The sequence below is a fragment of the Protopterus annectens genome, chromosome 8.part0 (genome assembly GCF_019279795.1).
Source record: "Protopterus annectens isolate FY-2018-M chromosome 8.part0, PAN1.0, whole genome shotgun sequence".
Lineage (NCBI taxonomy): Eukaryota > Metazoa > Chordata > Ceratodontiformes > Protopteridae > Protopterus > Protopterus annectens.
Genome location: NC_056741.1, coordinates 1,596,595,184 through 1,596,667,272, shown reverse-complemented (window position 1 = coordinate 1,596,667,272; position 72,089 = coordinate 1,596,595,184).

The following is a 72,089-nucleotide window of genomic DNA, read 5'->3' as shown; positions in this document are numbered from 1 at the left end:
AAGGGTCTCACAGAGATGGATAACTGGTGCCAGAGCCATGACCTAAAGATAAATGCCATAAAATGCATAGTCATCCCCTTTGGGAATAACAAAGTGCCCACACATTACCACATAGGTGGTAATCCATTAAGTACGGAAGACGTTATTAGGGATTTGGGGACCCGAGTAGACAGTAATCTCGCCTTCGACAATCACGTTGCCAAAGTGGTTAGACAGACTTTATATATAGACCACCTTATCCCGAACGGTTTCACATCTAGATCAAGAGAGGTCATTGTGCCCCTATACTCATCAGGCCCATGATTGAATACAATGCCCCATTTGGGATGTACCTTACCCGACACCTGCAGCAACTGTAATGGCCACAAAAGTACCTTACCAAGTGGATCTAGGGACTCACACAGATGCCCTGCACAGTTCGGCTAAAGTAACTCCAGCTCTACTCAGTTGCTTACCGCCTACTCTGATGCAATCTGTGCCTGATGTATAAAGCCATGTCCAACCCAGAATTAATGGACATGCTCCACCTCAGGATATCCGAATCCCTTAGAGCTACACGCTCCAGGGACTTAAACCTCAGTACAGAAATTAATAGGACATGCTGGAGGGACAGATTCATATCCCAGAGGCTCCCCTCAGTCTGGAATGAAATGCCAGTCCCACTTAGGCAGAGCCCCTCACTGACCCTCTTCAGGAGAAATCTTGGTGAGTGGATGGGTGATCGTATGTTTACCCCCTGGGATCTCTTCTAGGTCCCTGCTAGACAGAGGCACAATAAACTAACCATAAAAGGGCTATCTTGTGTGACCTACTATTCACAGGCACAGTCTACTAATCTAACAGGGTGGCGAAAGCTAAACACACTCTGGCTCGGCTTATAAATGCCCTAGGGCAGATAGCATAGTATCAACCTATAAACCTATGATAATGTTTGGAGTGCACATTGTTTATTGATGATACTGATTATAGGTTTTTTATCTTCTTTGCTTTCCCACTTTCTATGAACAACCTAAGTATCTGTAGTACATATTTGATTATGACAGGGTTCCAATATATTATATATGTGGCTGTTGTCATATAACTGTGTGCACAAGGCAGACTGGTGAATAGTGAGAGGTTCCTGGGTTAACACATGCAACTTCCAGATATGTGTGGCCCACTGCTGTACTCAGACATGGCCTAAGTGTGTGAGCATGCCCAGTTTGGCCTTTCAGTGATTTGTTGCCTGACATTTGTCTCATTTATTCAAGTGTGTGAGCATGCCCAGTGTGACCATTCAGTATGTTGCTGTCTGAAGTCCACTACATTTGTTAATGTGTGTGAACATGCCCAATATTAACATTTATACTATATGTGTGTTGAAAATCAGGTTATATTTTTACTGCAGGGCTCACCTTTGTGTCATAACTCGACAGGGATTATGCTATGTCTGCAGGGTTTCCATGAGATACTTTGCATAGACTTATCAACATTTCTTCATACAGGCTGACCAGTGAAATACTGTCATGGCTTAGTGGTTCAGTACTATGACTATAGTGCACAGTATCCTGGGGTTGAGGCCTGTCACTGCTTTATATTTTCATACTGGGCAGGCCAGACTGCTTAAGGACCAGTAGAGCAAATGTGAGCATGTTTACCTGCTTTTGCTCAACTATGCCCAACTTTGACCAAGCTTGCCCAACATTGCTCAACGTTGCCCACTATTGCTCAACATTGACCAAAGGTGTGCTAGTTGGTGTGTGCAATTTTGTTTACATATACTAAATAGTGGTAAAAGCTGTTTAGCACTGCTTTATATTGCTTAACACATGGCAATCATGACTCAGGTGGTGCTGCAGGGCTGCCTATGTCGGATGCACATACTACACTCCCTATACATGTTTGAAAACAGGTAGTGTCAAGTTAGACATCCCTTTCACTATATGTGCGAGTCAGAGAGAGGTATCATTTCCAGGGTTCCTACTGAGCCAGTGTATGTGCTATGCGTTGCCTCTTTGCCAAGGCCAAAGCATACTGGGCACGCCTCATTCTGCCTACTGGGGCAGGCTCAGGTTGCTCCTCTTCTGAGTCACGCTCTGCCTATGATGGCCTTGGCAATGGTGGGGGGCTGTTTGGCCCGGGCCTATGCTGCTCCTTCTGCAGCTGTTTTCAAAGGATCATATTATAATAGCACATACCATGACAATTTGGGTACATGTAGTTGGTGAGTACTGCAAGGCTCCACCAGATGTGTCCAGGCACCGGAAACGTGACTTGAGCAGCACAAACACATGCTCGATTACATTTCGTGTTTGTGCGTGTGCCTCATTATGGCGTTCCTGTTCAGGTGTGTGTGTATTTCTGATGGGTGTTATTGGCCATGACTCCAGTGCATAGCCAACATCCCCCACTAGGTGACCATGAGGGATGTCCCCATTGGCAAATGTCTGGTACAGCTGTTTCAGATGCCAGATATGGGAATCATGGTAGCTTCTAGGGCAGCCAGCACATACATTCAGTATTATGCCCTGGGCATCACATATGACTTGGCAGTTATTGGAGGGGAAGCCCTTGCAGTTGAAGTAGACCCTACCCCACTCACCGGCTGGTGCTTTGATGCATATGTGCGTGCAGTCTATTGCACCCACTACCTCAGGGTATTCCACTATTTGCTGAAAAAGATGCATATTGCTGGCCAATACCTCACGGGAATTGGGGAAATATACATGATCACCGACATGTGCTGACATGGCATCCAGGAACTGGTGCAGTACCCTGGATGCTGATGCCTGTGATATCCCCATCATATCACCAGTTGGTCTCTGGAAGGTACCTGTTGCTAATATTCTTAGGCCAACACATACCTTGGTTTCCACTGGGATGGGTTCCCCTCTGTTGGTTCTGTGTGTGAGGCATGGCCTGCACAGCTCAACAATTTGCTGCATGAGGTCTCTGTCCACTCTATAGTGCTCCACTATCTCCAGCTCATGTAGCCCCTGATAGATTACCCTGGGCCTGTACACTCTTCTCCGTCTCCTCACTGTGGGTTGTCCAGCAGCATTCGCATTGTCACCTCCCTCAGCATGTTGCATATGTCGCCTTATAACAGCAATGGCAGCCCCTAACATTTTTTGTCTCAGTAAAGCTTTTTAAGTTTTCACTTCTCTTAGTTTACTGCAGTGTTGCAGTGTTGCAGTGTCTCTGAGGAAAACATGGTGGAAAGTTGTTTGCAGAGTTTTAAGTGCTGGGCTGGGCTGGGCTAGTGTACTGCCTGTGTAATTGCCTGATTCTGATTGTTTTCACCTGCTAGCTCTGCTAGTTCTCCCTGGTTAACTTCCTATTATTTGTTGTGCTTCCTTTTCCCTTTCTGTTTCCTCAGGGGGGCAGCGCCGTGCACACAAGCGCAAATACGTGCACACCAGCTCACACGTGTGCACACATGCTTACACAGACTAAAACTTGCTTATTCTTGCTAAAACGCACTCACACCGGCGCATACATGCTTACACACATTTCAACAACCTTACACATGCTTACTCCGGCTTAAACGCGTGCACACAAGTGCACACGCATGCACACAGTCTTACTCGGATATACAGGCATGCACCCCTGCACAAACACCTTGCAAGTACTTCAACAAGAAACTTTAGTGTTATCCATGGCATACACCTTCAATTTCTTGCCTTTAGCTAGGGTACCTGTTGACACACCTCTTCAAGTGCTGAGTAACTGACAGCAAACACATGCCACTCTGCTCCAATGAGCTTACATTCTTTCATACATACCCCCCTCGTGATGTCACCTATCTTCTACTCTCATACTCCCCTTATCCTACTCCTACACTCCACTGACTGTGCTCATTTGCTATGTAAACTTGGGATTCACTATCCTTACCCTCATTTGCATAGGATTGCCTACTAATGCTTGGTTACATCTCTTAGACTGAGCTTCCCCCCTTAGCAACCTCTACTCGGTAGCCATGTTGTCTTCAGCCTGCCATTCCCTTGCATTGTAAATGAAGAATTACAATAAAATCCATATTTGTGGATTTTAATTATTGGTTTTCTGGTTTTTAGAGCACAGCATGTTTTGTGCGGCGCTGCGCTATGCTTAAACTTCAGAGATCGGGATAAAAAATTTTTTTTTTAAATTTTGCAATAGGGGAACTTTGCCAATGGCCGTATTTTTGGCCATTGGCATGCTTCCTCAACTGGATGCATCCTTTTTTTGGAGCTGTCACAGCTCCATTTTGCTATTTGCAGAACGGTACTCAGTTGTCAACGGAGTACATTTCTGCAAATAACACTACTCTTACTCGGACAGGTTCGGGTTTCCTGGATCGCAAATTTACCTCATTTGCATAGCTTTTGCCAGAAATTGAGGTAATTTGCGTATCCTAGCCTTGTCCATGTAAGACTCATTTTAGGAGCTCTCTTGCAAGCCCCTACCGGCTGTTCCTGGATCGCTCGGCGGACATGTTGGCTGCATGGAGTCTTACTCTACTCTTAGACTCCGTGCAAGCCTTCGTGAATCCGGCCCATTGTGAGTGAGTGTAGGACTATGTGTGTTAGTTAGACTGGTGTTTCATTTCTCTGTATGAGAGAGAGGAAGTGTGTGTGTGTGTGTGTGTGTGTGTGTGTGTGTGTGTGTGTGTGTGTGTGTGTGTGTGTGTGTGTGTGTGTGTGTGTGTGTGTGTGTGTGTGTGTGTGTGTGTGTGTGTGCGTGTGTGCAGTTTAAACTAGCCATTCATATAAGAGATAAGTTGTGTGTTGCTGTGTGAGAAAGTAGGTGTGTGCATGAGTGCGTGACTGTGTGAGAGCAGAGAAAAAGTATGTGTGTGTGTGTGTGTGTGTGTGTGTGTGTGTGTGTGAAATTTATGTATGTGTTTGTGAGATTAAAAAGACGGATCTTATGATGGGTAGCTGCAGAGTTCTTACTGAGTTTCCCCACCGGCAGGGGTCTGTATTTAATATTTGTGTTACAGCTTGACAAGGTAGCAGTGAATCTCACCCACCTGGTCGATTCAACCTGGAAAAAGGATGGCTGCACATTTTCAGAATGTTGGAGGCTTTATGGCCAGTTTTTGGATGACATCATGTTAATTTGGCATGGTTTAGAGGGTAGATTGCAGGAATTTTTTTATGTATATAAATAATACTACGGATTTTCTTGATTTTACCATGACCAGATTCTTTGATGTTATTATCTACTTAGACGTGCAGTTAAAATTTGATTTTAACAATAAATATTTTACCTCTACCCTGTATTGGAAGCCCACCTATTCCAATTCTTTATTACATTTTGAGAGTTGGCACCCTTGCCATCAGAAAAAAGCACTAGTAAAGGGACGACTGGTGATATTAGCATGAATGGTGCCCAATGATGAATGTTTTAAGGAAGAATGGTTAGAGCTTAAGGATATTTATTTTATTTATTTATTTTACATTTGTTAACTGGGAAAGTCCAACTGGATACAGGTCCATTTTCAGTGGAGGCCCGGAGAGAAAAGCTCCAAGTGTACATTACTAGTGTAATTACAATGAAATTATTAAAGTAAATTATCACAAAATTATTTTTTTTAACAATATATACAGACAGGTACAATTTCTACTCACATACACACAGGATAGGTTGAAAGTCAGTGTCCGAGAAAGAAATAGTTAGTGTTTTTTTTTTTTTTTTAAAGAAAGAAAGTGTACAAAGCTCCTAGTGTACATTAAGTGTAATTACAGTGAAATTAGTACAGTGAATTATCACAAAATTTAAATTTTTTTAACGATATATACAGACAGGTACAATTTCAACTCATGTACAGACAGATAGGTTGTTAGTATCTGAGAAAGAAATAGTGATTTTTTTTTTTAAAGAAGGAAAGTGTAACATACACGGTTTCATCTTAATTTTAAATCTTTCAGTAGGAGAGAGATTTAGAAAATTCTAAGCAGCTAGAGGATCAAAGATATAATCTTGCGATGAGGTTCACATTTATAGATTCTGTTTGTGTGGCGGTTAGTCAGGGTTTGTACAGGGACAAAGCCAATGCATTTGTAGGTATTTCTTAAGAGATTTTTTTAAATTGGGATAAGGAGGGGTCATTGGTCAGTTCAGCAGGAAGAAGGTTCCAGTTTTTTTCCGGCAGAGTTGGAGAATAGTGAGGCACCAGCTGAATTGTTGGTTTTAACAGTCTGTACTAGCACTTTGTTGGAAGAGCGAAGGGTCTTTAGTTTACTATAGAGGGTGATAATATTTTTCAATATAGGTATACTGTCTGGTTGGTAGAAAATTTTATGAACAACTATTAGTTGGTTATATTGCAGTTGGTTGGGTCATTCTAGCCAGTCTAATGACTGAAGGTTAACACAGTGATGGGTTCTATAAGCTGACCCTGTGGCAAATCTGGCAGTATTATTGTAGCAGCTGTTCAATTTATTGAGGTTTGATTTGGATAGGTTAGCAAAGATGGTTGAGGCACTAAGAAGGGTTGATAGAAGATGTGCACGGGCAATAACAGTTCTAGTAGATGGGGTTAGGAATTGCTTAATCCTGTATAAAGAGCCTATTTTTTTGTTAACTGTTTTAATATTTTGTCTATGTGAGCATCAAACTTAAGATTATTGTCGATGATTACTCCCAGTAGTTTAGTACTAGGTTCTGGGGAAATTATGGTGCCATTGTTAGATGCTATTGTGAGAGGTGGTGAGGGGATCTTGTGAATGGGGGAGAAGAGTAATAGTTTTGTTTTGTTTGGGTTTAGTAGTAGTCTGCGACCTGTGAGCCAGTTCTCTACTTGGTTGAAAGTGATTTGTGATAAAGATTGTAGATCTGAGGCGGAGGTGGCAAAACAGATTAAGGTGGAGTCATCTGCGTACTGAATACAAGTTGCACTTGGGATGACTTTATGCAGGTCATTAATGAATAAGGAGAATAGGAGGGGACATAATATAGATCCTTGAGGGACTCCAAGGGTGACTAGTAAAAGGGATGATAGATTCTCTTTCCATAGTACAGCTTGTTGTCTGTCACTTAGGTAAGAATGAAACCAGTTAATCACTAGGTTATCTATGGGGGGTGATTTTAGCATGTCTAAGAGTAGCTGGTGATTTACCATATTGAATGCCTTGGATAGGTCTAGGAAGAGGGCAGAGGAGAGCTTGTTATTATTATGTTTTTTATTTATTGTATGAGAGGAGAGAAGGGCTGAGGTTGTACTGTGGCAGGGTCTAAATCCATGCTGGGAGGGAGCTAGGAGAGAGTTTTGATTCAGACAGGTGGGAAGTTGCTTATGGATACATTTTTCCATTATTTTAGCCAAGGGAGATAGAATGGCTATAGGCCTGTAATTTGAAAGTTCGATGGAATTTCCCCCTTTGTGTAGATGAATAATGTGGGAGATTTTCCAGATGGAGGGGATATAAGCTTCATGAATTGTTCAATTGATTAAAATTGAAATGGGGTATGTTATTTCATTAGCAGCTTTTTGGAGATATTCAGCAAGTAGTAGGTCTGCTGAGAGGGTGGTGGGTTTCAGTTTCTTTAGTAGGGACTTAATAAAAGATGTTGGTACTGGATCGAGCTTGAAGGGGATTTTATTATCAGGTGTGGGATTGGTGGTAGGGTATTGTGAGATAGTTTGTTGGCTAGGGATTGCACTGTTTCAGTAAAGAAAGTATTAAAGGTATTGGGAACAATTTTAGGAGGTTGTTGGAGTGTAGTTAGGGGGGTAGGGGTAGTTGACTGACCTGGGTGGAGTAGTTTATTAATGCCTGACCAGAATTTTTGTGTCTGGTTTTGGTGTTGTTGTTGTAGATTGAAGTAGTATTTCTTTTTATCTAATATAATAGCCTTCTTAGCATCATTCCCCAACTGTTTATATAAGAGGTGGTCTTTTGGGGATTTAGTGGTTCTCCAGGTGGTCTACACTTTGTTTCTGCTAATAATCTTTTGTCTTCTATCATTGGACAGCCATGGTGCAACTTTGTTATTGGTTCTACTAGTATGTTTGGGAACATGGGTGTCAAGGATAGCAAGAAATGTAGAGTTATAGTATGAGACTGCTTCATCTAGAGGAAGTAGTATTAGGCTGGACCAGTTACAAGAGTTAAGTTCATTCTGAAAATTAGTCTGAATAAAGTTCTTAGTATTTCTAATGGTTTTAAAGGTTGATTGATGAGAGATGTCATTTCTTTTTCTGATTATACAGGTGAGGGAGCGATCACTAAAGTCTTCAGGTAGGGTGCCTACTTGGTATAGCTGGGGTAGATTGTTTATTAATATTCAATCAAGGATACTTTCCTTATTGTTGGGCTTATTGATTCTGGTAGGTGATTTGATTATCTGAGAGAAGCCAGGTAAATTTATATGGGTGGAGGGGAAGTCTGCAGAGCAAGTAAACTAGTCGATATTAACGTCTACGAGAAGAATAGTTTCCTGGGGCCAGTTAGTAGACAGCCATTGGAGGATACTCTCCAAGGTATTTGTGTTGTCACCTGGGGGAATATAGATACAAACAATGTTTATAGATTTGTGTTTGTTGATTTGGACCTTTGTGATGAGTATTTCTGCATTGTTAGTGACCTGGGTATTTGGATTACTAGTTTTGGATACTTCCAGAGTGGATTTATACAAGATGGCTACTCCCCTTCTTTTTTAGAGATGCGATCAAGCCATACTATATTGTAACCTGGGGGTATAACTTCATTATCAGTGGTAGTAGGTTTGAGCCAGGTTTCAGAAAGGCATAAAACATCAGGGGAGTGGACATCCAGGAAGGCATGTAAATAGTGATTTTTTTGTTTATACTTCTAATGTTTAGATGACACACTAAGAGTGAGTTGGTGGCATTATTTGAGTTCCGTAGGCTAGTAAGGCTGTTATTTGTGGGGTTTATAGTAACAAGTAGGGTTGGGCCTGGGTTAGAGTGGATGTCACCATCCACTATGGGGTTAGGTAGTAGTCTAATAGCAAATTTCTGGAGTTTTAACAAGAGTTTTTGATAGTTTTTAGCCCTGGGGTTAATAAATGAAGCATGAATGGGATGTTGAGGTTTTGCATCAGAGGAGTTAGATGAGAGGTGGGGTAGTAGTAGGTTAAAATTATGTGCTGGATTAGTAGTGATGGCAGCATATCTAGGAAAGTGAGTGGCAGAGAGGTGTTGATATTCATAGGCTGTGAGAAGATAGAGAATAATAAGTGGAGGTATGAGGCAGAAAATAGGATTTGATTTTGGAAGTGTCTTAAACGTATGTGGAGGCATTATAGGGTGACTGAGTACTGTTCAGAAAAGAGTTAGTGGCTTAATAAATAACTTGTAGTGAGGACCTGGATAGAGTTTAAGTATTAGGGTGGGCCCTGTGAATGGGTAGTTAATGAAGATTGTTTGTGATGAGTTGGAGTGGTTAGAGGAGAATAAGTGTAGGAGCACTGGAGGCGGGTGCGAATTTGGGGCAGGATAGGGGAGCAGAGTGAGCCCATAGGGTGAATGGAGCGGGAAGAGCCAAAGGGAGGTAGAAGGCAGGTCTGCCTGGAAACAATCAGAAGAGTAGAGGCCAGGTTTGAAAGTAAGTATATAGGTTTGCTGAGAGAATAGCTAGCATGCAAATAAGAGCAGAGACGTTTAGAAGACCACGCTGGGCATAAATTGCTTAAGGAAAGTCAGAGTTGAAAGGCTGAGATAGACTAGGCAGTGAGAGAATGGAGGGAGGCAGAGGATATACTAGCAGCAAGTAGCAGGTCAAAGCAAAATTAAGATAGTTAAAATACAAGGCAGTAAGTAAGAGACTACAGTCAGTAAGACAGGGCAGAAATACTAGTGAGAGAGGGTTTGGATATATAGTTCAGAGGAGGAGATAAGTTAGGGTTGGTAAAATAGCACAGAAACAGTATGCAAGATGAGGGAAGCTAAAGAGAAATATTAGGGGCTGCTCGTGTCTGCTTTTTGTGGCAACTAGCAGGAAAACACTGCAATTGTATGTTGTATTATTCACTCTAACATTAACTACTCTAACATTATTCACAGTAACATTAACCATAACACAAGGCCATGGTGGTGCAGTGGTTAGAATTGTCACCTCACAGCAAGAGGATCTCCTGTTCTATTCTCGCCTAGAGCACCTTCTGTGTGGAGTCTGCATGTCCTCCCCGTGGTTGAATAACATCAAAGACATGCAGGTAGGTGCGTGTGTGAATGGGTGTGTCTTCCTTGAAGGTTGGGTGTCAAGCTGCCAACTCAGCACCATAAAAATCCACTGCCAATCATTAGCGGACCGGAGTTCCACTGTGGTGACCCCTAACTGGGAAAAGCCGAAAGACATTGCTTTTACTTACTAGTTCATCATATAGTAGTTATTTACAGGGACACATACTTCTGAGGTATTTTTAAGCTTGTTTGTTGTTAGCATTGCCGCCTTACAGCAGCAAGTTCTCTCCGGTTCGATCTGCGGGGCCTTCTCTGAGTCTGCTGCATGTCCCCTGTGGTCGGGTGGGTTTCCTCTGCTGGGTCCCTCCCTCCCCCCAATCCCCAAAGACTGCTGCAGGTGATTGGAAATTGGCCCACTGCCCTAGGTGTGTGTGTGTGTGTGTGCCTTCTGTGGGCTGGCAACCGGCACTGTAAAACTCTCACTGAAACTTCACTGCTGCCATGTGTGTGCCATGATGGGGTGATCCTGTGGCAACCGAAAAAGGAAAGAAGAAGAAGAAGAAGTTGGTTCCTAGATCCATGGTCAGAGGTACAGGGTAACAGTTAAGGTCCACAACCCACTGTTGTTGTTACTGTGGCCAGAAGAATACTGCAGGGAAGGTCCTCTAGGGCTATGAAAACAAAGAGGAGGGGGATTAGTTCAGAGCAATGCTTCAGGAAAGAGAGAGGTAAAAACACTGAGGGTTGAGAGTAATAATTACAGGGAGGCAAATGCAAGTTAACTAGCACTAAAATCCACTGTACCGGTGTCTTATTTACATAATTAGATAGGAACACAGCAGCATTTTAGGTTATATACAAAAGAAATGCAGAAAAAAAACAGCAGTTAATAGCAGTACAGCATAGACATTCACAAAGCCAGTAAAGCACTACTTCAGGAATACTAAGGACATAAACAATATTGTACAGTATTGCAAGCAGTTATCCCTCTGTATCTTTTAGAATAGTCCAACACAGTAGAAAAATACACTAATGAGATCTTAGGGTATAGGTGCTCCTTACAACAATACAATTAGGCTTTAAATAATCTTGTATTCTAATTCCATATTAAACACAACAAGAAATGTGATGGGTATGACTTCCTAGTAAGCTAAGTGTGTTCTAAAGGTGCTAGTGCCCTTTGCGACTGCACAAATTAGCCATTTAACAGTCTTATTTCCAGTTTTCCTGTTAAACTACTAGAAATGCAAAAAGTATTAGGCTAATAGTTAGCTAATTATGTTCATAAGGCTCTATTGCCCCTGCAACTAGACAAATAAGCGATAAGTATTCCTATGCCAGTTCCCTTAATAGAACTACAGGAACTGTGATATGCTGCTTAAGAAGGGTTACCCCCTGATGTTACTGGAAACTATCTTTCGGGAAGTTCGTTAGATGAGACTAGATTTGATTTATAAACCACTCGGGTTCTATGATTTGCAAGAGAAAAAGTGATGATAGTTACAAGAAGAGGTGTATTATAACATACAATCAGCAGGGTTCAGCTATGAAAGAAATACTCACAACTAACTGGAAAATTGTAGGACTTGGTGGGTTAAATATGTGTTTATTAGGATCACATCATATAGGCAAGATAAAAATATAACATTTTCTTAGAGAAAGAAAATAACCTACACTGGAAAAACAATAAAAACTGTAGAATGTATAAATGTGGTATGTGTTCCATTTGTTCATTTATCTATGAACGAGAATATTTTAATTTAATTGGATATGGGAAAGTAAGATGCCCATCTAAGTGCAATTGCAGGACTGATAAAGTGGTGTACATTGCTAGGTGAAATAAATGTACATCTTTCTTTGTTGGTAAAACCAAGAGGTCCTTTAAGGACCAAATTGGTGAACTTTTAAGAGATTTTAAGAAAAAAGATACAAAAAATGCATTATGGCGGCATATTCAGTATAATGATGTACGTGACTTTTGATTTTCTATTGTGTATGTGATGCAATTGGTCAGTAGAGGGGGACCATGGAAAGTGCAGCTTGAATGTAAAGGGGCCGAGTGGCAAATTAAGACCAATGCCACTGGCCCTAATGGCCTGAACAATGCTATTTCCATTGCCCCTTTTCTTAAATTGAAAACACTATTGTATTACATTGATAATGAATTAATTTTATGGTTTTATAATTTTATTATATTTATTTTATATTAAATAAAACATTTTATTAGTAACTTGGTTAGTAAACAGTTTAACAATATTGGAGTGGCGTAATGGTGTACTATCACTTTAAATGGAAATTTTCTTGTGATGGTTACATTCTATTTTTGTGGGCTTTTTGTATTAAAAAGTGCATCCTGGTATGAAAGGTTACTCTGAAGAAGTCTTTTATACTGTGTGGGGTGAAAGCGCTTAGTGATGTAACAGTTATTGTATGGAAATAAACATTTTTTTATTTAAGTTGCATGTTCCTATGCTTGAGCCATTCTTATTGAGTTTTATCTACTGGTATTTTCACCATTCTGCTTCCTGGATTTGTTATTTTCTTAGTTTGTCATTTTTGTTTTTTGTTTTCCTGGTTTGGTTTGAGTCGAGGTAGAGGAAGGTAATGATGGCTGCTTTATATACTCAGGATGCGGATTACAAGACTCATCTGGTTTTGGATTTACTGGGCAGACTTGACACTGGTATTGGAGCTTTAACACAACTATTAGAAATAATGAATCAAAAACTCGATTCATTCTAATCTGTTTTCTTGGGCTCGATGGGGCCACAGCTTGGGATCACCCCAAATGCACTTGATAATAATTCGGGTGACCCTATATTACATCCTAGTGCCTGACAAGTGGTTAATGGGCAGAATGAGAGTATTGGAATGGCTGATTCTCAAAGCCATGTTCAGTTAACTGATTGGTTTAATAACTCTATTGATTTTGGATTGACTGCCATACTGAGAGCCCTGGAGGGCAGACAGTGGTCCAGCAATTAAAGACCTTCAAGAATAAACATATTACGTATAGAAAAACACAAATGGAGAATTTGTATTTCAGGGAATGTATTAAGTTGTGAATAGTACCGAAGGGATTGAGAACGTAAAAATAACCCTCGGGCCTATTAGAAGGATCCAGTTTGCATCACGAACTCTTAACATTATTTGACAAGCATGGTTTCAAACGGATGTAGCTATTAATGCATTATAATTAACAAAATATGGAACAACTAGAATTGGAAATTACAAGAATTGTTGGGAACTTGTCCAAAGATTTGGCCTTTGATTTACACAAAGTGGATTATGAGGCAATGTTTTGCAAGGTGGAAAAGATTGCAAATGAGGTAAGAACTTTCTTCAACAAATCTTAATAGCTCATAAGATTCTATATCCAGACTAATGCCTTTGTGTCTCATGTAATATTTTCAAATGGACATATATCCAGTTAAATAAATAAATAAAGAACTAAAGAAGAAAAGAAAATTTCAAGGGAGAAACATGATTATGCCAATAATAATGCATACCCTCACCCCCCAAAAACTTCCACTAGTGGTATATACTCTGGGGACCACTTCGAGCAACAATATGTAGTTTTCTGAAGCCCCTTTGGACCCTACCTCATTGTGAAGGTCTGAGAGGATTCAAAATCAGAGAAGGGGTGATCAGGATGGGACTCAGGGACACTACCAATGGAATTTCCCAAGGAACCAACTAACATTTTATGCAATGAGAGGAAGGGGGAGAGGGAAGAGGACATAAGGTGTGGTGGTCTAGAAATCATCGAGAATTGGACTAGGGATTTTAAAGTATATAATTTTAACTCTGCAATAATGACATGTGGCCACACACCATTATTTTCAAAGGAACTTACTTTTGTCCCAGCAAGACCTGGTAATATGACTCAAAGCATAGTGGACCTTAAAACGTTCACCAGGAAATTGAAATTTTCAAGTTTGTTTAATGATGGTAATAACAGTCAGGTTAATGTTGGTCTATGTAGAACGTCCAGCACCTTTAAACCTCCTTTAAATTCTAACATTATATTGTATGGCAACATTTATGAGCATGATATGTGCAAATTATTTGCCGGCCATTCCCAGCAATTACCAAATAATTTACCAAAAAAGGAATGGTATTTGCTAACAGAGGTTAGTAATAATCATGCAATTAGATGCATGAAACCAAATAAATGAGGGAGAATTGTAGTAATGGATAAGATAGATTATGTCAGTCATACCGAAGCAATTCTTTTTTCTGACTATTATGAAGAAAGTAGTAGGAACCAAATGAATATTGAATATGCTAAAATCGATGGGGTGTTGTATGATTTGTTATTAGATGGAAGCCTTACCATGGATGATTATGACTAACTGAAAAACGATTTTCCTCAGATCCCATCAATTTTTGGGATCCTGAAAATACATCAAGATTTACACAATCCGCCTTTTCAACCAATTGTGGATGCCAAGTTTATTGTCAAAAAACTTAAGCATGTTTTAGATAATGAAGTCCATATATTTAAAGATTTTTGGGACTTCCTGGACAAGGTTCCCCATTTGTTAGGAGATGAAAATGTGATATTAGTGGATTCAAAGATGGCCGCTGTTCTGTAAACACTGCTAATGCATAGCTCTCCAAAACTTATGGATTAAAAATCAACCTAGAAGGAAGACCTGAGCCTTTTTAAAATAAATACTCTGAGTGAACAACTACAATTAACTTCCAGATACCCAAAGAAGGAAAAATTAAAATAAAAGAAACATCAAATATACCAGGATTGTAGAGGATTAACTGGAACTGAGAAACAAAGGAAGGAAACCATGTGCTCAAAGCATCCTGCAAATTCACCTTCAAGTTCAGACATTCTATCTTCACCAAATGTCCAAAGAAGATAAAAAGATGGACTTCACAACAACAAAAACCAAACTCTCTGAGTTATTATCACCGGAAAAAGATTTAAATGCTAAAAAACAGAAAACAGCAAAACAACAAGATGCTGTAAAATCTGGGACAAAAAATAAAACAGATCAACTGGCAAACATGGATGATATAAAAGTAGCTTTACTACCTATTCAAGAGGCAATTAAAGATCTGTCTATTCAACTGCAGACTTTTGGATCTTCCTTTAATCAAATCTTGGAAAGAATGGTTAACTCTGAAGCCAAACTAGTGGAAAATGAGGAAAAAATAGTCCTACTATCCAGAAAATCGGAATCCTATGAAGCAGACATACAAACCATGCAGGCAAAAATTATAGACCTCGAGGCAAGATCCAGAAGGAATAATATAATCAGAGGTATGCCGGAAAATATACAGCACAATGACCTGATCCATTCTATAATTGATGTGTTTGCAGCACTACTAAATGACCAAAAAACAGCACACCAAATAATAATTGAGAAAGCGCACAGAGCCCTGAGAGAAGCACAAACTTCTAATATACCAAGACCCATATATGTCAAACTGCTGAACTTTCAAGATGTTAATAAAATACTAACAAATACAAAGAAACATGGAATAATAACTATGGAATAATAACATAATCTTCCTAACCCAGGACCTGCCTCTTCAAGTTAGACAAGCTAGACAGCTCTTATCCCCCTATTGCAAATTTCTGATTGACAGAAAACAAAAATTTCAAATGAAATACCCAAATTCTCTAATATTTTATGTGGAGGGGATTAAATACACAGTCGCTAACAGAAAAGAAGCAAAATCTACCTTTATGAAGGTTTTCAAGAAAGTTCCTGACCTAGACAGTTAAATGCACCCTCCGGTGGATCTGGCATAGCTTCCGAGTTCGGCTTCATGTTGTGGAAATAGTCAAGGACTTACTTTTCTTTAAAATTTACTTTGTCCAGCTTCAAGACTTCATTTTTAAAGTGGCGCAACCTGAAATCTCGCTCTGCGAGGTACGTGAACCTCACTAAGAAATTTGCAGCATTGGGGACTATGCAGCGTTCCCACGCGAGGAACTAAAAACTGATTTCCGGCTTCTGAGGGTTCTTTGAGGAGGTGGCGCTTCCGGAAGTCCGGCAACAAGATAAATCCCTCGTCGAGAAGCTAAGCAACCGGCTTAACTGTGTAGAAAGCCAGAAAAGTTGAAGGAACTGTAAATAAAAGAAAAAAAAAAAACATTTCAGTTATTCAGTTAGTTAACATTATAAGAAATGGACATGTTTATTAACTTATCCTGTAGACTTCATTCAACTAAAGAGGTATATGCAATAAATCATTTACACTAAACACAATCCAAAATACTCATAAACACACAAGGTTCGACACCAAACCACTCTCAATGTTAAACATGTCATATGCATCAGCTACATTAACCCTTCATTACCAATAAGCAATTAAATGTTAAAAAATACTGAAGTAATTTTCTTTTGGTAACAAAAACACCATTTACAGATGAATTCTTCACTACTAACATTGTGTCAAATGTATGTGCCAATATAATTATTATATGCATAAGGGTGCCAAGTAAACAAAACATATATAAAGCAATTTTGAAACAATTCTGGCATTTTATATACATTTAAAGTATCCAATCTTAATTACTTATTTTTTCAGTGCATTATAAATTGGTGCTGATCATCACAGCTTAATGTTTGTTTTTTACATAAGATTATACTGAAATCAATATTGTGGAATAAATTAAAATGTTCTAGGAATGTTAAATTTCAGACCTGACTGTCTTATAGCGTATAGTATTTTGGGTATAATTATCACCAAATAGCTCTTATGTTACCAAATTCATATTTACATTAGAGAGACCCAAAAACAGTGAATTATTGTTATATGTAAACATTATTAGATGAAAAGAGCACAAGTAATTACTAAAGTGAGTGCATAAACTAAAAATCTATAAACAGAAAGTATTGCTTCCAGTATTGGAAAATGTACATACCTATTTTGGTGCCCACTTAAATGTTTGTACAGATGGAGGTACTTGATCACACAGTATTGTATGCTTATAGGGTTCACTATAAGATACATCAGAGTCTTATAGGTAATTAAAAATAACTGTTAAGTATAGAATGGGTGGAAAATGAAGAGAGGTTAAGACTCTTATTGTTAATACGAGAACACCCAAGGTTAAAATATGACAAAACAAGGGTATTATAGCTGGTGGGAGCTAGGAGTTTTAGATCCCTATAATTTTTAATTTGTATACCATCATAAAATAAGGAAATAATAACTAGGGATAGCAGTCTATGATACAGAAGAGGAAGAACCACACAAAATCTAAGACTAGTCAAGGTAGGACTTTACTCTATAAACATAATCAATTAATAACCATGAGATATGAGTTAAACAGTTGATAAAAGTTCAATTACTATTAGAAACAAGTAGATTAGAAAGAGGTGACCAGTGCTAAATTAAGATCAGGTCTGGTTTAAAAAGTTTATGCAATTTTAGACAACTCATTTCAAAGCTCATAAAAGGAGACGCGGTCGTTAAAGCAGTGTTATTAGGGAATGAGTGGGTTAGACTTTGTATTAATTAGGGTAGATGTTTCAGGGCTTTTACATTTTCCTCACCTTTCAAATACCAACATTCATGTTATACATATACTAAGAGTGCAAATATTTACAGAATCTAAATCGGGACAGGCCCTGTTTAATTCCTGGTCCAGGAGTATAGTGGGTAGGCAGAGGGAAGGGACGGGAATAAAAGAATGCTTTTGTATCATATTTTTCTTAGAAATAATTGCAACCCAGCACAGTTACACAAACATTCAAGACCACTACTACAAAAAAGAAAGTTTCATGAATGTGGGAAATAGATTCATGGAATATTAAAGGGCTACAAAACATCAAAAAAAGAAAACTGTTTTTACATGTAGTTCTGAAGGCGAGAGCAAGTTGCATATTAATCCAAGAAACTCATTTAACTACAGAACAATGTTAAAAAATAAAAAGAAAACAATGGATAAGAGAAATTATAGCGTCTGAGGGTAGAACCAACAGTGCAGGAGTAACTATAATCATTAAAGATCAGTATCAAGATAAAATTCTGGAATCCAAAACAGATGAAGAAGGCAGATGGTGCTATGTAACCCTATCAACTCCTACCTATGATAAACCTATTTTACTGCTTAATCTATATGCGCCCTGTAATAACCAACACTCTTTTTTTGCCTCATTGTATCCTATTTTAAATCAATATAAAAACCATTATATAATAATTGGAGGAGACTGGAATGCATATCAAAATCCTAAGAAAGATAAATCAAGTCCACAGGCAGCATACAACAGACAAGCAGTGTTTTCATTAAGTGAACTCAAATATGATTTTAACATATATGACCCTTTCAATTATGGTAACAACCCAGATAATCCAAATAATTTTACATTTTACTCAAGTTGTCATAAAATGTGGTCGAGAATTGACTTTTTTCTTATTTCAGAAAAGCTGAATAATTTTGACTCCTCAATATCAGTGCACACTCGGTTTCTATCTGATCACTCCAAAATAACCTTGAATATTACTAAGAACATCAAAAGCAGCATACCTATAAGGGGTTATAATTGGTCGCTAAACCCTAATCTTTTAAATAAAAGGGATATAATTCACGAAGTTCAAGACATCCTTAAAGTAGCTATAGCCAATTTAGGAAAACAAAAACACCCTCCTGATATTGAATGGGCGACAATCAAAACTCAAATAAGAGGTATTTTTCTTCAAAAAGCCTCTTATTATAAGAAGATCCAAATTAAAGAAATACAGCAATTGGAGGCTAAAAGTAAATCATTAGAACAGGATCTAATTAAAAACTATAACATTCAAACGGAAAAGGAGCTATTGAAATGTCAGAAAGACCTTTTTATGATTCACAACAATAATCTATCATTTCAAGAAACTAAAATTCTGGCAAACTATGCTAATCATATTCACACACCATCACGGGCTCCAGCAAGAATCATCAATCAGTCTAAGACACCATCTCAAATTGCTGAAATACTATACAAAAACAAAAGTTATACAAAAACTGAGGATATTATCAGCATTTTTGAAACCATATACTCACAAATATATGGAGAACAAGAACACTTAAACATAAGTGAAAATGGTAGAGATTTTCTTCAAAAACTTAATTTTCCGAGAATTAATGAGGAACAGAAAAGAGAATTAATAGAACCAATAACCATTGATGAAATAATAACTACAATTAAAAAATTAAAACCACATAAATCTCCAGGCCCTGATGGACTCACAACGGAGTTCTATAAAACATTTCATAGTGCGGTTGCACAAATTTTAGTTCATACACTAAACTATATTATGAACAATAAAATTAATGACATTCACTTTACTGCATCCAAAACAATATTCATACCTAAAGAAAAAACTGATCCACAGAACCCGGACAACTACAGACCCATATCATTACTTAATTTAGATACCAAAATCTTAACATCTATTCTGGCCAACAGACTGAAAAGAATTACAGATATAATCATCTCAAATGAACAATCTGGTTTCTTAACAGCTAGACAAACCAGTGACAATACACTAACATTACACACATTAATTTCCTATGCTAAGCAATATAACCTAAACATATATGCACTGATTATAGATGCTAAGAAGGCCCTTGATAGAGTTAATATAACATTTTTACTACAAATTTTACCACATTTTAATATTCCTCAAGAATTTATTTTAACCCTGCAAGCACTATATAACAATCCTTATACAGCACTATATATAAATAAAAGCTGGTCTAATAGAATACAAATTAAAAATGGTACTAGACAAGGATGCCCTCTATCTCCCTTATTGTTTAACCTATATTTAGAACCCTTATTCTTATATATCAAACAAAATATATACCATAATGCTCCAATAATATTTAACATAAGAATATCCTTGTCAGCTTTTGCTGATGACCTTAATATATACTGCACAACACCAGTCTCAGACACTGAGAAAATACTGTCGGCTATTAAAGACTTTTCTTCAATATCAAACTATAAAATAAATATAAAAAAAAACAATATTTTTCCATTAAAATCACCAAAACCCTTCTCACTTTTACCTCTGATAGGTCAAATAAAATCTGAAGAAAGGATTAAATACTTAGGAATTATATTCTCCACAGATAATAAAAATTTCTATCTTAATAACATTAAACAAAAGTGGGATCACATTCTACTTGATCTAAAAAGATGGATAAATCTAAAATTACCAGTACTAGCAAAAGTTTCAATTATCAAAATGAATATTTTGCCTAGATTATTATACATTGTTATGTCTTCACAGTTACTAATACCCAATAAATTTTTTAAGCAAATACACACTGAATTCGCTAGATTCATTTGGGATCTGAAAAAATGTAGAATTTCATATGACAAACTGATGACACCAAAAAGTAAAGGTGGACTAGACCTTCCAAATTTTGAATATTATTACTTGATTATAAATGCAAATAGAACGCTAAGAATTGCAAATTACAATTCACAAGAAAATAGTTGGTCTCCATATTGGGTAAAACTAAGCTTTAAATATATTCAAAGTTTGAATATAAACCCTAAAGCGCTACCTTTCTTAAATAGTGAAAATATCAAAACACATAATTTAATGGAACCCCTCAGAAACTCGGTTTTACTAACACAGAACCTATTCAAAACAATGGATCTTTTTCAACCTATGATGACTCTACAACCCATTCACAAAAACCCTAACTTGAAAATTAATAATCAGCTAATAGATCTAAAAAATTTTCCACTTATAACTCATATCACACTACAAGATTTATACCTATATTTAAATTGTTCAGCTCAAGAAATAAGAACTCAAATGGACCTTCCAATGGTGTATCTGTCGATTCTAAGACAGATTAAAGAATTATGTATAGGTTATTCGAATGATACTAAAGTAAATATAGATGATCTAAGGAAATGTAACGTACTATGGCAAACTCTCATACAAAATAAGAAATTTATATCATGCTCATACAAATTAATAAAAGAGCTGAAATTTCAAGATGATATACTCATATCTAAGTATTGGAGAGATAAACTACCATTGATAGACAACCATAGAATAGAGTAAGCAATTAATTTAACTATAAAATCCACATCACTTCAAAAACTAGCATATACCCAACTCATGATATATAATAATGCTTATTACACACGTCTTAGATTACATAAATTTAACCCCAAAAACTCCCAAATGTGTCCACATTGTAAAGATGAAACAGCTGACCTTCTGCACATGTTCTGGAGTTGTAAATGTGTTTTCAAACTTTGGAACTCACTGAAATTATAACTTCAAAAAATGGGTTACCAAATGTCAACACTCAATTGGGAATTTACGATTTTACATATCTCGCCAAATAATTTATCAAAAAAACAGAAATCCATTCTCATAAATATTTTCTTATTAATAAAACTTTACATAGCAACCAACTGGTTAACACCATCTATGCTTTCATGGAACAGCTTTAGGACTTTAGCGATACAGCATATATTAGCTCACAAATACATATTAAATAAACATAGCCAAAAACATATGAGTTTGAAACTTTGGGAACAAATTTTCAACATTATACTCGCATGAATCATTGAATAGGGATTGCATTGATAATATACACAAATATCACCCACAATAAGGTGTAGTATTACTTGATAGGAAGGGTAATACAAATAAAAAAGAAGGTTTTATCTTTTGTCATATCACTAAGTGTTGAAAGCATTCTTGTAAATAGTGTAAATATGATGTAAGTTTTATTGATGTTTGTACCAACTGTATAAAACCTGTATTTACTCTTGTGAAATGTTGTGATATGAATGGGAAAAACAATAAAAATATTATTGAAAAAAAAAAGAGAATGTGATATTAGTAACTATTGACATAAAAGATTTATATTCGGTTATACCGCATCATATTGGGCTAGAGTGGATCATGCAATATTTATCTATGTATACTAGTTTGGAAGGTAACTTGGTGAAAAGTATTATTTCTTTGATGGAGATAGTGCTGGAGGCTAATTTTATGTGGTTTGAAGGCACTATTTTCAGGCAAGTGCAAGGTGTAGCAATGGGGGCCACTTGTGCCCCCATCTTTGCCAACATTGCTCTTGCCTTTTGGGAACATCAATATATACTTAATAGTTAATTTTCAGAATGTTGGAGACTTTATGACTGATTTGTGGATGATATCATGTTACCCCCTGATGTTACTAGAAACTATCTTTCAGGAAGTTCATCAGAAGAGTGCAGATTTGACTTATAAACCACTCTTGAGTTCTAATAATGATGATATAATTTGTAAGAGAAGTAGTGATGATAGTTACAAGAAAGGGTGTATTATAACAAACAATCAACAGGGTCCAGCTGTAAAAAAATACTCATCACTAACTGGAAAATAAATTTTAGTACTAGGTGGGTTACATATGTGTTTATTAGGATCACGTCCTATAGTAACATACAGGGAAGATAAAAATATAAAAAAAAATCATGGAGAAAGACAATAACCTACAGCAGAAAAACAATAAAAACTGTAGAATGCATGAATGTGGTAGGTGCTCTATTTGTTTGTTTATCTATGAAGGAGAATATTTAGATTTAATTCGATATGGGAAAGTAAGATGCCCATTTAAGTGCAATTGCAGAACTGATAAACTGGCATATATTGCTGGGTGCAATAAATGTACATCTTTCTATGTGGGTAAAACTGAGAATTGGTGAACATTTAAGAGACAGTAAGAAAAAAGATACCAAAAATGCCCTATGGTGGCATATTCAGTATAATGATGGACACGACTTTCGATTTTTCATCATGTATGTGAAGCAATTGAAAAGTAGAAGGGGACCATGGAAAGTACAGCTTGAATGTAAAGAGGCCGAGTGGCAAATTAAGATCAATATCACTGGCCCTAATGGCCTGAACGATGCTATTTCCATTCCCACTTTTCTTAAATTGAAAGCACTATTATATTAAATTGATAATGATGACTTCATTTTATGGTTTTATAATTTTATTATGTTATTTTATGTTAAATAAAACATTTTTATTAGTATAGAAAAACTAAAATAGTGCAAGGACAACACACAGCAGACAAAAATAAAATCAAAAACTTTAATATGGAAAGCACTTTCACACCCAGAAAAAACTCTGCTTCTTCAGACCATTTAAACATCAAAGTAGATGGTTAAAATAAAAGCATTAATTAACATCAATCACATAACATCCGATCAAAAGCCATTACCAATTAAAACTAGAGACATCATTCAAAAGAGAACTGGATCTTACAGAATATATCCTTATCTTAAAGTACGTGCTTTTAAATGGTTTTAATGGAACCTTAGTATTTAACTCAGGATACTTGCCTGCACATAAGTGAATAATCCAGTTAGATTCATGCATCTCTATTAAATTATTAAAATCACCTAGGCACAATATCTCTGATAAACATTCAATAACCATAAAATTAAAAACATGTTCTTCACCAGATTCAATCTTAACTTAGCTAATGCACTCCTATCAGCATCAAGTCTATTCATATTTGTAATATGTTCCCTAATACGTTCTCGTACTTTCGTATTTATTTTTCCCACATAGAAGGAGCAGCATACCTTACAAACTGCTAAATAAACAACATTTTTAGTAATACAAGTTGCCATAACTTGAAACCTAAAAATCTTATTTGACTCTGGGTGCAAAAAGGTATTAGTAGTGTTTAAGACTCTGCAAAAATTACAGTTACCACATGGAATTGTGCCTCTACCTTGTACGGAAATGCTATCTATAAAGTTAGATTCATAGCAGAAAAGACATTTTTAATTTTTTCTTATTTCTATAATAAAAACATGGATGATCATCAACACATTTACTTATTTTATCATCAGATAACAATATAGGCCAATTTTTCTTAATAACTTGTTTAACAATATTAATATTAATATTAATATTAATATTAATATTAATATTAATATTAATATTGGGTACTTTTCTGTTAACAGGGCAACACTTCTAACAAGCCCACACAATGATCACACAGCTGTTAGGCCTAAAGTTGTATATGTAAATGGACGCCGTCTGTGTACTCCGGGGGGAAATACCTTTTGCTCAAGTGTCACTCCTGAAGTATGTCATAAATCCAAAATTGAGACATCATGCTGTATTACAGCAAGATGACAACTTTACGCAGAATGCTGGCACTTTAAAGTATCAGTTGGGGAACACTTCATTTCAGCAAAATGTTGGTCATTTTGTAAAAGTACTATGTGCTGCGTAACTGTCAACCTTCCATCTTCATTGCCTTTTCTAATGTGGAACAAATGCCGAAAGTATCGAGTGCTTACTGACAGCTTATTAGCAACTTCAGGCAGCTTAAAGAATGGTTAAACGCCTTGCTCTGTGCTTATAAACAGTTATTTAAACAAAACGATTCAGAATTATGTAGCGTAAATACCACTTGAAAATGTAGAAATTAATGTTTTGCATCCACCGTAGTGTGGAACTGTGAACAACGTACACTATTTAAAACTCCTAGTGGAGTACACTTCAAAAGTTATGCTCTGAAGTTTAAAGTGTAGGCCGAATGCCAAATCAGTAATGAGAGACACTCTGTAGACAAGCCGTGTATTCTTGTACATAAGCTTTCCCATCAGTTAATGTCATGAAACTATCAGAAAAGGGTGTATGTGTGTTAATGCGTCAAATGTGCTGGACACTAAACATGATTTGCTCACAATATAAACAAGCTAACAGTTACACGTGAAATGACCATAAAGGTAATGTATTGCAGAGTGAATGACCTGCTTTTAGGTTTCACCTGTTCATCATATAATGAGATTGTTACAAGTGTTGCCCCAATAATGGAAAAGTACCTAATATTGTTTAACATTATTAGAATATTGTAAAGTTAAAGGCACTAAAGGCTGTTGCCTAGATGCATTATTCTCATTAAGATCTAATATACTAGATTCTGAAAAATAAGCTACAGCTTTCCCATTTCACAAAAATATAACCTGATCAGTCATCCTTCTTATTTCATTAGGTTTATATTTACAATTTAGTAGATCTGTTTCAAACTTTCCAGATCAATAATAAACATATCATTGTCATCATTAAGTCTTGAAATACACAGAGTCTGCTGTTTCATAATATTTTTATAAATATGGGGGGTGCCTCCTATTCCTATATAAAATATTATTCCTTTTGCAATTCTTCTTATATAGCCTTGTGTTAAAACAACCTTCCAGGTTTTTATATATCCTTACATCTAAAAATTCCATTTCTGACTTGAGTACTTAAAAGTAAACCTCAAATAATCAGTGCTGCTATGCAAAAATGTAACAATATGCAGCAATAATCAAGCACAGGTCATCTGGGCCATAATTAGGGCTTTATTCCACTACAGCACAATGCTGTTTTTGGGCAGATATATATTGTATCCACTTTAAATAACACCAGAAGCTAAGCCAATTTTTGAAGTCAATATATATATATTTTTTTGGTATAGTGGCATCATTCTTGATGATGGTAGAATGCTGCTCAAGGCTAGATTCATACCTGCATTAGACACATATTCTGAGAGCTCTATCATGTCCCTTTTTATATGGTCCAGAGTGGTATCTCTCAGGTCATTTACAGCCACGTGCACTATGACTGCATCATATGTGGAGTTGTGGTACAGAGACATGAGCACATGTATGATGTGGAGAATCCTGAAACATGATAGACAGCTGACCATGACCCTCACCTTTTGCAGCTTGGTGAGGGTTGCAATGGTGAGTCTCACTATGTAGTCACCCATGACTAGGATATTGGACTATGAGAAAGTGTGCCTTATAGACTTTTGAACTGGATCAATGTGACTCTTAGATGTATGTTTCATGATGAGTGCTGTCTGTACCGTGTGTTTATGAGTTTGTGTACATTGACAATGCTACTCGTTTCTTAGTTACATTTAGGAGGTCTTTGTGGCTTAGGTAAGTTACTTTCTAGAGCTTTAGCTTATGTAGGTCTATGTGTTTGGTCTAAGCTATGTGTGATTTGTGTAGTGTGGTGTTGTGTGCTACTGACAGCTGACATATTTTTTGCAAAGGTTTCATGTGAGAGCTTTTGATTCCAATAGCATTATATAACTACAACACCCACACACTGTGTCAGTTTGTTTAAGTACCAGGTAGTTGTCAGTAAACATGAGATAATTTCTGCATTGTCTTAGGATGCCCATTTCAACCAAACTGGCTGAAGAGATGGATGGGAAGTACATACCCATGGTTCTAAGTGCTTACTAATGTGGGCTAAAAAGGTAAGTATAGTGCCTAGGAGGTTTGACATATATTTATTGGAGTGTTATCTGTCTGAAAGAAAAATCTAAGTTTCCACATGAGGAACAGTGTGCCTCTTACCACAGCACCAGAGCCTCTTTGTGCAGCTACTGAGATAGAGAGTTTTGGCTCATTGGTAATGTATTGATTTGGGGTATATTAACAAGTGTGCCTAGAGAAAATTTGGTTAGGTTAGTGCACCACACCAGGTAGGCAGCAAAATAACCTGTCTAGATTGCTTATGAGGTTGCCTTTGACATGCAACAATGTGCCGCTGCTTAATTCTGCAGTTCATACAGTTAAAATGTGAAGTAGAATATAACTAAGGTTCCTAAAACAGAATTTGAAAGTGAAAGCAAATTCTTATTTTGAGTACAGTATTGTGCAGCTCTGGCTACTCCTCAGAACAGCAACAAATTGCTCCCCGCTACCAAATAACTACTATTGCCCACTTTTACATTAACTAGAGTGGGATGCAACCAGATACTTTAAACCACCAGGTGACTCTTCAGACAGAAAGCTAGTAAGTTTAACAGAACAAACTGTTCACTATGTGCATCACTTTATTTATATTTGCATTGAACTCCATTTTATTCTTCCTTAACAAAAGTTCCAGCATACCCAGAAAAACCTGAATGACATATTGATCTTTTAAGTTTATGAATACAGAACCAAATTACATATCATCTGCAAATCTACTTACCCAAATATTTTTTGTGAAAGGAAAATCAGACATAAATAATGTAAATAATGTATGGTCAAGCACTGATCCCAGAGGAACCCATGTTTTTATAGTCCTAAATTCAGATGTAGCCATCTACAGGTATATCCATTAATATTCCATTTATTCATAATTCTCAATTTCTCCTTATGAGGAACTGTTTCAAATGCCCTGTCCAAACTGAGGTCAACTGCCTCCCACACTAACTGATAAAACTAATTAAATTAGTCAGGCAGGATCTCTACATAAGGCAATTGTATCTGATATTATGTCACACAAGATTTTTTTGAAAACCCCTTCCTAGAATGCATGTCAGACTTATTAAATAATAATTGTCCACCAAGGCAGAATTGCATCTCATATGCACTGGGACTATTACTGCCTTTTTCTGTATCCATGCTACAAATCCTGTTCTGAGTGATTCCCAGAACAAGTACAGGAAGCAGATTTAGTATCTTATGTTTGTGAGAAAAATGCCATTCAAACAATCAGGACCAGCTACTCTGACTGGTGAAATTGTTTTACTAGCCCTGTTCAAAGATGATTCAGTTATTAATGGGCAGCCTTCAAGTTTAATAGATATTACATTCTTAAAGTCAAAATCTTATTTAAAAACATATTAGATCATTGTTTAACAAAAATGTTATCTACAAGATGTGAGTCAGATATGGGGACATAATTTATTGTTACACTAAGCGCTGTATGAGAATCATATCTTTAGCTCCCAGTAGAATCTCATATGATAAACTGATGACTCCAAAAAACAAAGGTGGATTAGACCTACCAAATTTTGAAAATTATTACTCAATCATAAACACCAATAGAATTTTAAGAATTGCAAATTTCAATAAGCTAGATAATAGCTGGTCACCACATTGGGTAAAACTAGGTTTTAAACATCTTGGTAGCCTGAATATAAATCCTAAATCAATACCTTTTTTAAGTAGTAAAAGCATAAAAGCATATAACCTAGTGGAATCCTTTAAAAATTCCATAACATTAACACAAAATCTTTTCAAATCAGTAAATCTTCTCCAAACCATGATGATACTACAACCCATTCACAAAAACCCCAACTTGAGAATAAATAACCAGTTACTTGACCTGAAAAAGTTCCCACTTATAATTAATATAACGCTTCAAGATTTATATCCATTTTTTAACTGCTCCACGCAAGAAATAAGAGACCAATTGGATCTCCCTAAGACTTACTTGCTGATCTTAAAACAGATCAAAGAACTGTGTTTAAATTACCTTCAAGATGTAAACATAAATAAAGATGACTTAATTAAATGTAATTCACTTTGTCAGACTCTTTTACAACACAATACATTTATAACATGCTCATACAAACTGATCAAAGACCTGAAATGTCAAGAACAAATACTCTAATTATTGGAAAGAAAAAATACCATTGATAGAAAACCATAAAATAATACAAGCAATCAATATAACAACAAAGTCTATGTCTCTTCAAAAGCTACAATTTACCCAACTCATGATTTACAATCATGCTTACTACACACGCCTTAGACTGCATAAATTTAACCCTAAAAACTCCCAATTTTGCCCACATTGTAAAGATGAAACTGCTGACCTTTTACATATGTTCTGGAGCTGTAAATGTGTCTTCAAACTTTGGAACTCTCTGAAAATACATTTGCAAAAGATGGAATATCAACCATCAACGCTCACGTGGGAGTTTACGATTTTACATATCCCCCCAAATAATTTATCTAAAAACCAAGCAATCATTCTCAGCAATATTTTTTTTATTAATAAAACTCTACATGGCTACCAACTGGCTGACCCCATCTAAAATCTCATGGAATAGCTTTAGGAACTAAGCGATAAAACATATATTAGCCCACAAATACATAATACATAAACAAAACAAAAAATCCCAATATTTTAAAGCGTTGGGAACAAATATTCAATATTATACTTCAAGTCAAGTCAAGTCAAAGTTTATTTATATAGCACCTTACAGACATAAAAATGCCACCAAAGTGCTTTACAAAATAATAATAATCAAAAAACATAAAAAACATATAAAATTAACAATAACTAAAAAGATAAAAAACAAATAACATAAAATAGAAAACAACATTACCAATCATTTCATAAAACTTGCATAAAACATTGACCTTGGAGGACAATTACAGCATACACAATTAAAATCATAACATCATAAAGTAGGTTACTAACTTGTTGGTACTAACCCTGGAGAGCAATTCTTGTCTTCTGTCTTACTTTTAAAGTATGAAAGTATCCATGTAAATAGTGTAAATATGTTTTAATTGATGTTTTTTGTAACAATTGTATATCACCTGTGTTTACTCTTGTGAAATGGTGTACATTTAAAATAAACAATAAAGAAATATTATTTAAAAAAAAAAAGATCTTTAGCTCCTCAAGCGTTTCTAAAGTGTTGTTTGAGTTTTAAATGTATGTTCAGCTAACTTGCCTAAATATTTGCCTCTTGTTTTATGCAACATCTCCCTAGCTAAGACATACCTAAGTTTGTTGGACTGAAGTGGGCTTCTTTTCTATCCTTTCATAAATAAATCTTTGTCTTTTTACTTGATTCTAACTTTTTAATCCACCAACGGTGTTTAAATTTCTGATTTCTCCCTAAAACTTTAGAAACATGATTTTCTATTAGTTCTCTAATAAATGATAAAATAACTCCTGTGAGATAGGAATTTGTACTATCATTCTTTGTTTCTGGTTCCAGTCCCTTAAAATACTCCCCAGGATTCAATAAACTCCATATAGGTTTCACACAGAGCCTACACAGAGTTTACATGTGGAGTGGGGCAGGGTGCAATGCATATTAATGACATGCGGCTTGCCTAAATTAGGTTTTTTGGCTGGCAACTGTGTTGCCATCCAGGAAACCATGCAAGTGAATGTGGATACAATTCTGTTTAAATCAGAGCAGCTATGGTCCATGGATTTGCATGGAATGCCACAATGACCACCAGGGCTTCACAGCTGTGAATCTGTTAGTGCAACATATCTCCACAAAGGCCAGCATACTGTGGGGACATGTAACCAAATATAAGGACATATATGCCATAGATGTCTCATAGACATGGTAGAAATAAACTCAAACATGCCTGTCATCCTCTTTGAGCAAGATATGTGGACAAAGGCATACATAATGGGGGGCAAAGGCCCAAAATAGGGACAGATCTTTAATATTTCACTTCCAAACTTAGTTGATAGAATAAATAGGTTGTACATTACCATGAACTTTCTGAAGTGCATGACCTTTAAAACTCAAATATCAGTCATCAGTTTCTGAATTTACTCTGCAATGACATGCCAATGATTTGCCAGAAAACAAAAATGTTATGAGGAAAAGTTCACAAATATGTGACAAAAACTGGACATTCTGCACAAATCAGGGCAACTGAGGGGTATGTACTCAAATGTATGTAATAGTGAGTCACATCAGTCCAGAAATCATCCCAGGGATATAGCAGAAAGCCACAAATTGATAAGGAAAACATCTGGGCATCCTGTGGATATATGGACAGTTGCAAGGTATGAATATGAAGTATATGGTCCAAACACAGTACAAGACAGTGTGCCTACAGTGCAGAGTATTGTGATATCACATTCTTGGTTGGCATTGTGTACTGACGCTGTGTTAATGATCTGTAACAGGATATGGACTGCCATATAAAATGATCACTCGGGGAAGTGTGTATATTGAATAAGGACACAGAGATGAATTGTAGGAATGAACACAGAGAAAGAGGACAGTTGAAACTCCTTCATGTAGAGCAGAGAAGGGTATGTCAATGGAAGATGGTTGTAACATCAAAACCAAGCACATATCTATATGGTACAGTATGGATTGTACAGTGAAAATGCATCATTTGTGACTGTCACACAAATGATGCATATGAACTGTACAGTGAAAATGTGTTGTTTGTCACTGTCACACAAGGTGACTTAAATATGAGGAGAATTTGTCAGTGTGAGATAAGCATCCCTACATGAATAATGCAGAGGACATCTATTAGGGATGTTATATACAGTTGGGGGTAGGGTGCATGTTGTGAAGCTGTTGAAACTAACATGCCTTAATATGAGTGTACTCTCAGCAGAGGTCTCCAGAAAGGTGGTCACATGTAAAGGATCATGGAAAACATTTCAAGAACCAACCATAATCATGGACAATGTCAGAATAATACCACCATTGATCCCATGCTTCTGGCATAACATATATGATGTGGCATGCAGACTGTTAAGAGGTGACCTGTGCCTTGTATATAGAGCAATATCTGACTCTGCATTAATGGAAATGCTGCACATTAGCAAGTCAAATGGCACATCACTTGCTCAAACGACCTTAACCTGGTATGTGACATCAGCAGAAGTTGCAGGAGAGACAGATATGTCTCACAGAGGTTGCCCCACTTTTGGAACTAGCTTCCTATTCATGTTAAACAAAGTCCCTCATTGGCCCTTTTTAAGTGTAATTTGGATGATTGGATGGGTAATTAGAAATTCACCCCAGGGGTTCCACCATTGTCCTTCTTGGATAGGGGCAATAGGTGCTGATTTTAGTGTCTGCTTGAACCAGACACCCTTGGGAACATGGCTTGACCATGGCTAAGTTTGTAAGGGCCCTGGTGCCATTAGCCTAGTAACCTCTTATGATCCTATGATCCTAAGAGATGAGGCTGCACACGCACACTTGAACAACTATTATGATACATATGCATGTAGACCAAACCGGCTCAGGAACACCAAAGGAAAGCAACAATCCAATTGCTGTGAAGTAATCTTCTTAACGCAGAATTTATTGAAATACAAAACTGACGTTTTCGCTACCAAAACTGTAGTAGCTTCCTCAGAGAAGAGTAAAACAACAATGCAGAGTACTAAAATAAATACAAGCATTTGGCGCCTCAATTGCAAATTACAATTGAGCCAATTAGTTAATAAAAAAACGTCATTTCCTGCTTAACTAAAAAAATTATCATTGTCTCATTAAAAAACTATTAAATAAACAAACACTAAACATGCTTACTGCAAGTGTGCCAGTTGCAGAATCAGCGGCAAAGACCTTGCAGAAAAAATACAAAGTTTTTTTTAGAAAATACAGTTTGTTTTTTTAAATAACTTAACAAATATAAGATACAATGTTAAACATGTCCTAAGAAATGTCATTGCACTGAAAATGTTCTTAGGTTGACGGTGATGTCTTCAAAGCCATTAAAAATACATTTAAAAATGCATGTAACAGTCCTGTAACTAAGGACTCGTAAATAAAAAAATAATAACCCTGTGGCACCTCTGGCCAACATGTTTGTTGCCTATTGGGAGAAAAAATTTATTCTGAACAATCTTAACTTTTCACACCAGATAACATATTACACCAGATACCTGGATGATATCTTTATTTTATTCAGGGGTTCAGAACAGGAAGCATCCCAGCTCATTGAATACATGAACAGCACTACTTCCTTTTTCAAGTTCACATATCATTTTTCAACACATTCAATAGATTACTTGGATGTTAGACTTGAAAAAAACATGTTGGCTGGCTCACTATCTTCTTCCATTCATAGAAAGCCAACCTATTGTAATTCATTTCTTCATTTTTCAAGCCAGCATCCATTTAAACAAAAAAGATCAATAGTTAAAGGTCAGCTCATCAGAGCAGCTAGAATGTGTAGTACTGATGCCTACTTTGATAGTGAATGCCAATTACTATTTGAAATGTTCAGTAGTCGTGACTACCCAGTGCCTCTTATTTATGAGTTAACATCAGAAGTGAGAAACAAGAGAAGAGGAGGATTTATAAACCTCTCCTTGACAACAATAACAAAGGTCCTACTGTTTTTCCCTCTTCGACTGATTTATCTTCATCACTTAGTTCTACTACCCCTTCACAGAACACAACAAAAGGGACTCACACGTTTTCTTCCAGTTTCATTACAACATTTAGTATTGATTCTAAATATGTCTGTTCCATCATATTTAAAAATTGGTACTTCATCACGAGTAACAGCTTTCTACTTGAGAAACTGGGAGATAAGCCTGTGGTAGTTTATAGAAGAGGTCAAAATCTGAAAGCTCTGTTAGAGAGGAACAAGCACTCTGACATATTCTCAAAACAAAAAGGGATGTACATGTGTGGGCACTGTAATTGGTGTAGTTGTCTTAGAACAGGTAACTCTTTCCAACTGAATGGGAAAATACTTAGTATCCACTATAAGGTAAACTGTGACACGAAGTCTATTGTTTATCTGGCTACCTGTGACAGTTGCCCTGCGTACTATGTTGGTAAAACAGAGCGTAAATTTAAAGAAAGAATTTACCAACATATGTATGCTATTAAAAAAAGTAAGGAAGAAAATGCTTTGGCAAAACACATTATTCATAATACTGGACACAATTTCTGTTTTACTGCCATTGACCACATTCCACACAACATAAGGGGTGGACCTGTATCTATCATCTTGGAAACTAAAGAACTGGAATGGCAGATTAAACTTAATGCATTTCATCCACCTGGATTAAACGAAAATTGTAATATATCATGTATTCTTAAACTTAAAAGTTACTCAAGATAATACACTTTTCATTAAGGTAGTCTATTTTTAACTTTACCAGTATATACTCTTTGGTTTTTCCTTACTATCATATCAAAACACACATTTATAGGGTTATAGTACAACATGCACTATTTACATAACTTGGTTCACACATATTCTTTCACAACTTCACTCCATTATAGGGTGGTTCAAGTCACCTTATATGGGAATATCTGTCAGTAGTGCAGGTCGCACATCACAGTCTGTTCAGTGTATTGTCACACTGTATTTTCACTTGGATTTTTTAGTTAGTGTTTATATCATAACAACATGTAGTTGCTCATTGTATGTCATACGCTTACTTTTTTATTTACGAGTCCTTAGTTACAGGACTGTTACATGCATTTTTAAATGTATTTTTAATGGCTTTGAAGACATCACCGTCGACCTAAGAACATTTTCAGTGCAATGACATTTCTTAGGACATGTTTAACATTGTATCTTATATTTGTTAAGTTATTTAAAAAAACAAACTGTATTTTCTAAAAAAACTTTGTATTTTTCCTGCAAGGTCTTTGCCGCTGATTCTGTAACTGGCACACTTGCAGTAAGCATGTTTAGTGTTTGTTTATTTAATAGTTTTTTAATGAGACAACGATAATTTTTTTAGTTAAGCAGGAAATGACTTTTTTTATTAACTAATTGGCTCAATTGTAATTTGCAATTGAGGCGCCAAATGCTTGTATTTATTTTAGTACTCTGCATTGTTGTTTTACTCTTCTCTGAGGAAGCTACTACAGTTTTGGTAGTGAAAATGTCAGTTTTGTATTTCAATAAATTCTGCGTTAAGAAGATTACTTCACAGCAATTGGATTGTTGCTTTCCTTTGGTGTTCCTGAGCCGGTTTGGTCTACTGGTTTATTGTATTTTATCTAGTTTGTGCTTCATTTTTTGTCTATGATACATATGCATGCTAAGAAGGTAACCATGCACACTGCCCTGTCACTGTAACATCTGCAGGAGGTGTTAGGAGGGGCACTGCTATACCTGTATGCGACAGTATGGGCAATACAGGCAAGTTGCCTTGTGTGCATGGCATACATATATATATATATATATATATATATATATATATATATATATATATATATATATATATATGGTTTACTATTGTTTGTGCGAACTACATTCTGTTGGCAGCAGTGTGCCAAAAATCAGAATGTCGAGCGCACAAACAATAGTTGGTGAGATAGACGAAGACACTTATGTGAATGCACTACTGCATTCGCATAAGTGCAATTCGGCCATCTGCACAGAGATCATGGTACAGTGGGGATTGGAAATTCATCCATATCCCCACTGTTGTGTGATCTTGAAGTTAGAATATAAATGTAGGGGGGTGTGGGGGGTGCAGGGGGGCTTGCCCCCTTACAAAAACGTGATATGTTGTATAGGAGTCTGATATACATCAGCTCCTATACGGCTATCACGTGCTGCTTTCGGCAACAAATGTCGAATCAAATCTGTCGGGCATTTGATTCAACAGTGTCACCGCTCTTTTATTTTATTTTTGGTGTTACTATTCATTGTTTGGAACGGCAAGGGTTTTGCCGTTCGAAGAAACAATAGTAAACCTATATATATATATATATATATATATATATATATATATATATATATATATATCTGGTACAATCCACACTGTCATGAATGATACACATGCCATTAATATTGTCAAACACCTATGTATGTAGTGTGAGCATAAGCAGAACAGGTAACACACATGCATCTGGTGTAACAACTTGATTGGTGTTCTGCACCATCAGATAGTCATCTACATTCCACATAAAGAATACCTAGGTATGGCTAATAAGCTGTGTGACAGCACACTGTGACAAAGGTGGTACACTTCAGTTACACATCACTGGAAGATGTGTGGGAGGTACATGAAGAAAGGTGCATTGTACAAAGGTATTGATATGATTAAGGCTGGGAACCATGAGGGTATTATGGCCTCTGATGTGTATGTCTTTCAGATACACTGTACTTGCATTACATTCAAGGGAGTTGTCAGCATTATGACCACATGCTGATGAATGTACTTACCATGTACCCCAGGACATGAGTCATATACCTATTGGTCTGATTATAGGGTATGATGTCCACATTATAATTAGGTGGTGTATCTGTTTCCTGATTCAACAAATCCCTCCATGTTTCTTGTCAATACAGGTGTTGTCATGGCTGTGGCAGCAGTGTTTGGTATGTGTTGATACTGCCTGTATTATACAAATATCACAGCTGGAGTCAATGATTGGCCACAATCTATAGTCCTTCGGGCAGCTGTTTGGACACAGCATGTGTATGTTATCTGTGATGTCCATCATTTAGTTAATGGGCAGGAAAGGACCTAGCAGACACTTCTGATGTACTTACCTGATCACTGGACCTGAGATATAGGTCAAGTCACATATTTCAACATAATGAGATGCCACTTATATCATACAGTGGTCTACTCATTTGGTGATATAGCTATTTATGGTCATATATGACAAGATGATACTGTTGTCATCATTCATGCCCTTGATGCGGTCTTTAGGGGCATCTATAAGATGAAATGGACTTGATGTAGAATTAACAACACACACAGGTCTGTTGCAAACACCTGGAATATTATTAGTGTACATGTAGAAGAGGTCCATGATGACATGTTGGTCTACCTCACAGTCAAGGAGAGTCAAGATTTTTCTACATATGCATGCATCAGGTGCTGTCCCCCCAACTCAGGTGGATGCATGTTGATGTACACCCTTGCATAGAAACATAGGCTATCTGGAGGGTGTGTTGTACTAATGTTGGGTGGGCTGCATGAAATGGATGTGTAGGCATCTGCAAGTATCAAAATACTGTCAATCCATGCCATTGGAGCAGTAACTGTGGGGAATACATTTCTGCTCTTTTGTCCAGACACAGACACACACACACACACACACACACACACACACACACACACACACACACACACACACACAAACACACAAACACACACATACACACACATACACACACACACACACACACACACACACACACACACAAAACTAGTTAACTGCAGTGAGAACAGAAGCCCTACTTATCTAATTACACAGGCTGCAGATCATAGTACTTTACACAAGCACCATGGCACAAGTCTGACTTATACAAGACTGCAGGTAAACTTATAGTAGATGACATTAGCAGGCCATGTGGGAGAGAAGTTGTTGGGTGAGCTGCATGAAATGGATGTGTAGGCATCTGCAAATATGAAACTACTGTCAATCCATGCCATGGGATATACATTTCTGCTCTTCTATCTAGACACACACATACACATGACCAGTTGACAGCAATGAGAACATAACCCATACCTAATTACACAGACTACAGAGCACAGTACTTCACATATGCACTACAGCTCAAGTCTGAGTTTTACAAGATTGCAAGTGAACTTATAGTAGATGACATCAGCAGACCATGTGGGAGACAAGAAGTTAGGTGGGCTGCATGAAATGGATGTTTAGGCATCTGCAAGTATCAAACTACTGCCAATCCATGCCATTGGAACAGTAACTGTGGGATACACATTTCTGCTATTCTGTCTAGACACACACAACAGAACTCTTACCTATCTAATTACACATGCTACAGAGCACAGTACTTTACACAAGTGCCACAGCAGAAGTCTGACTTTTATAAGACTGCAGGTGAACTTATAGTATATGACATCAGCAGGCCATGTGGGAGATAAGATGTTTGATGGGCTGCATGAAATGGATGTATAGGCATCTGCAAGTGCCAACATTTTGTCCATCCATGGCATTGGATCAGTAACTGGGAGATACATACTTCTGTTCTTCTGTTTTCTAGACACACACACACACACACACACACACACACACACACACACACACACACACACACACACACACACACACACACATACACACACAGTAGACTGCAGTGAGAGCAGAACCCCTACCTATCTAAGTGCACAGAGTACAGAACACAGTACATTATGCAAGCACTATGGCACAAGTCTAACTTTTTCAAGACTGCAGGTGAACTTGTAGTAGATGACATCAGCCAGCCATGTGGGAGACAAAATGCTGGGAGACTTGCATAGGCTCATAGCTTCATATGTTCATAGGAGGCTACTAGTCTAATGGCCCTATGGTGTTTAGAAGCCTGGCTGTGTAAAAACATGTACCCTTATTGAACAGAGTTTAATGGTCTTTGTTATCAGAGAAATTTTGTGAGTAGCCCCAACTGGCCCTGTCCATAATGGACATAGGTACCAGCCCATAGGTGACTTTACAATCACCCAACCAGTAGTCAAGGTTGTGCTTGAACAGGGTCATTAAGGATTACTGATTCACATACAGTAGGAGCCTATTACAGAGGAGTGTGAGTCATTGGGGGATATATCTGTCTAACCAGTATGTTCTGTGTATGTCACAGGCTAGGTTGAGAATCATGGCCAAGCTATTTTTGTCTCATCTGATATGCAGATATCCAGCATTTCCAGTAGGGGAGGGTCTGACACTGCTCTGTAGGGCAGACATAGATCACTTCTCAACGACCTGTATGATACTGAGTACACTGACAGGTCTTTCAGTCTTTCAATGCATGTCATGTCTGAAGGCTCTGGAGTCTCCCAGGCACAACCTCATGTTTTCCCCAATTGCTACAGGTTTCTGGTGAGGTACAGACAGAAGGGAGCATTGTACTCAATTAGTGGTCTGATAAGAGTACAGTACAGCAGAGGTATGAACACCCTGGTCTTAGATGTGATGTCCATATGTATGATGTGTGCAATCACTGTGACTTGGCAATACAGAATGTGTGTGTGTGTGTGTGTGTGTCATCACTATGGACATAGAGTGATGAAAATGTAGATTGCTATCAACATGTGTTCCCAAGTTTTACAACACTGTGTTTAAGGTTAGAGGGGTGCTATGTATATCATAATTAGCAGGAGTAGTTCTGCATGTTACCAAATTGATGTGCATTGCATAGCACACAACATTTGATATTACATTTTATACTGTGGTTGATACATGTGTGGACAAAGTACTGAGACACAATGAGTTGCAGTGCTGGGGGGTGGCAACAGATGAATGTATTGTAAATATGTGGCATAGTGTTAGATAGATCCTTGGTTTGTAATGTTTACACATGTAATTTCATGTCATACAGAGGGAATGGGCAGTAAACAGTAGTAATACAGTGTAATATGCACATTTCCATAGCTTGGCGAGCAGAAGGTTTGAGCAATGATTAGCAAAGTGCATACACATACGAGATACACATGTTTGAGCATAGCTAAGCAGTGCACAAACACGAGCCACATTGCTAAAGTCTGACAGTTAGTATTGAGTTTATGAAATACACCATTCACTCAAAGCACAACTTAAAATGGAGAACATCGACATTTGTACTGTAACACAGACCTGGTTCAAGGCAGCAGAAAGCAACCCTGCGCTACCAGGATATAACTCATTCCACACCTTTCGGCCCCAGAACTTGGACCAAAGATCCAAAGGTGGTGGTGTTTCCATATTCATAAAGGATGCGCACACTTCCAGGCTGGTTGCTCAACAGAAGGCATCAGAGATACTTCAGGTGCAGCTAACATTGGGTAAGACAACAATTCAGTTCATAGCCTGTTATAGGTCCCCAACCACGTCCTAAGACTCACACTCCACATTCCTAAGCACCCTAGAGAATATTAGGGTCCAACCTAACACTCTCATACTGGGTGACTTCAACTACTCCTCCACTAATTGGGAAAACTACTCATGTACCAATACACTTGCCCAAGGTTTCCTGGAATTCATTAATTCCAATGCCCTTGACCAGCTTGTTCTTAACCCCATTAGAGGTAGCAACATCCTTGACCTGGTCATTACTAACATGAGCGACCATTGCTCTACACCAATAGTCAACTCCTTCCTGGTTAGATCCGACCACAAACTAATTACCTTAGGAATCCACATCCCTCCCACCCCCCCACCCCCCACAAAGGTAACAACCATGAAAAACTTCTCCAAAGCAAAGTTTGGGCTCCTAAAAACAGAGGGTGGCTAACTTCATGGCATCCATGCACCCATACTGAATCATACACCAATGCACTGTATGAACACCTACACAAATGCATAGATCTCACCATACCCAACAGAACCAAGATGCTCTCCTCCAAAAAAAGGAAGACACTCTGGTAGTCCCCTGCCATAAACAAACTACAACAGAAGGAGGAAGCTGATTCAGAATAAGATGAAGTCCCAAGACTGGAAAAACTCACTTATTAGCCTCAACAAAAAGTTGAGATCCCTCATCAAATCCTTTAAAGCTAGCTATGGAAACACAATTGCAGCAGATAGTAAAGACAACCACAAGGCCATCTATAGTTATGTAAAGTATCTCCACGTCAATACTCATATTTGCTCTGAGCTACTGCACAATGGTACCTCCTATACTGAGCCAACAGATATTGCCAATATACTGGCCGACAGATTCAGTGCCAACTTTACCCCTCTCTCCCTCCCCAAAGGACCAATCACAATACCAGTAGATGGCCAGGTGCCCAGTATTACTGCTGCACAGGTTAAAACAGCACTGTCCAAGGCCAAGAATACAGTTTCTATGGGACCTGACACTATCCCTTGCTGTGTTCTACATGAACTACAGAGTGAACTGGCACCTCACCTGTGTGCCCTGTTCAATCACAGCCTCACCTCAAGTTTTGTCCCTACTGAATAGCGCACTTCTATAATCATCCCTCTCCACAAAGGAGGAGTGACTACAGACCCTGGGAACTATCACCCCATTAGCCTGAAAGTTTGATATGCAAAGATATGGAACACATCATCATGGACCTAATAAACAAGGATATAGGGAATCTCCAAACTCTGGATCCTACACAGTTTGATTTTGTGAAGGGTAGATCATGCCTGCTCAACTTGGTTGACTTCTTTGAGTCAGTCACCAGAGCTGTGAATGAAGACAAGGTGGTTCATACAGTCTACCTTGATCTGGCAAAGGGCTTTGATAACATTCCCCACTCAGGAATCATAGAAAAACTCACTAAGGTAGGCATAAACCCTTACATCACTAGGTGGGTTGCAAACTGGTTCATAGACAGAACCCACAGTGTGAATGTAACTGACTCCAAGTCAGACTGCCGAACAGTCATAAGTGGAGTCCCACAGGGATCGGTCCTGGGTCCTCTCCTGTTTGGTATCTACTTCTCAGAAGTCCAGGCCAACCTGAAGGGATGCTGCCTGACAAAGTTCACAGATGATTGCAAGTTCTGAGCCATTATTAACTCCCCAAGTGATGCTGACATCCTACAGAAAGGCCTCACTGAGACCAGCGACTGGTGTCAGAACCATGGCCTTAAGCTCAATGCCAAAAAATGTGTCATCATCTCCTTTGGGAAAAACCCAGTTCCCATAAATTACCACATCGATGGTAGTCCACTGAACACAGAAGGCATTATAAGAGATCTGGGAACACAGGTTGACAGCAACCTCTCTTTCCACCACCACATTGTCACTGTGGTCAAAAAGTCCTTCTATGTGGCACTTCTCATTACTAAGGGTTTTGCATCCAGGAAGAAAGAGGTCATTGTCCCCCTCTACTCTTCCCTCATTAGGCCAATCATTGAGTACAATGCCACATTTGGCATGTACCTCACTAGATACCTGCAACAACTGGAGAGGCCACAAAAGTACCTCACAAAGAGGATCCTAGCCCTTAAATATTTGTCCTGTATGGACAGACTGAAAAAAACTGCAACTATTCTCTGTCTCATATCACCTATTTAGAGGCAATCTCTGCTTGACTTACAAAGCCATATCTGACCCAGCTCTGTTAGAAATGCTACATCTAAAGAAATCCCAGTCACTGAGCACCACATGCTCCAGAGACCTCAACCTCATTATCACAGTCGACAGAATGTGCAGGACGGACAAGTTCATAACCCAGGGACTGCCTATGCTACAGAATAGACTTCCCATACATGTCAAACAGTACCTTACTGGCTCTCTTCAAGAGAAATCTTGATTAGTGGATGGGAAATAGAAAATTCACCCAGGGGATGACTCAAGTGGCTCTACTCGACAGAGGCACTGGTTAAGGTTGGGTGGCATGATGCCAGGGTAATCCTATGGGCTAAGTTTGTAAAGGCTCCAGGGCCATTAGCCTAGTACACACCTATGAACCTATGAACTTGCTGCTTAACTCAATTGAAAAGGGTAGAAAGCTTCTGAACAGCAAAGTGGTGCAGTGGAAGCATACTGGGCCCATAACAATGGACTGAAACCATCCTCTGCTATGGAAAAGGGTAACACATAACATAACTGATTCTGTGGCAGCAAGTGTTAATGCATTGATACATTCCTTGTTGGGGGTCAGATGCTACTAGGTTTGAATACAGGTGTTTCTAATACTTTTAAATACATTTTCACCATATCTAATACTTTTAAATACATATAAATTCATTGCCGCCATTCACCATTGCTGCACATTGGTGCGTGATGCACAACATTGTGCAAAGATGGCTTAAAGAGGTGAAATGGGTAGATAGAACAGTGGTGAAATGGGGATCAAGCAGGGGCAAGAACAAAGGGAAAACAGGGCAGGAATTTGCAGGAGGGAGATAAGAAAGAATCATAGCTATCCATTTCTTTAACAGTGTAAAGTTAACATATATGGAAAATATTAACTGAAGAGAGAAGGGTGACCACATGTTTTATAGTCAATTTGACCAAATCAAGTGTGTCAAGAAGACATCTGCATGAAATGAAGAACTTTACATGGGGCATTTTTTTTGTGGATTTGTGGAACAGGTGCCCACTTTTTTTAGTTTTGGGAATGTTGGAGAAGGGATGTAAGAGTGTCTGGGTGAGGAAGCAATTGCAGACAGACAACATAAACAAGACAAGAGACAGTGGCAGTGATGTATACAACACCATGATTGGGGTGAGAGTGGAGACATCCAGAAACCATGGTTGTCAAGTTGGGTGACATTGAGAATAGAGTCCTTACTCACTGGAATGCCATCACTGTTACCTCACTCCACCACTGGCTGGAGTGCTTGACATCTCATTTTCCTCCTCCTGGTACTACTTAAAATGAGGGAGAGCACCCTCTCTAGCCAATGTAGCATGCTAAAACAGTGCAGCACACAACCCTGGGCACCATCCCTGGCAACTCAGTGTGGGTGACAAAAGCACCACCTCTGCTACTGCTACCAGAGGGCACTGCTGGACTAGCCTCTGGGAAAAGACTACCTGAGGGGGCAAAGTAGTGCAGGGGCAGCAGAGGCAGTACTGCTAGGTTGGCTCCCAGATGTGCTAGCAGAGGTGTTGGAGCCAGTGGAGGGGGGGGGGCATGTGGATCCTGTGGACAGGTCTACCCTAGTTTTCTGTGGAGCATTTAGTGATGTGGTACACATGGATGACATGGACACATTTTGACAACATATAATAAAATAAATAAATAAATAAATAAATAAATAAAATACAAATAAAATAAAAAAGAAAGTTAAGGGTTGGGGTGAGAGAAAAAAAGAGATAACATTAGTACCTTCATATGTGAGATACAATGCATCTATTATCTTAGATTTTACTTTTAAGACCACCACTTCCTAACAGATAACTTTTACTTTTAAGACTATCAGCTCCTAACAGATGCACACTATACTACAGATTGCAGCAAGTATTCCTTGACATGTGCATATAGTGGACATATGCATGTTCCAGTTATACAGATTACAGTTTACAGCAGGGCATTTATGCCACTGGTATAGGGGTTTTAATTTAATTTAAATAGGCTTGAAGAATTAACAATATTTTATAGTTGGGAAATGGGTTATCTGAACCAACAACCACTGACTAAAGCCCAGTACTGTACTCTTGTTTTGTGCTATAGACTAATGCATGCATACTTGCTTTTACAGTTGAGATATGCATGCTCAATTTGATACAACTCTATAAAATACCAAAAACTTATCTTTAGATTCTAATGCTAAAATAACACTATTCATCTGCTGCATACATACCACATGCTTCCCTCATCCTTGCCAATCTAGCCCTAGGGGTTCATACACTGACCTCCAGGTCCCAGGCAGCTGTGGAAAAAAACAGAACAGAATACCATTATGAATACCAATCTTGCCTACATTTAGCTGTTTAAATCTTACAAGTACTCTCTGTAATTTATACTTACACAGGTGTGGGTTGTCCGCAGTCCTAAATTTCTCAATCCAAGCATTAAGGGTATCGCTCTTCCTCTGCTGTAGGTCATTGAAATGATGTCTACATTGGTCACCAGTGTGGGGGATACCAGTGGCACTGGATACAGCCCGAGCTAAATTATCCCAAGCTTCCAACTTATACTGGGAGCCAGTGTAGTCCCCCTGCAGAACCCTGGCCACAGTGGTTCTTAATTAGGATCCAATAAAAATCTTGGACTCCTGGGTACCCCATTTATGTGCCAAAAACCTGACACCTTATCTACAAACATCTGCCATGTCTATCATGGATCAAGAGCAATGGAGAGTGATGGTTTTCCACCAATTCCAGTTATCCCATTTACTGGAAGTGTTTACACTGTTTGAAATTGTTGCGCTCCACTTACTTTAGTGCAGACATGGTGCTCAACAGTGCATACCTCTGAACACCACATTTGTGAGATGGTAAGTGGAGAGCAACAGTGCCAAGCAGTAAGACATTACATAATTGCAGTTGCAATTTCAGGGTTATTAAATCTACAAGCAGTTGTGTATGTGTGTTAGGCAAACGTGAAAGCCATGCCAGTCCAGATAGCAGATATATACGTACAGGAATATAGTACACAGTATACCTATAGTCATACATCTGATAATAAATGTGATAATACAAAGATATATACAGAAATGACTGACACAATACTAATATGTCAGCCCTCATACATATAATTTATATCAGCTCCATTATGCCTAGTGTTATAAGTGACAGTGACTATAATGGGAAGTGGAAAAACAGTAAAAGTGTATAGAATATGCAGTATTCAAACCCAGGACTATGTGTGTGGCAGTCCTACATTACACCTGTTGCCACAAGAAGGTTGAGAAAACAGTTGTCTATGTTGCAGTTCATTGCTATAAACTGCAATGTCACAACAGTAAAACAAAGGCTGCACACCCTGCACTAGAACCCAAGACCACCTCTACTTCAGCCCTACACTTACACCTGCTGCCAGAGGACTAGCTACACAGCATTCCATGTTTTACTAATCATTCTTAAGGTCTCGCTGTTAACTGCAGTGCAATGTCATTTACCGGGTTTGTGAGATGCCCAATAATACTGAATGCATCCGGTTTCTATTTTTGGCTGTATTGATCTGGTCTGCTTCCTGGGTGGGCCAGTTGTCCAGTTTGTACACTGCTGTGTGTTGTGCAACTCAGATAAATATAGCCCAACCTGACATTTATTTTTCTCTGTCTCCTGCGTTTCCACTAAGACATGCAAACATTGGCCAAATTAAAAAAAAAAAAAAACGAAAAGAAAAGGGAGAGATAGTTGAAATGAGGAAAAGCAATCTGTGACAAACACACTAGAAAATGTTAGTACAAATGAGATATTTCTTCAGAGGTCAGGATTTGATCTCTCACTCCAATACACCTTCAGAAGACAGGATGGGGGCCTTATCCTTCTTTGCCACACAAACAGCTTTGTAGCAAAGAACTTAACTCAATATGCACACAACCAACTGCAACAGCATCTACACTGATATCAAACCACACAAATGTTATTTGCACATGTATTAGTTTTGGATATAGTGCACCTAGCGATCACACAACATGTCATGATTATTGCATGCAAATATACAGCTCTGCCTTACATTTTTGTGTTTGTTGGCCATTCTTTATTTATTTGAGCAGTAATCTGAGACATGTAGTGTGTTCTAAAATACATAGAAAGGAGACTTATTGCAACTCTCTTGCATTTTTTGTATTCCATCCATCAAATCAAAGTAGTTAGTAGTTGGGCCAATTATGAGCAGCCCGAAAAACTACCTACCAATGTAACTTTGATTCTGAATGAGACACACTGAAACTTTTTAGTACTTACTACCCATTATGAGACAATTGAGAGGAATGTGGAGGAAGAAAAGTTGTTATTTAAAAATTGGGCTGTTATTCAACAGATAAGAGTATTTCACAGAAATTGAGCAGCTTTCCGAGGGTTTTACAGAAGGGGGTCACGATCTGAAAAAATTTCTGGAAAGTAACCCCATAAAAAAAAAAAATAGAAAAAAAATGAAAATGTGTGAGAATTGTAGTATAACATATGCATAGTGGAGAATGCATGGGTTACCATCAACAATAAGAAGTATGAAATTAGAACAAACTGTTCCAAACTGAACTGATATGATATATATGTATGCTGTGTCTCTGTTGTCCAACTTTCTAAGGAGGAAAGACAGGGAAGACTGAAAAAGAGTTCATGTAGTGTGTAAGCCATTTTATATCATTGGCCTTAAAATGTGTGAGGATATTAAGTGGAAATAATATCATATGCAGTTGCCAACAAATGATGGGCAGGTTGGATGCTAAGGAACACAACCTGTGACTTGAATGCTTCTTACTTACATTTCCAACCTTACATCTAACACTTTGTAGCTCTAACCTGACACACCTAGTGGACGTTATGCAGCCTGCAGTACTCTTATGTTTTCCTTGTCCCAAACACCAATAATTTACAGTTGCAATCCATTAAAACCAAACACGAAGTGGGTGTGTGTACCATGTTTACATCTCATACACAGATCCAATTTTTGGGGATTCAGCAATTCTAATGAGTTCACACTTCATTTGCATCTTCACCATGCTGACAGTCCTGAATCTACATCATATTAAAAAGCAGCAGCATAGCTAGGCAAACTGATAGTATGGAGACTTGTTTATGTTGGCAAGACTGCACATAATGCTATTTCTTCAGGATATATCTGTATGGAGAAGTAATTAACTTCAGAAGGTATTCTTCCATTTCATCAACTACATAATGCATATGCTGGATGTGTTTTAAGAACAATCTGAAGTAAAGGCTTTTACACTTTTATCTGTATGCATTAGTTAGACATGTACTGATAACAAGGGCATGTTTGACAAGCCATTTCAAAGGTATACATGATTGCCAATAAATGAAAATGGAATGTTGTGTGGTAAATATGTACAAATGTTTCAGGGACAGTTCCTTTGATAGTACCTTTAGCATTTCAAAGATGGTTTGTTAGCAAAATAAGTCATTTTCTTGTTCTTTTTTTTGGGGGGGGGGCAAAGGTGAATTACAGTTATTGCACAAACAAGAATAGACTGTTCGTTTGTGGGGGGGGGGATCAAAGGTGAGTTACTGTTATAGCACAAACAAGGATATGTTGCTCTTTTTACTCTCCTTGTTTTGCATCCTGCCTGATGTTAGTATTTCACATCTGTAGACTGTTGTATGTTACTACAGGGGTTAATACTGAATGGCTCCCTTTTCTGTTTTACCTGGAATCAGTTATTCAGCACTTATGTGATACTTATGTGTATTATCCTTCTTTTGTTTTTTAGGACACCTAGGAGTATGCCACTCAGGTGGGTGAATTCTCTGAGACCCCATTCACCGATACTGAGAACCAGGTCATAGTGGATGTCTTTAGGCAACATGGTGCTTTTCTGTTGGAGCAGAGACAGGGAGATATGGCACATATGATGCACATTTTGCAACAGATAGTTGCTTATCTGAATGCCGTGGGTGGCCACAGCAGGATATACAAGCAGGTGCACCACAGGGCCACTGACATGATCACATCTGCATGGAGGACAGCAACTGCAGTGGGCCATGACCAGATGGGTACTGGGGAGGGTCTGTTAGGGAACCACCACTAACACCCAGTGAAGAGTTACTGGCCAATATCGGGGATCCAAACAGGTCACGGGAGAGTGCAGTACAGCATGTTCTGGATGTGACAGCAAGAGTGTCATTGACAGCAAGCATGTCCTAGGAAGAGCTTTCAGGTAGGCTTTGGTATCTCTGCAGTTAGTGTTCTATAGTAAAACAATTGAAATAAATATGTTATGTCTGTGTCACATGTATTTTTTTTTTGGGTGCGTGATAAAGATTGCTACAGTTATTACCTTAAGTTTGAGTTGACAGCCATGTTCTTGCTGAAAGTATACTTAAGGGACATATAAAGGGGTAAAAGTACTACCACCTGTGTTACTTTTAAGTGTGATGATGTTGCCTTACCTCTTGTTTAACTTCTTCCAGGCCCATCTGGATTGCAGAGAAGACTCTCATCTGCAGATGACATCCATGTAAACACCTTTCCATGGTTGTATTCCAAAAGTTTTGGAATTCACAGGAAAAAAACAGCATGGAGTCTACATGGATGCTTTCTAGCTTGTTGAATAGCTCCACCATGTCGGATTGGTTAATTAGCATGCAAGTCAGCTACTTATGTTGTAATTAGCATGCCATGATGTTTACCCTGTTTGTGCGGAGGAGCACACCTTTACACAGCACATACTGAATCTAAACCTGTCTGCAGCAATGTACGAATCCCCCCAACTGTTTATTAATTTGTAGTCTACCCTATAATATGCCTTTCTAAGACTATTATCCACTGTTCTACTCATGTCATCCTACTTCTTTTAACCATTTGATTCTTAAGTGATCAAAATTATGCAGTTCTGATAAAATTTCACAACTCTGGACTGCAATATCTTCTTTTACTAATACTATATCCAAGATTTTGTCTTTTCCTTGTTTGTTCATTTATTATGTGTTTATATCATAGTTCTGTATTGGTTATATATATTTTTTTACATAGTGGCACAGCGGATAGCATTGTTATCTCACAGCAAGAAGTTTCCCAGTTTGATTCTTGGCTGGGGTGTCTTCTGTATGGAGTCTGCATGTCTTCCTTGTGTCCACATGGGTTTTCTCTGTGTGCTCTGGTTTCCACCACATTTCAAAGATATGCAGCAGGTGGAGTGGACACTCTAAATTGTCCATATGTGTGAGTGTATGGTATGGATGAACTACTGCAGCAGGGCTAGCTACCCTTTGGTGTAAACCTTGGCTCTAGATGATTGTCACTGTTTAAGTGGCACCCTGACCCCATGTGCAAAAATGGAAAAAAGGGATTGTGGATGGATTTCCTTTCCAAGATTTGATGAACATTATAATTTTAGACACCCAACATTTCCTGTTTATATTAAATGCGAATAGATGTTAAATGAATAGCATGTACACTTCCACTTATTTTTTTTCTGCATTGACGTTGCCAAAATTATAATGTGCATTTAAATAATCCTGCAATTAATTAGTGAGCTCTTTCTATGTGATATACTTTCCTGCTTTCAGTCTGTCTGTGTGTAGGTAGTAGAAAAATCCATTGGTATATCAGTATTGTATAAATAGAAACGGAGTATATAGGGCCAAATATTGACCCCTGTGGTCCACCCTGACCATATTCTAAATTCTCCATATTGTTGACCATATCAAAATTGCAAGCTTCTTGCCCAAAGTCATTTCACTATCCATGCATCTGCATCAAAAGAAATATCCACCTTAAAGTAGCTTATAAATTAACAGTAGATGAATTACATGATCAAAATCTGTCATAACATCTATGTTGAGCACTTCATAGGATCATATATGTGTAGAGTCATAAGAACAGGAAGACAACTGAGTCACAAGACTATACTTTCTAAGACCTGCCCTCATGCTGTACTCCCCCTTCTCAAGAATGGCATCATAGGTCAGTCCAAGTGTGGATTTTTGGGTGCCTATTCATTTATCCAACTTTATTTTGAAGGATGCAAGGGTGACATCATGTTTAAGTTGCAGGGGGAGCTCTATTCCAGATATTGCATAGATGTCAGGTGATCAATTTCTCTCTCCAGCACATTTTATTTGTGTGCTGGTGAAGGTTTAGGTACCTAATTCTGGCATTAGTGGTGCCATTTGACTTGCAAAGATACAGGAGATCAAGGAGGCTAGAGTCCATAAAAGCACAGAATGCAAGCCATAGCTCACCCCTCAAGAACCATTCCTGTTACAATTAGACAGAGGTATTTGTTTATGCACACATTATTTATTTACCCTCTTTTGTTAGATGAGTTAGTTCCATTAGGCATATTCTCATTATTAGGGGAAAATGCGGGTAGCATTTATATAAGTGGGGAGAATTTGGCTGTTTTGTTTGGACACCAAGGAAACTCTCCTACTCTCCAAAGTAATCAAATTTGTACAAATTATTACTTTCTCTTTAAACTGGAAGAATTAATTTTACTTGACTTATTTTTTGATATTGTTATATATTAGTCTTTCTTCAAGTTATAGTGGTTGACTAAACTCTATGCAGTTACATTTTAGTACCCCCCCCCCCCACACACACACACACACACACACATACACACTCTGTAACTACTTTTAACTTGCTTTTCATCTTCTGGGGTCTTTGGTCATTTTGAACAATTCTTCTAGATGGAATATGAATTTTAACCTTTATTTTCTTTTTACTGCATTATTGTTTACTTACTTAACACCTGTATTGTGTATTCAGCCTCCACAGAGAGCTACTTATTAAGATATGGGGAGAAAAATATTACCGGAGTTAGTTTGCTAAACAACACGATTTGCTTGACAGAGAGAGAGAGAGTGTGTGTGTGTGTGTGTGTGTGTGTGTGTGTGTGTGTGTGTGTGTGTGTGTGTGTGTGTGTGTGTGTTTGAGAGAGAGAGAGAGAACCCAGCTATGTGCCACATTTACCACCTGCAGTGAAGCTCATTAATTATATTGAAGCAGGAAATGAAACAGCATAATATGTCAACAACTTCATGTTGGTTCCTGCCTTCCAATATTCACTCCCCATCATTTAATAAAAACATTGGCAAGAATTAGCCTTGTTTGACATATATGGTCTATGGAATCATCAAGGGGAGTTCTGTGACTTATGCTCTCTGTGGAAGCCTCAAGGGAGGCTGTGTGTTATTAAATGCATGGACATGTAATGTGATAATTTCCACCTAAGATCTTTCTATCACTGCATGCTGTGTGAAAACTTTCATTTTGTGCCAGAAGTATGCTTTAACACACTGTATAGAAACAGGGAAATTATTTAACTGGAATTGTCATTTTGAAGCACTGCAGCTGAAATTCTAACATAAATGCTACTAGTTCTACAATACATGCATTCTTAAGCCACAAAAATTAAACATAGTAAATTACAGAAAATTCTGATAGGATTATGAAATAAAATTACCAGTCGATATGTACAACATAAATTTGTTAACATCAACTATCTCAAAAACTGCATTCATGACGGAGGACCAAACCTGAATTAGGCTTTATAGAACTAAGGCTTTAGTTTTGGAACCACGTTGTTAGTAAAAGATGACCCACTGTTGTGTCAGCAAAATGTGATAAATGGATGAGACTCACACTATGGCTGGGACAACTATGTGGGCCCTGCAGATAAAGCTGTTTTATGTATTATGTTATATTTCTATTGTTATGACTTTTCTCATGCATTATTGCAACTATGGTGCTTTTCTGTTAAGCCACTCTAGTGGTATAAAGGAATAAAACCATGACTATGACCCAGGTTCACTTAGCAGCGGGTGACTAACAGAGTGGCAGAGAGATTGGTATATGACAGTCTCTTGGTGATGATCTCCAGTGAAGGCCAGAACCATTGCTAGAGGAGGCATGATTGCAGGATGAAAAGGTGGGCATGGTTGAACTGCTGTAGAGGTAAGGTGATACACTGCTTGTCCACATTACATGCCCACTCCTACACCAAACCAGTTTGCCACAAGGATGTGAGGAAACAGGTAGATCATACAGAAATATCCCCCGGATGCATGCTGAGATGTGCTGAGCACCCATTGCCTAGGGTTCCATTACCAGGCCCAGCAATACTGGAATGAGTCCAATGGAGCAATGGGTTAGCTGGTAGACTCAGCACCAACAGGACATGGTGGTCTGGGAATAATGACATTAAGTCGGGACTGAAAAACAAAACCAACTCTGGAACTTTTCTTCCCAGGAATCTGCTTAAAAAAGGTTCCATGCCTTTTCAGACTTTCCTTGTAACCAAATACAAATAAAATAAATACCATATGATAGTTATACTAGTAGTCACTACCTGAGATGGGCAACTGAGTTTAAGACAAGTTCTGTAAAACACGTCTTCTGCAGAGTATGATTTCTATGGAGATTTTTTTTATAGATAAATGCAATACATATTACAAGTTCAACAGCAGACTCCAGGTAAGCTGAAGGAGTACAAAAGGTAGTTAAGGCAGGGACTGTATAAGCAGGGTACATGAAGGACAAGGTGAGCTTGCCATGTTCTGTTAGTGATCACACATCTTTCGAAAAGATGATGAGGAAGTTCTGATAAAAACGATGGTGCCCAATGTGAACTAAATAACTAAAACTTGCTGCACAAAGCTTTTTGCATCTAGTAATGTTTCACACAGACCCTTTGCTTGTTTCAGTACACATACATCAACATGCACTTTATACACAAACTTTTCATATAATAACAATTAGTTGAAGTCAACTGAGGTGTAGAAAAATAAGGACAACACAATGTGATTCAGCACTCAAACAAGCCTCAGTGTTAAGTCTGGAACTTCTGTATTGCAGGATATCTCTTCAGATATTTGTCTGCACAGACCTGAAAGACAGGCAGGGAAGCAGTAAAGTAAAAGGCTGCAGTTAATACACTGTAGCTATCTCATCTATTGAGTCTAAGGTTGAAAGATCAAATACTTGCTTTGCATTTTTGTGTGTGTTGCATGCGTGTGCATGTGCGTCTGCTTGTGTGTGTGTGTGTGTGTGTGTGTGTGTGTGCGTGTGTGTGTGTGTGTGTGTGTGTGTGTGTGTGTGTGTGTGTGCATGTGTATGTTAGTTATTTCCTTTTCCTAAACGGTAAAGCCCACCAAGCATAATTGATTGTATAGATAGTAGAGGCCAAAATACAATGGAGATCAAGGCAGATACAGTAATGAAAAATAAAAACATAAAAGAAAATGCAGTTCACATAACTCATACAGGATACTAGAGAATAATAAAGGAAAAATAAAATGAGAATTATTTCTGGATGTGTTAAATATAACATTGCATTCACAGCCAAATGTAATACAGACACAAGGAAGGAGGAGCATACGCAGATAACCTAAGAAAAAAAAAGTAAAGGGACACTGGAATGCTGAGAATGCATATAACACTTCTTCAAGATATCTCCTTTTATGACCTACAGACAACAATCCAGCTGTCTGCTGAGATCAAAGAAACAGTGGAGTAACTTAATTTAGAAGTTAGCACTTAACAGATAAAGTGTAAAGATGAAAAAGAACAGAAATGAGTCTTACATAACCTATGTTGATAAGTCCAGCTTGCAATGCATAGAGTATTAGCATCAAGTTCGCTTCTAGGTACAGATTTCATGTTTTCAGATACTCATGGGAAAGAACCAGTCGATTCTCATTCCATTTAACAGTCAGCAGTGTATTCAGCTTTGTGGTCCTTGCGTCTTAAAGCTCAAAATCTAGAACTACATTTTAAAATGCCTCTAGTGGATAAGAGTATTATGGCAGATATATTTGTCACTGACCAGAGCCTCATAATACTCATAACACGTAGACTGCACTAATACAGGGGGCCCCATAGTGGTGATGGGAAGTCTCTACTTTGATAGATAGACACAATGCTTTATGATGGGATACTTCTGCCGTGGTACAGTGACAGCCCATTCAAAGATTTTCCTATCACCAACATAGGTCTATACACCAGTATAGAGATATAATGTGACTGTAATCCTACAATTGTAAATATTAGCAATTAAAGTCATTAGTTCTCTACACCAGTGAAGAGGCACTCTGCCACAGGCATCACAGTGTATGTGCCACTGCAGAATTATCCATGTCACTGATATTAGGACTTACCATTGCAGTGTCAAAGTTTCACTGTCAGACGCATAGAAATGTCTCTCTACTTCTGCAGAGAATCTCTTCACAGAAAATGAGAGTTATTGTTCCAGTGCCGATGAATCCCTTGTCACAGATATGGAGGCCTCCACTTCAGTGTAGAGGCATCCATTTCACGAGCATGTGCAAGGATATATTTTGAATCCAGTTTTATCTCTGAAGTAGTGCTTTTGAGTATGAAAGCTTAATTTGTTTTCTGTCTCATTTTCTTTTCTTGCTTTCATTTTCAGCTTTTCTGAATAAACCATTTTGATTTAAATTATTCATTTTTTTTTTCCAGAAGCCTTTATTGACTACTCTAGTGCTTCAAATCATACCTCTCAACCTCTTAGTGCAAAAAAATCTCGGCACAGCCATAAATAATTGGGGGGACAAATGCCCAAAAATAGGTGCAATTTTTAAATATTGCAAACTTAGAAAGTTGATAGAATAACAGGTTTTGCATTAGCATGAATTTTCAGAAGAGTATGAAGTCTGAAATTCAAATGACTGGCATTATTTTCTGACTTAATTCTTCAATGATTTGCCAATAATTTGCCAGAAAACCAAAATGTTATGAGGAGTAGACTAAAAATATGTGCCAAAAATCTGGACAGTTGAGAAGTATGTTTCTGATGCTTCTTTTTTATTTGTTTGTAACAAATGTTCCTGTACAACTGCAGTGCTATCATACCATGGACATGGCAAGGGGTCTTGTTCCACTGCAGATGTACCCCTGCCAAAGTATAAAAAGGTGCTCCCATGTCTCTGATGGGGTTCCTTTGCACTAGTACAGGTATTCCCAAGTAATGGCCAGGGAATTTTTATAAATAAATAGTGGCTCAGGAAGTCAATGATGGGTTCCTGCTACACAGGTAAGTGTAAATATATGCCAGTAGCAGGGTAGCTATGCATTTGTACAGGGAGGGACACCCATGCTTATGATTGTACTCATCATGGGCACACCTGTCTTAGGTAAGGGTACCTCTGGACTGGTACATGAGTACCATGGACATGGCTGTCTAAAGCAGGAGTATTTCTGCACTGGTACATGAGTACCATGGACACATCCATCTAAGGCAGGGGGACCTCTGCACTGGTACATGAGTACCACAGACACACCTGTCTAAGGCAGAAGTACTTCTTCACTGGTACATGAGTACTGTTGACACACATATCTAAGGCAGGGGTACCCCTGCACTGGTACATGAGTACCACAGACACACATATAAAGTAGGGGTACCTCTGGACTGATACATCAGTGCCATCTATTTTATGGTACATGACAAAGTATGCTTGTGTTGTGGGGTTCCTGTGCATTGGTGAAGGGAATGACTATGTTTACCTTTGCAGTGTAGCAGTGATTTTCCATGTCTATGACAGGGTCTTAGTACTTATTTTTTGATGAAAGCTGAGTTTTATGGAACATGAACATCAGTGTGCACATCGTGTGAGAAACAAGCAAACTGGACTTGGCAATGTAGGGGTGCACTGGCCTTGTAGTTTATTTATTTTGTTTGTTTGGTTGACTAGTTGTTTATTTAAATTTGTTAATGGAGGTCACACTTTAACCACAAATGTCCAGTTCCAGTCTCAGCCCAGGAATTTGTGCAACATATGTGACCTGGGACTCATTAAATTCAGCTACCATTTAGTGTGGCTGTGCTTGGCCTCAGCACTTTCAAGCTAGAGATACTGCAGCATTTTTCTCTTTTGTTCTTCATTTCTAGGCAGGTATTTGGGGAAAGTCCTGTTACAAAGAGAAGTTGCTATGCTGAAGCAATATCATCACATTTGGCTAGCTAAAGATCTCCAAACTCCAGGAAAATCCAAGATAGCCACAACTGTCAGTAATCCACCATACTCCAACTGATGAGTTTGTACAATATCTTCTGCAGGATGTCTTACCCGCATTTGCATAATTACAGCTAGTAAGGTAGGTCTGAGGCACTGAGTGCTATAAAAGCAAAAAAAAGACACTTCTGATACCACTATATCACCTGGGATCAGCAAATGAAACAAAGTGACTGAGTACCTGCTGGATATGAACCTGCATGTTTTTGAACTTGTTTCCTGGCTTTCCAAGCAGCCTTTTAGATACCCCATGTGATATACTTGTGGTATGGATAGTACAAAAGTAAGCAGATGTTGCTTGACAGTCAGCCTCAAACGGAGGACAGTTTGCACATTCTTCATGCCCACTGAACAGAACTTCAGTTACAGCAATCTTTGGATAGCTATGTGCCCCAGAATGAGGCAAACTGCTTCACTGGTATACCTGATGTCCCTTATGCTGTGCCTGAGCAGTCATTGTTTAATAAGGAACCCCACATGTAGGCTGATCCTACCACAAGTGTTCTTAACACTCCTTGCAGTATGTCACAATCACAGCAACTGCTGGTCAGTAATGCGTCTATATTTATCAGTAATGTATCTGAGACAGAACTAAACAAAACAGAAAAATACCACAGGGAAATGACAAGTATGATTTCTAGCCATGAGCTTACTTTTCTTAGGCAAAGAGGGAAAAGCAGAATATTTCTTGAAAGAAGCAGTAGCAAATCTACCGTTGCCATGTTAAGTGAAAACATTTGTGAATATTCTCCATCCTACAATCTGACTATCATTGATATAATGTTACCTCCTGACAGTCATAATCCACTCTATCTGACAGTAATTACTGGTGTCTCACAACTCAGGGGTATAAAGAATAGGATTCCAATAATTAATAGCCAAATGGTCACTTTAACATATTTAAGAGGTTATAAAAATGCTATCTTTAAGTTAAATGTATTAATTAGGACTTGATTATTATGTATGGATTTAATGATTTAGTGAAGACCACTGTCAAAGGTCTGCTGATAGATACCAAAGAAATTGTACAATTTGGTCAACAGAAAATCTTCTCAATTATATATTTATTTTTTTGCATATTACCTCCCCTCCATGTTGGGACAGTAAATTGAAGATATCAAGTGAAATAAACAGTGCACAAAAAAGACTATCCTTGACTAGGGGACCACAATACCTATATTTTTGGAACATTTATTTGGTAGTCCTCAATTATTCCTCACCTGTATGAAACACGTGGATCACATAGGTAATAAATTATCTGGGTTTTAACTGATGAAGATGTTGAAATCTTTCTTACACTCATCCTTTGTGGGACAACACTAAAATATACTGGAAGAAGGAACTTGAAAATAGTTACATTGATGCAAGAAGTGTTGATAATAAAAGAGCAGAGCTAGAATCCAGAGCTGCTTAATAGAAATATGATGTTCCAGTCATCACTGAAATATAATACAACTAACTACTCTTTGTTATTATACAATATGGATTGGCATAGTGTATATGTAATGGATATGTTTGGTTCCCTCATTAAGATTAATCATAATATTAATGAAATTCTGAATTTATATATTTCACTTAAAATGTCTGTCTGGGATCTTTGAGATTTTTAATAGATTTTCAAAACTGCCTTCCCTAAACACAACAAATCTTTTGTGCCATTACCACAGACAACCTGATGTGCTACTTAGTTTTTTCAGGCGATTAATCAGACCACATATAAAATATTGTAATGCTCTATATATCTATGACATCAGCTCTATTAAAATATTGAGAAACTATCTTTCCCCAGGCCATATTTCCTTTTTCAGGAGGTTCACACTAGGCAATGCTGGAGTAAATTTGTGGCTACCCATACAGTCATCTAGTTTATCTTTAAAATGGTGAGTCACACTGCTTAACATTTTAGAGGAGTTTATCCCATAGTTTTTGGTGGTGCTGTATTATAAACATGCCTCTTCACCATGTTTTATTTATCTGACAGTAAAGATTTACATCTGTGGTTTAAGAACCTTTGAAGACATTGGGCGTGCAGTGAAACAGGAGGTCCAGGACAATCAAATCTCTAATAGTGTGGTAAGCAAAACAGAGATCTCCCCTTAAAAGTCTATTAAACACCACATAAAAGGATAGAGATTCCACCCTCTCTTTGTGGCACAGAGACTTTAGGCCTGTGATCTTTTTAGTTAGGAACCTATGGGGTGTTTCTAACTCTTTGACATGCTTAGTGAGATACATCCCAAAATATGACTCTAACACCAATTCAACTTTGCCAAATTGCAGAATTTTTCCAAACTGACTGCCATGACATGTGACTCTTGATTCAATATTTGTAAGAATGTATCATTTGGATCACCAGAATCTTGCCCTTATGGAGAGCAGTAAAGCAATCAGCCAAGAAACAAGAGACCAGTAATGTAGAAACTAGCAGAATATCTGCTTTTCAGACTACCCATATTGAATGTAAAAATGCAAATGTTATAGTGAATGCAATCAAGCCATTCTGAGTCAGTGGTCATTAGTTAACAGAGAGCTGTAAATGTTTTCAGTTTTTATTAATGATAACTAAATATCAAGTTACAAGTAAGATGCAAAGGCAGTTAATGTTGCCTGAGTAATGAAGTAAGAGAAAAAAGCTAACTATCTCAGTCATAATATTGTTCTCCTCAATGCAGAGCAAAAATGAGCACAAAGAATTGGTCTCTCCAAATAATCCCTCAAAGTACCTAAGGAGTAAAATACTTTAGTGACATAGAGGAATAAAACCCTGACTATGGCCCAAGTAACCCAGGTTCAGTTGGTGACTCGGGTGACTGACAGAGCTGCAGATGAGGGAAGGTAGAATTGCAAATGCCGGTAGACCCAACAAGGACATGGAACATGACAAACAGATGCCATACGCTGCGGTTTAAAGAAACTCCAGCTCTACTCAGTGTGGCATACCGCTGTTCAGGAGCGTCTGTGCCCCTGTGACGATAAAGCCATGTCCAACCCAGAATTAATGGACATGCTGCACCAAAAAAATCCAAATCCCCCATCGAGCTACGCCGCTGAGAGACTTGAACCTCAGCACTGAAATAAATAGGACATGCTGGAGGGACAGATTCATAACCCAGAGGCTCCTTTCCAAAAATCAGTCAGGTTAGGCAGGAGTCCCTCCTAGTCTCTCTCTCTCTCTGACTCTGGAAGAGATGAGGTGGATGGGAGATATTACCCCGTAGGTTTACCCTTCTGTATCACTGTTAGATAGAGGTTAGATAGACTAACAATAAAAAAGGGCAAAAAAAAATAGCAAAAAAAATGGGTAAAACACATTCTATGAGAAAGAAAGGCCACAAGATTTTGCAGGAAGCATAAAGTGCTCAAAAAAAAAAAGAAAAAAACAAACATGAGTAGTAAGGTTTGCCATAACTGGAATAGTTAATTTTATGACTATGCAACTTGGAAGAGAATAAGCTGAATTTAGTTGATAGAATATTCTTGGAGTCCAGTACAGTTGCTGAGTCTATTTGGCATAGAAGGGTGCTAGAACAGCAGACAGGTAGGAGCAGGTGATGAAATTGTTAAACGAATAATTGGAATAGCTGAGCAGACAATGGAGAAGGTATGTATGAAGTGGCAGTGCGAGAGGAAATGATAGTGTGTGATGTATACCCCATGGAATCCATTCTTGGGCCTGTACTCTTCAAAATGTTCATGTCAAGTATAAAACAGGGCTAAAAGAATAGGATTACCCTCTCCACAGATAAAATGCTGAGAGGGTAACAACAACAAAGGAGGAAACCAGTTCCATCTGAGAGTTTGAAAAGTATAAGCTAAAAGCTGACATCACAAATGCAGCAAGAAATGCTAAGGTCTTGCACCTGAGCAGCACCAACAAGAGCAACATATGTAGGACTATGGAAATGCAAGAAAAAGACTTGCGGGTAATCATCACAGCTGGGATAAATCACTAAAAGCAAAGTAAAAAATCAGCAGCCAAGGCCAACAGGCTGCTGGGATGCATTTCCTGGGTGGTAGATCCCATAGATTCAATGGAAAATTAGTTAATTCTCCCAGTCTGTAAATCAGCAATATGGTCTCAGCTGGAGAAGTACATCCAGTTATACAGACGGTACAAGGAGATGGAAATGAAAGTGCTGAACAGGTTGCAAAGGAAGGATAACAGAATAGAAGGAAGGTAATACAAGCAGTCAGACAGATTAGAAGAGGTATGGAAGTATATAAATTCAATGAAAATATAAGGAAATATTGTTAAATGGAAAAGGTGGTGGGTAATTGAACAGCCTCCTGGGATGAGTGATGAAAAGCAATTCAAGAGGACATGGAGTAAGTAAATAAGAGTGCAGCAGGCGAGGAGCAGTTGTATGGCCATTACTACAGTAATCTGGTAGTCAAGGAAGAACACTAGACATATGCAGCCTCAGATGTATGCGTACACGCAATGGATCTGCATGGCAACAGGCCTTATATTCCAAATACAAATATGTCTCAGTGCTGTCCCTAGTGCAATTCTAAAAATCATCTACCCAGTCAGTTTCAGACATATCATGCAGTAATACTGCTCTACAGCAGCACACAATGATTGCATAAAGCTCTTAACAATGATGCCAAAAAGGACCGTGCTACTACACTGACTCATGTGCATGTATATTCTGCATTGCCCACCCAGAGGTTGGATACTGAGCATGCAGTGAAGTAACTAGTCCACACCACTAATGTGTATCATTAAACCATGTCACTTTTAAGGGAAACTCAATCAGTCTAAACCATGTCACTTTTAAGGGAAACTCAATCAGTCAAGCCAGATTCACCAACTGGGCCATACAGAGATAAGACATGTCCACTTGTCATAGACTTTCTGGTATAGGAATGTCCAGGTTCCTCTTCCATAATATTAACTGCATCTAATAATGTTCATAGAACAAACAGGCATATGTGTTGTCAGTTACTTCAGGCTTCAAACTGGTTTATCCCAGAATACATTAAAGCAATGAGTAAACAAGCATTTTCTTTATTATAGATAGAATTGTCATGATGCAGGAGGATCTTATACAGGTAAACAATCCCTAAAACGAAACCCTTTGGACCAGCCGAGTTTTGAATTTAGGAAGTTTTCAGATTTTTGAGCCCTCAGACGAATTATAAATACAGCTTAATTAAGATTCATAATTTACAATTATTTTCTATTAGTAGATGACAAGTAAGCAGTGAAACTGCATTGCATTGCATAAACCTTGTTTGCTGTGGTATGAAGAATTAAAACAACTCATTTTTCAAAATTCAGGTGCACGTTTATTTAGAGTAAGAGTGAAGACTGTTGGAACTGCTCACTGATCCCCCTCCACACACACACACACACACACACACACACACACACACACACACACACACACACACACACACACACACACACTGGGTATAATTAGAAGGTGCTGCAGAAGGTGTCGGGTTGGATCATGGATTGTGACCATCATCATCAAGTTGTAGTCAGACATCTGATGATGGGCCAGGAACAGGATTTTTAGGTGGTGAAGTAGTGCTGCAGCAGACAGCCTTCTTAAAGACTTCTTGAAGTGTCATCTGTCTAATTAACATAGGTTTCTGTTGAAGCAGTCTCTCTTTCTTCTTCTTTTGGCTTTTCCCGGTTAGGGGTCACCACGGTGGAACTCCAGTCCGCTAATGATTGGCAGTAGATTTTTTTACGGTGCTGAGGTGCCAGCCTGACACCCAACCTTTAACGAAGGCACACCCATTCACACATGTCTTTCAAACACCACTCGACCAGTGTCTCTTTAACTGAGCAAATTGTCATAATCTGTTGCTCACTAATAAATTCACATTGTTCAATGCCTGCAATTAACTGATCAGACATTTTCACCAGAATGTCTATGGGGATTTTTACATTAGTGTCCACAATGTCCTCATCATAACTACCATCCTCGTTCTTATCTGCATTTAACACCATTGCAGCAATTTCTCCATTGCTCAAGGAATGCACAACAGGTGCATCATTGTCAATGTTTAACATTTCTTCTATGTCAGCTTCCTATAAGTTGTTTTCACTTGTGGCCGATAAACTTCTAGTGTATGTTACAAAGTTAGATATCATCTCCTTCTCATCAGTGTCACAAAATCCTTCAAAGTCTTCATCTGTTGGTTCATTTCATCAAACATTGTTGTAGGCCAAAATTTGTGCCAAGCATTAGTTAATGTTGATTTCTCAACATCCTTCCAAGCATTAGCAACTGCGTAAATGGTACCCATAACACTGAACTCTTTTAGGAAGTCTTGGATTCCTACATCTCCATTGACTGCAGCAAGCATACCATTTAAAAAATAGTTCTGTACTTGCTCTTCATTGATGGTAAAATTCCCTGGTCACAAGGCTGCAATAATGATCTAAAATTTGAGGGGAGGTAAAATCCAAAATCATTACTTTTCAAAAGAAGTTCAGCAGGATAATGTGCAGAGCAGGTTTCCAGCAACAGTAAATGTTGCAGTTTTCTACCAGCCCAGCTTGCCTGCAATAAGCTTGTACCTCTGGTATGAAGTGGTTATTGAACCAGTCAGAAAACATTACTTTGGTAACCCATGCTTTCTTTTTTGCATAATAATGCATGGGTAAATGGCGCACACCTTTCAGCCATCTTGGATCTTTGCTGTTTCTAATTACTGCCAACTTCATCTTGTGTGTGCCTGCAGCATTGGCACACCCAAGAATAGTTAATCTATCTTTAGCATCCTTACAACCTGTTGGCACTTTCTCGTCAGCTGTCGTTAATGTTGTTAATGTTTTTGCTAGGGATGTAATACCAGTAGAGAGCTGTTTCATCAGCATTATACACTTGTTAGTTTTTTTTTCAGATATTATCCTGGCAAATTCGTTAATGTAATTTTCAGCTGCTTCATGATCGGTTGAAGCTTTTTCACTACAGATTTTTAGATACTTTAAACCATTATGCTTCTTAAATTTCTGCAGCCAACTTTCTGAATATTGGCAATCACCTTCAATTTTAAGTTCTTCATGATATAATCTTGCTTGTTTCACGACCAACAACCAGTCATACGTTCACTTCTTTGTTATCGAATCCACTACATCAACACATGGTCAAGATCTTCATTTTTTGCCTTATGCAGGATTTTCCTGTCTTTCATTAATTTATGGTCATCACTATCATTATAAAACTTGAGCAACTTTTCTTTCTGCTTCTGTAAATCATACACAGTGGCAGTTCTGACACTATATTCTTCAGTAAGATGCCGCACGGGCACACCATGATCAAGGTTCTGCAATAACTCCACCTTCTGCATTATTGATAACAACTGATGTTTCCTTTTCTTTTTCTTTTTCTCAATGTTACACACTGGAGTATCTGCAGCTCTTTTAGACATTTTCACAGTGAAATTAAAGGCAGAGCAATAAAGGTATCTATGAGCGGTGAGCAGCAGACACACTTATGCACCGCTATTAATACAAACGGTGAGCAGTGTGCGGGGCCAACAAGTACGGAAAAAAACTTCAGATTTTGGAGCTCTTCAGATTTCAGAATTTTGGATTAGTGATTGTCAGCCTGTAGATATATATATATATATATATATATATATATATATATATATATATATATATATATATAAATGTGCGTGCCGAATCACAGCAAGAGGTTCTCCAGTTCAATCCTCAGCTGGGGTTCCTTCTGTGCGGAGTCTGCATGTCCTCCCTGTGGTCGAGTGGGTTTCCTCCGGGTGCTCCGGTTTCCTCCCACATCCCAAAGACATGCAGTAGGTGGATTGGACACTATAAATTGGCCCTAGGTGTGAGTGTGTGTGTGACTTCTGTGGAAGGTTGGGTGCCGGGCTGGCAACTTGACACTGTAAAACTCCACTGCCAATCATGAGCGGACAGGTGATCCGCTGTGGTGACCCCTAACCAGGAAAAGAAGATATATATATATATATATATATATATATATATATATATATATATATATATATATATATATATATATGTGTGTGTATGAACTTGGGTTTATAATAACTGTTTAATCATTATCTACTCTCCCCCTTGTTTTTCATATGTTTGCATTTTGACAACCTATTTATTAAGTTGCACACTTCCAATGCAAATACACTCACAGAAAGAGATAGTGAGCCACGAATGTCCTTTTTCATCTTTGTCTTGTACCTTAAAATGTGTTTTTTCTCTTCAAAGGGATTGCATACCCTCTCTAAAGTACACTTATGTTGTACACACATATTCCTGTACATTTGCTTAAAATCTGTCTTACCTTTTCAGTCTTTGGACCAAGTCCTTTCTAGATTGCATAACTATCTTAGGTTTGTACTTCAATGTAATTTTGTTTTGCATGAAGCCTCTGGAAAGAAGCATAACAAATATATAGCTATGTGCCTTCAAGGCAAGATATGCATTCTGTGAACAGAAGACTCATATTTATTTGCTCATTTTATCACCAAATAAATCTGCAACACTACAAACAACTAAGGATGGGGGTGCAACAGCAGCATGAGGAAGCTAACTGGGGCAATATGAGGAATTCTGTATCAGTTGTAGTCATAATTACAACAGTCCATAAGTTGGCGAATTGCATAAATCATACTGGGATTATATGGTTTCTGTTAAATTTCCCTGCATGCTCTTAAGGGAAAAAGAGAGCATGAGAAAGCTTAACAAATAAGGGACTAAATAAATGATGTGCCACTCAGTGAATCAGTTACTTTCTCGTGGTATTTGAATCTCTATTCAAACCTGGGACTGTGAGAGTAACCTAACTTTTAAATAGCATAAGACAGATCTAATCTTTGCTGTTTGCCTGTATCCCACTTGATAATGCTTATCGGTGTATCATATCTCTGAGCACTTAATAAAGGTTTGAACTAAGGCTTGCCTTCCATTTTGGAATTCAATGTGGGATTTGTCATTTGCTTCAACTGTCACTTCCTGGCAGGGACTTCATATAATAAGCAGATGCATCCTGTCTGCTGGTAGGTCTGTCTTGGAAGACCACAGGTCATGGCAGCATCTCATTTATAAGAATAAGCATTGTTCACTTCATGTACTTTGGCTGGCTCCCAACAATGCAGCTGGCAAAAATAAAGCAGCCTGCGCAGTATGAAAGATGGTAAAATGGTACAATAAAATTAGGTATTGTGACATGAAAGGTCACATACTCCTTCAGAGCATGTTGCCAGCATTCCAGGACTGAAACAAAACATTTTGCGGTGAACAGAAAGCTATGCTGAGCACTACTACTACAGCAGTTAGTTTTCTCTCCTGAATGACTCAGCAGATGTACCCTTTACTCAAGAAGTGCCCAAAGGCACTCATTAGAAAATGTAAATTTCACAACAAGAAACAATAAGAGAAAAAAAAACAACCAAGTCAACCCCAAAACTGAACCAGATATGGAACATGAACCATTTATGATAGAAAAAGGATGCATTCAACACAAATACAGACACAAAGCAAGGCAAGTGCAATATATTTCTGAAAGAAGAAAAGGCTAGCAAAGCACAGAATCAAAAAGTGACATAAGAATGCATTTGGTAAACAGATAGACAGACAGATACATATAGATATAGGTTTGTGTGTGTGTGTGTGTGTGTGTGTGTGTGTGTGTGTGTGTGTGTGTGTGTGTGTGTGTGTGTGTGTGTGTGTGTGTGTGTGTGTGTGAGACTGCTTGTAAACAAATTATGGAAAAGTTATACAACTCCCCATGAGGTTAGTTATATTTTAAGTGGCATTGCATTGTAGCAAAGCATTTCTAAATTCAACCACCAAACATAATGATGCCAAGCACATACATGTGCTCATCAGGTGATTATCAGGGTACCACAGCCACATCTTCACCCGGTAAATATTAGATTTTGTTCTATAAAGCAAGTGATTATTGGTAGTCTCATGTATAAAGGCCTACAATAACCACAAAGGTCACGGGATACACAACTAAATATTATGCATTTATTTCAGACTTTTGCTGCACTAAAGGTTTTAGGGCAGTAGGGCAGTACACAGGACTTGATTGAATGGAATGTATATGGGGGGGTTACATATGTAGGCCATGAGTAGAATGTAAGTAAGAAAGACAGTTTGAAGATGTGATACTGGAAAGGCTAAAGCTAAAATAATGCATCAGATGATGTCTGATGAGAGGGAGTGTGCCAATTCCTCAAATACCAAAAGACCAAGGAAGAGATCAACAAGGTGACAACACCAAGGAGTACGGTCTTCAAACAGTTTAATAAGGAACAAAAACATTCATCCAGTGAGGGCCATAGTAGAGCAGGCTGAAGTGTAGCTGGAATATATATGTCATTATGATGTCACGCGTCAGACAGCGTGACACCATATGTCAGAAATTTCATACAGAGGAAGGAAATATATGATCGGGGAATACATTGTTCTTAAGTTTCTTAGCAGAACAAATATCAAAACATGCTGTAGGTAAAAGTAAGCAGTAACTATTTTCAGTCTGTGGTAATCCTATGTAATGTGCTAAGTAGTTGTCTGAAAACTGACCATGTAACAAAATGCCAGTGGTAGTCCAACATGCTCCATGCCACCTCCCATTCATAATGAAAATGCACCAATATTTCAGTCAATTATTAATGGTATTAACAAACTGGCTATAAGGCAGTTTATTTGTTTTCTCTTTGAGAAGGTGGTGCTGCTAAAAATGTTTATGCTAAGAGTGTGGCTTTTTTAAAATCATATACATATACATATACTGTGAAGATTGGGTGAAGATAGGTGAAGGCTGCCAGCCTAGCCAGATAGAATTTTGGAGATAATTCTGTCATCTGTAAGTATTAATGCAAACCACAGGCTTGTTGTCTTAAATGGTAAAAATAGTGTTACATGTGGAACTGGAAAAAATGTATCAACAGTGCACTCTGCTGACCAAGTAAAGCATGCTGTGACCCTTTGATGTAAACATGGCTACGGCTAGTCTAGATGAAGGAATTCTTGCTATTGTTTTAAGGCCAGAGTTAATGGCCAGAATTTGCATCCATAAATGTCCTTTATTGCTCTGGATTCTGCCCAGAGGTGAAGAATTTAAATGTAGTTTCTGTTAGCCTGGGAACCCAGGGAAGTGTGAAGAATGATGTAATGTAACCCAGGAAAGTGTGAAAAATGATGTAAAGTGAATGAGGAACATGGTTTTAAAAACAGAGAAAATCAGAGAGCATTAAGCATTTTTGTCTTGACTATCCAACTCATCAGCACTGTCTTGCTCTATATGTAAGTTTGTCTTAGACTTGTGTTTTCTCTTATAAATAGCTAGAAAGTAGAACAATTAGACTAAGGGCCAGATTCAGGAAGCCTCCGTATAAGAGTTATAACTCTTTTCATGGAGGCTGCAGTTAAACGGTGTGATGTCAGCATGTCATGCATATGCATGAGGTGCATGAGGCATGCTGAATCACACTGTAACTCTTACACGGTCCATGTAAGAGAGTAGGGGGCGTGTCCGTAGGCTAAGCCCTGCATGCGGACACGCCCCCGTAAGTGTAGAATGGCTGAATGTAAACAGCCACGAAAGAGGCCATGGAAATGTAAATAAACACACCACACAACACATTCCCCCACAGAACATCAGTGTACAAAGTGAACAGAGGCTATAAAATGAGAATAAAAACTGTTGTATTTTTTTTAAACCCCGTAAATGTTTGCTACTGTGTGCGCTCATGTGCGCGGGTGTGCTACTAGCGCAACTGCAGTTAGCAATCAGTGGAAAAGGATATGAGAACTAAATATGCAAAGTAAGCCAAGAAGAAATAGCTTAGCGGTAGAGTTGCCAGCTTAAGAGTAGGCAGGCAGGGTTCGAGCCCCCACAACAACCTTTTCCTTTTTTTGTAAATAAGCACTAAACAAGCCCCTGACAGTATTGTTCAAATGTAAAAGTATACCCTTTTGTAAAATGGAATGAAATGGAGCATATATATTGAAGAAACACAATAATAAAAATAATTAGAAATGTACTGATAGCTAAGCTGTTGTGAGACACAGTGCCCGTAGCTGCCTAGTGTTTAAAAAGCTGCAAACTGTATGCCCGATGCCAAGCATCGGTTTAACAAGCTGAAACTGTTTGCAACTAGCTGTGCTCAGCTTAACATGTGTGTCACTAGCCAATTAAGGTTTATCCCAGCGCACACCGTTTGCGAGCCGCTCCCACACGCTAACTGCCAGTGCGCATGCGTTAGCTCTGCGCAAACGAGCGCAGACCTGGTTTTAAGTGCTTAAAAGTGCTTTTGGCATGTGTGATTGACAGGTCCTCAACTCATTTCTGTCAGGAAAATTAAAAATCAGTGGTTAGATTCAAACCCAGGATACCATGCACTATAGTCAAGGTACTAAACCACTAAGCCATGACAGCAATACCTAGGAATGCAGAAATAGCATATATATGGGATAAAATACAGAATGGAGCATGATAAAGCATTTTCAGTGAAGTAGATACAATTCCAAAACGGCCAATCAGAGAAATGTGCGGGAAAAGCAGCATATATAAGCTCCATAGGCGGGAATACACTCCATGACCGATTGTAGAACAGACCTGCAGTTAGAATGAGTGGAGTAGGTGAGGGACGTTGCTTTCGAGCACAGCGTTGGGGCATTGAGGAGTCCAGATACATGGTCTGGCTCCTTGTCCATCATCACGAGGCCCAACTCATGCAGGGCCAGGTCTCATGGGGAGCGTACAGGGCGGAGGCATGGGACCAGTTGGCTCGTGATCTGACCAGTGCTACTGGCATTCCACGCACTGGTGAGCAGGTCCGTCACCACCATGCGGACCTGAAGCGGCGTAAGCAAGACCAGTTGACCCAATGGATCCAGGAGGCCCGGGATATGCCCAACGCCCCACTACTGAGTAAGTTACATTTTACTCATGTATGTAAGGATTTCAACTAGCTGATACCATGGAGATGTGTAGTCCAATATTACTTCCTTTGTATTACAGCTGCAGGTGTCTGCTCTGCGAACCGTGAGACTCATGACCGTAGACTGGCGCGGCTGTGCCACCATGCAGGTTAGTAACCCCATCTAGTACTTGTAAATAAATATCATAGTGTAGCATGTATCAGAACACTGCAGTGTATTGATTAAAAGTAATCTAATGTGCAAGCAAGAATTGAAAGTTTGCAGGTATGGCTGCAACAAGTTCATCAGTATGCAAGTGTGACTGGAAAAATTATTTATAGAAATAAATAGTGCTGTAATACAGATGTCCCACCATTAATTAAATGTAGTATAACCTGCAGTAGTCTCCAGAGTACAGCTTCAGAATCTGAGGTAGTCACATGTGTGATTTATCCCTTGTTGAAATGCTGAATCATGACAGAAGTGAGGCTGTTGGAAAGTGTTTGAATCACCACAGGTCTAATATGTGAACAAAGCCTAGAAGTACCAACCTGAACTGTGAAGTTGCAGGATGTGTGAGAGTGACAGAAAGGGTCATGTATGAATAAATAAAGTAGTAATAACCCCTGAATATATAAGCCTCAGTGTGTTTCTACAGAACTAAACGCATGCGGGAAGTACAAATTAACATCCCAAACTGATGTCAGTGTGTCTGCATCTGGAATGTCTAGGCCAAAATCTGTATATGGTAATAACAGTAAACAATTTGCAGATAGAATTAATGATTATCTGACAGACTAAACAGCCATAGTTGTCCCCTGTCCTGTCATGAAAGTGTAGCAGGATGATGTATCTGATCAAATTCAAAATAAGAAGGATAGTGATGTATTTGTAACAGGTCTAGCATGACAGCCAAATAAAAATCATTTTAAAAAATCTGACTCAAGTTAATTGTGTACCTATTACAAATGTATATCAATGTGTAACTTATGAATGTGTCATCATTTTCTTTCCCCACCCCACCCTATAATTGATAATAAAACACCAACTAAATATTGGTATGTGAACATTTCATTAACCATGGACATTTGTTCGTTTATAAAATATATGCATGTCTGTTTGTGCATGTGCCCTGTTCATACCTGCAAACCCGATGGCCTGTTGCCATCAATCAACCCTGCATGTTGTTTGATTGTGTATCCCTGTTCAAATAATGCATGTGATATTGATATGCCCGTTGTTCAATGGTGTGAATATCCGGGTTTTTGTTTAATGGGAATACCAATGCATGCTGTTACAACTAATTTGAATGGAATAATATGCCACTAACCCAAACTAACATAACCACTCACAAACCTAGAACGTTTGGGAAGGCGGGTCCCAGCGGACCCACCTCTCCCACCTCAGCTGGCGACTGCACCTGGCACTAGTGCCCAGGCCGGACCCTCCTCCGGTGGCCCTGTGCCACCTTCGGGTGGAAGCGCTGCAGGGGACGGGGCCCATCCCCCCTCTGCAAGTGTGGCCGGAGGAGTACGTCCACTCACCCTCCAAGGTGTCCGGTCTGTGGTGCGAAGGGAGATCCAAGACTCTGTTCTTGGGCCCCTACGCCAGCTCGAGGCTCGGGTGGCACAGCTTACGGGCATGCCCGTAGCCCCGTCTACACAGCCCCCAACACAGCCCCATCCTGGGCTGTGAAGGAACAGTGGCAACTGCCTATGGGTGGGGATATCAGTTCCACTGTTGCCATCTGTGGGCTCATGCGTCTTGGATATCCCAACCTCCATCCCCGTCAATTGTGTAACCCCCCCACTTGTGTCATACACCGCCCCTGTATGCATCTTGTCTGTCTTGTCTGTTAACCTACCCAACCTACCTCCCCAGCTATACCGACCTCCTTCACCTGACATCCCACTCTCACCTGAAAAAAAAAAGGGCACTCTGTCCCACAAAAAAATTACACCCCATACATAGCTGTCCATGTTGCACACATGTCCGCTGGACATTTAAACTGTTAATTGCAATTGGCTCTACAACAAATATTGATGTTGTCCTGACACCTCTCTCAGGGGTGGAAGGTTTCAAATGTCTCACCAAAATACATAGAAATACACAGCTGTTGCTGCGAAAGACATGGGCATCTATGGGCCTTACCTACATCCTTCCTGCAAATCCCACGCTTGTTTCCCTACTGTCTTACCCTCTTTGTGACCCCTTTTTCTGAACTTTCCTGTCACCCCATTTTCTTTCTTTCAAAGAAAATAGCGGGTGTGCTTGTGTTAGTGGAGCTCACCGCCAGTGCATGTACGTGAGCTCTCGCAAAGCAGCGCAGACCTGGTTTAAAGTGCTTAAAAGTGCCTTTATGGCACTTTGATTGACAGGTCCTGTACTCAGTTTGAAAGTTTGCAAAGAAAAATAAATTCCCACTGTCAGTCTCTAACCCAGGACCTTGGTAACATTAGTCTGCATGACCTACCACTAAGCCATGCCTGCCTTACAAGAACACAGTGCTAAAATAAATATAACATGTAATAGTAGGAATCAGTATAAAGGCAATATAGGAGATGTACTATCCAAAGCATGTCAGGTAGAGTTTTAATGGCCAAATTACTGGATTCCCATACTAGTTCAGTGTTAACAGATACAGCCCTGCTACTTGTTAGCTTGTACATAATAATGTAAGGTAATGTACATATATGAAGGTACGTATATCTACACATACATATATATAAATATATATAAATACATATGACATATAGTTGTAGGTGTCAGTATCCATACACACTCACTACAGGAAACAGTGAACATAAATGCAGCAACCTGAATCTGCAACACAGCCTGACCCCTGTGTGACCTACTTACCCTTCTAACTGCTTAAAGGTGGCCTCAGCACTTTGATTGACAGGTCCTGTACTCATTTTGAAAGTTTGGAAAGAAAAATAAATTCCCACTGCCTGTCTCGAACCCAGGATCTTCATAACATTAGTCTGTATGACCTACCAGTAAGCCATGACTACCTTACAAGAGCACACTGCTAGAATAAATATAACATGTAATAGTAGGAATCAATATAAAGGCAATATAGGAGGTGTACTATCCAAAGCATGTCAGGCAGAGTTTTAATGGCCAAATTACTGGATTCCCATACTAGTTCAGTGTTAACAGAAACAGCCCTGCTACTTGTTAGCTTGTACATAATAAAGTAAGGTAATGTACATATATGAAGGTATGTATATCTACACATACATATATATAAATATATATTAATACATATGAAATATAGTTGTAGGTGTCAGTATCCATACACACTCACTACAGGAAACAGTGAAGATAAATGCAGCAACCAGAATCTGCAACACAGCCTGGCTCCTGTGAGACCTACTAACCCCTTTAACTGCTTAAAGGTGCCTCCAGCACTTTGATTGATAGGCCCTATACTCAAGTCAAAAGCAGAATATAAGCATACTAGTAGGCCCTACCACAAGACCATTGTAACACTGGTCTGTATGACCTACCACTAAGCCATGACTCTCATACAGGAATATAGTGCTAAATAAGTGGAACATGTAATAGTAGGAATGAAGATAAAGGCAATATAGTATGTCTACTACCCAAAGCATGTCAGGCAGACTTTT